Source organism: Aplidium turbinatum, chromosome 8, assembly GCF_918807975.1.
Source record: "Aplidium turbinatum chromosome 8, kaAplTurb1.1, whole genome shotgun sequence".
Classification (NCBI taxonomy): domain Eukaryota; kingdom Metazoa; phylum Chordata; class Ascidiacea; order Aplousobranchia; family Polyclinidae; genus Aplidium; species Aplidium turbinatum.
The window spans coordinates 21,960,284-22,021,316 of record NC_137479.1 but is presented as its reverse complement, the minus strand read 5'-3'; the positions used below and the strand labels follow the sequence as shown (position 1 = coordinate 22,021,316).

At 37.8% G+C, this 61,033-nt stretch overlaps 3 protein-coding genes across 3 annotated transcripts in view; 2 read left to right on the top strand and 1 right to left on the bottom strand.

Moving 5' to 3' along the window:
• Positions 1–3,731: 3,731 nt before the first annotated feature.
• LOC145775747 (tRNA-splicing endonuclease subunit Sen34-like) lies at positions 3,732–5,987 on the bottom strand. The gene is made up of 2 exons (XM_082587108.1): positions 5,383–5,987; positions 3,732–4,840 (listed from the first exon to the last, which is right to left on the bottom strand). Exon 2 carries the CDS (start codon positions 4,828–4,830, stop codon positions 3,838–3,840), a length of 993 nt encoding a protein of 330 aa, XP_082443234.1. The 5' UTR covers positions 4,831–4,840; positions 5,383–5,987; the 3' UTR covers positions 3,732–3,837.
• Positions 5,988–32,974: 26,987 nt separating this feature from the next.
• Positions 32,975–43,558, top strand: LOC145775699 (leukocyte receptor cluster member 8 homolog). The gene is made up of 16 exons (XM_082587047.1): positions 32,975–33,105; positions 33,901–34,146; positions 34,696–34,948; positions 35,166–35,314; positions 35,761–35,882; positions 36,600–36,743; positions 36,928–37,041; positions 37,447–37,551; positions 37,958–38,153; positions 38,694–38,851; positions 39,172–39,268; positions 39,522–39,638; positions 39,743–39,811; positions 40,008–40,140; positions 40,435–40,642; positions 41,788–43,558. The coding sequence occupies exons 1-16, from the start codon at positions 32,986–32,988 to the stop codon at positions 41,939–41,941; spliced, it is 2,385 nt and encodes a 794-aa protein (XP_082443173.1). The 5' UTR covers positions 32,975–32,985; the 3' UTR covers positions 41,942–43,558.
• A 14,832-nt stretch (positions 43,559–58,390) lies between these two features.
• Positions 58,391–61,033, top strand: part of LOC145775620 (uncharacterized) — a 2,701-nt gene continuing 58 nt past the window's right edge. The window contains exons 1-2 of the mRNA XM_082586943.1: positions 58,391–58,587; positions 59,322–61,033. The exon at positions 59,322–61,033 is cut by the window's right edge and continues 58 nt beyond it. Coding sequence (XP_082443069.1) covers positions 58,432–58,587; positions 59,322–59,645 — 480 coding nt within the window. The 5' untranslated portion in view covers positions 58,391–58,431 and the 3' untranslated portion in view covers positions 59,646–61,033. The remainder of the gene's footprint in view (positions 58,588–59,321) is intronic.

Here is a 61,033-nt window from a genome sequence, read left to right as displayed (position 1 = left end):
ACCCCTACTTTCTTAACCAGGGGTGCACAACGTTACTCCAGGGGCCCATGGGCCTCATTATCAAAATTAGCCTAGTCTGATCATCATTATCAGTCTTGCTTTAATAAGAAAAAAAATTCGAATTTATTGGTTTTACTGCATCAGCATGCACATATCTTTCACATAAAATGCAAAAAAACGGAAGTCAAAGCGGTTTGTTAACTGCAGAACAGTCTAAAATATGTGAAAATTAATAAAACCACTCAATTTCAGCCCCCCCCCCCCCCCCAAACTTCAATTTTCCGTAACTCAAAAAGTTCTCAACTTTAGGCTGTGAAGCTTTACCAGTTAGTCTCAATTCACCATAGCACCAATCAGAGCTTCCAATTTTGTTTAAAAGATTTGTAACAACGGAGATCCAGGGGGTGGGCCTTATTAGCTGCAGGTGCCTTACAAAAAAATTTCGAAAAACTTTTTACTATTATACATGAGCACACAAGGGGCAGTTACGCTCTTGTTATAATTAAAACTTAAATGTAGATTTTTCTCAAAAATTCTGCAATAAAAGGTGTGGAAAACTGGTTAGCGCGTGACTTCTGGAACGACGAAGCTTTAAGATCAAGCGGCCCTGGTTCGACTCTCGAGGTGTGCGCTGGAGCAACGCACGTTAAGGACTGTTCTCCATTTAGCGGCATCTAATGGATAGAATAATTCACCGGCAACAAGACTTCAACAATCGGAAACTTCACTCTGTCAATCTCGGTGACCGGGCCGCGAAATTTTTTTTCTCACGAGATTTTTGTCTCATTTACGTATTTTGGTAAAAGTTTGTATTAAAACCGTGTGAATGCAACATTTTCTCGTTGGCACGGTTGGTTCAGTAGTTTCATCCTCTGCCTAGTGAACGTGAGAACGAGTGTTCGACGCCCATCGAAGTCAAATTTTTTTTTTCTTTAAATTAATTTTTGCGATGCACAAGAGCTTTTCAAAAAAAATAGGGTTAGAGAAAGCTTATATTTTATTATCATTGCAGAATTTCATTGGCAAATAGTTATTTCGCAATCTGAATCAACCAATCTCTCAAAACATTTTCGAAAAATCTTACTTTTAGGGTGACTAGAATCAATGAGACAGAAATCTCGTGGGAAAAAAATTTGCGACCGGGCCTGCGTCAGTGATTGAAAGCCTCTACAAGTATGCGAAACTGCCAGGATTAAGTTCTGCAAGAAGCTTTCCCAGTCTGAGGATAAAGATTCAATCAATCAATGTTAATTCAATATCATAACACGTGAAATAAGTAATGCACAAGAGGCAACATTTCGGCCAGATGTTCTGATTAGGCTAGAAAATTGCAAATCGGGGCGGAGCTTTCGGGTTTTGGTAATGTCTACTTCATATGATCAATGTTTCAACCGAGCGGTTGTATAGGCCTACCACTCACACTAAAAGGTGGCTCATGGCAATGTTTAAGGTCCTTTAAAAGGGTCCACTCGTCACCTCCGAGATTTTAAGAGTTAAGTGAGGCTTCCCGTGACGCACCGAGTATCGAACGCGGGCCGGTAGAGTGAGGCACCACTCCACTGACCGCTACGCCACTCAATATCTCGGAGGTGACGGTCCACTTCGGAGTACGCTTTTGGGTAAATTTCAAATTTGGCCATTTTTCTATTCATCCGATGTAGAATTGTTACTAACGTATTGTACATTTTTGATGCACTTCTTTGAACATCATCATCATTCCGTTTTCAATCTTACATTCCCAGTAGCGCCCTATGTGGGCGACTGGGCGTGGCCTATATGAAACAAAGGTTGTTGGGAAGTACAGTACATGCCTTTGGGGGAGTAGAACGAACATTTGTAAAGTGAAACAAAAAACATTTAAATTGACCCTTTATGTTGCAAATTTGCAGTGATGCACGCGCATACAAAAAATATTGACACCGTCAGCGTAAACGCAAACGTTCGGAAAACCATACGCCGTATGCGTCAACGTAACTTGTAAAAAAAAGTTGGCGGCGTCAGCGCATACACTAGCGCAAACTAATTTTGTTTGCTAGGTGCCAAACATTCACACGGTATAAACCACTCGAAACAAACAAGTTTTATTTTGAATTTCCACGAAGAAACACAAGCATCTGAAAGTGTTCATTTGACATTTTGCTGTGTTTTGCTTCCAATATGTCTTTGCCCATTGAAAACATGCTTTCAACTGCAGCGCTGGAAGGTATTGGCGTGTTGTAGCGAAAAAAATACATTAAAAAGTATGCGTTGACGCTATGCGCTAAAAAAACGCGAAAACTTTACGGCGTAGCCTCAAGCGCAAACTATCCAAACAAAATGTGGCCGTAAGCGTTAGCGTAAACAAAAAGTCTACGCCGCAAGTCTGCGGCGAATACGTAGGCTACATCTCTGCAAATTTGTAGCACGCTGTACTGTTAAATAGTCTGCGTTAGTTGTATTACACCTTCTTTTTAAAACCTTCTGAAAATTTGATTTTCTTCTTGGGCTTTACGGGGTTGACCAATGTTACAGGCAACATGTGCACTGCAGTAGCGTAGCCAGGAATTTTGAAAGGGGGGGGGGGTTTGACGGCCGGCGGGCGAAGCCCAACTGCGTTTTCGCCAAAGGCGACACCCAGCGGCGGGGGGTCTGGGGGGACCCCCCAGAAAATTTTGAAAAATTACTTTGGATTTGGTGCATTCTGAAAGCATTTTCAACAAAAATGTGGGTATAAATATTCCTGTAAAATGGTGCTGTCCGGTGGCATGGCAAAAGGATAAGATCATGTTTTCTTGGGCATTTTTCGGAATTAAAGCTGAGTTTCTATGCTTTCTTGTTGCTAATTCTTGGCTGAGTTATTTGAATGTTTGGTATTGGCAAAACTCGCTCTTTTAATGCAGTTTCGTTTAAAATTAGGCAAACTTTGTTTTAGAGACATAGAGACTGAAAGCATCATTCTCAATATCATGACGTAACATGCGTGCCAAAAGGGGGGGGTTGTAACCCCCACCCCTTCCTGGCTACGCCACTGGTGCACTGTATAGCTTATTCTTGCATGACTGCAGTACCACAATGATGCAAAAAAAAGATTTGTCCAAAATCATGATTCATGAACGTGACCACAACCACACTACTCCGGCTCAGGAGCTACTATCATCTACAAGCAAGAGTTGAAAAAAATGGCCGAAGCCAGAGGTCGTTCCATCACTAGAAATACCTCGCGTCCTTTTAGACCAGTGGTTTTCAACCAGGGTTTCGCGGAACCCTAAGGTTCCGCCAGTAAGTCTAGGGGTTCCGCACGTTTACATTCAAATCCGATAGTTTATTTTATTATTATATGCATATTGTTTAAATGCAATCAAATATTATTGATTAGGTTTGCCACTATTAATAAATTTGCTACACTTTAACACGTTCGCTGCGATCCTGAATTTTCGTGGTTTTCTTGTGGTGCGATTACCTTTAACTTTCTGCTTTCCCTCCAAATTTCGTCGACATGTTTTCTTCGCTTCAAGGAGTTTATATTAATCAAACGATGTTTTTTGCATAAGGCAATTAAATTATTGAACAGGGGTTCCTCGAGCTTTTGGAATGTTTCATTGGGTTCCGTTCCACCAATAAGATTGAAAACCACTGTTTTAGACATTCAATTTTGCACCAGCGCAGCCTCAACAGACACTAGAAATAACGATTAACGAAGGCTTGTGTCATCCATGTCTCGTGGCATTCAGTCAGGTCTCACGTAATACGAGTCTTGTGATATATTATTGCACGTAAAAACCAGTAAGCTACTAGCCTATTTGAAATTCTTGATACACAGTCAGCAAAAGCCCAGTCAGCATCAAAAACAATTTTATATTAATATAAACCAGACCAAGCAAATGATAAATATGTAACTTGATTATTATCATCAACCGAGCACAAAAGTAATGTTTTTTTGACACTGGTAGCCAATCTACCTAATGCAGAATATTCAGCTAATGATAGCTTTTTCATATATGGCATGCAAAATACAATATAACTGGAATGATAAAGCCCTGGATCTCCGGGATATATTAAAAAGTGACCACCAAATTTTAGCCCATCAGTTATATAGAAACCTTGACTGTGAAGATCACAAAATACTACATACTTTAAGCGTTCTTCAGCTGTTAACGTGATATCAGAAGCAAGTAATGTGGGGCAGTTTATAGGTAATTGACTCTCTGTGAAAAGTTTAACCCAAGTTTGTTCACTTCCATGTCGCTCTACTTTTTGAAGTTCCATCACTTTGAAACTTTCAAAATCATCATTATCAAAGTTTGTTTCTGAAGATGCACAACATTGTAAAGACATACATTGAGAGGAATCTTTTTCAAAAGGTATCTCTATTTCCATTGCATCATTTTCATCTTTGATATCAAGTTGAGCTACCTTTGGTGCTTTTCTGTATATCTTCTTTAGTTTTCCCTGTTTTATTTCTTCAGCCATTTCATCCAGTTCCAAACCTTTTTGCACTTGTTTTAACTTAGTCTGAATTTTATGCTGAACTTTTCTGTTGTGAACAAGTTTCTCTTGGTATTTGACAAGATCAACATCTTTAGGAAAAGTGGAAGAGTCAAGTAACTTCGATTGCTCATGCTCCATCACAAACCTTGCTTCAATATTGTTTAACAGAAGAGGAAGGCTTAGCTGGGAAACCTGACGTGGCTTAGCAGGAAAGCAGCCAAAACTTGATCCAATAATTCTGTATTGTTTACGTATATGCATTGCACAAACAGGGTCCCAAACAAAAATTTTTTCATGACACTTGTACAACTTAACACCAATTGCATCTTTTGGGCTATCAGTATAGCAACACCCTGATTCCATATCCTTTGGTCTGAAATAAATTGTGTTTTGAAAGTTAAGGTATCAGATCTTTCTGAAAAGACTCATCTGTTTTTTAACCGCAGTGGCTATTCTTACCATCACTGGCGTAGAGTAAGGGGGTGCAGGGGTGCGGTGCACTCCCTGCTCTTATCGGTATTGACATACGATGAAGAAATTTCAAAGTAGAGCGTAGAGTAACTTACGGTGCTGGAATAGTCACGTAACAATATTCACGGCAATAATAAGTAATCCAAATGCGCTATTTTCAACGAGGTCTTCCCGCTGTGAGATCAAGTATGATTTAACAGAATGCATTGTTTTGTTATCAGAGGCACGAGAATCGAAATCCGCTCATTAACACATAAACATTCAACACTGCCAGACATTGAATCAATGTAAAAAATGAGCTAATGTCCGCCAGCGCCAGCAATTAAATTATTTATCTCGGGCGAAAAAGCTTATTCACTAGTGCAAAGGAAAAACTGTAACTTCTGACTTGAGTGGTTGAACTTAAACAAAACTAGGCCAGCAAAATACATTATTATGACTCACCAGGATGTTCTTCAAGCAAAGATTGTTTGCAATGTGTGAGAATTAAATCGAAAACCAATAAAAGAAAAGGTGTTTAATGGTCTTGGTCGCATATATTGCCTGCATTAACTACGTCTCTTACCGCCATTATCACCTAGCCAACCTGACACCATTGTTTTATGCGGCCGCTAAGGTTTGACATCGACTTCAACGATCATGGAATGTTACGTAATAAAAACGATTATATCCTACCCGCAAAAATAAAAAAATGATCGGTTAACAAGTGTATAAACTGTAACATGTGTATAAAGTTTAGAATTGACAAGGAATCATTAAATTTGAAAATTAAGTTTGAATCACTGCAAATAAATGTATTCAAAACTTTTACTTTGGCCGACGCCATTTCACAATCCATAATCTACGTCGGCAATGATTTTGCAGCAAAAATGCATTAATTTTGAAAGCTGCCGAGCTGGAGACAACAGCTTTTCTCATGTATAAGTCGAACCTGTTTTTTTAAGGTGAAAATCACTTGCGAAAATCTCGACCTATACTCGAGTATACACGGTATTTGATGTTTATGCGTGTGATATTCTGATATAACTGCACCCCCGGTAGGCCGGTACCGTAGTTTCTAAAACTCTACGCCTATGCTTACCATATATTGTATAATTATAGCCTCAGAGGCTATGTGTACATGTCCACTCGAGCATGGCGTATTCTTTTTTCACCTCTTTTAAAACAAAGAACGATAAAAAAATGCATATGTCATAACTTGTAACTTTTAAATTCAAGAGATGTTTTAACTGAATCGGTGGTTTGTGCACTATTTCTTAGGTTGGAATTCTGAAGGATATCAATTTGATATGTACGACCCAAAAGCGCTTTCTTTTTTTGAACTAAAAGGATGTAAACTAAGAGGATGTAACCATGTTGGCCAAATAAAGTTTGTTTCGACACACTACATTTTTGCTGTTAACAAATTAGTTTGTTGACTGTAAAAAGTAACAACACTTGTTTAAAAAATAGTTTAATCAATGTTCAATTCAGTTTGTATTTATTTCAGGCTATCACAATGAAAATCAATTATGCCAAACATAGTCGAGATAAAGGTAAAAGCGACAAAATGCAATGACGTGCTTGATGCCAAAACAGGACAATTAGGTTAAATATGGCATGGTCGCAATACCTAATGTATAAATTGAGAGTTGTAGTTTTGCAATTTGTTTTGTTTACTGCTGTTGCTTTCATGTATATGTTTTTTAGTCATGCGCGACTTAACTTTCCGCAAAAAAATAAAGTTGATGTATAGGCCTACAGCACACCTGAGCACATATTGAGGTCAAATGTCATGCTCGACTGAACGTAGCCTCAGAGGCTATATTCACAATATATAGTAAACATAGCCTCTTTCTTTTTTAACATTGGCTGTATAAAGAATGAAGTAGTAAACATCACCTATTTCAGCTGACAGCCCTGCTAAGTATATATAACTTAATTTTTGACCAAAGGTTTATTATATATACATTTCAAGATATTAGGGAACAAGATATTGTCAAAATAATAAGTGAAGAACTGATACCAGAACCATACCACTTCTGTTTGTCCTCTCATTCTTTTAATATTAGTGTTTTGCTATGGCCTTGCCTTAATGGATATTGGATACTATAATAAGTGTAAACGTTTGGGTAAGGTGAGAAGCACAAAATGATTACTTTTGTGGTAAGCACTAAGCCTTTTGCTGATACCTAGAAGAAATGCCTTTGTACACAAACCTTGATGAAAATAGTGCTCCATAAATTGTACATTGAAAGTATACTAGATTTTAAATGACAAATAAACGCCTAATGTTTTTCATACTTATTTCATTCAGCTGAATGTTTAAGTGTAATACCGGTATCTGATCTGTAGTAATTGTAACCTTGCAATACAAAAATGTAATATAAAAAAATCACAAACTAAATGAATTTTGATGATAGATAACTTGATTATGGAAGACTGGTTTGTTTCTGAATCTTTATCCTCGGACTAACAAAGCCTTGATAGGTTATTCCTGGTAGTTTTGCATACTTGTCGCAGGTGCCGGTTAGTGCCAGGTGACGCAGGGCCGGTTACCGAGATTGACAGCTCTAGTGAAGTTTTCCGATTGTTGAAGTGTTGTTGCCGGGGAATTATTCTATTCACTTGGTGCCACTGAATGGAGAGCAGTCCTGAAATACATTGATCAAGCGCACATCCCATGAGTCGAAGCAGCGCCGCGTGAATTTGAGCCGGGCGCATAACCACTGAGCTATCGGGGCAGTCGACTGTCTTCCGTCCATTTTCCATCGCAAAATCTCCCTTTCATTCATTTCCTGCCACTAAACACAAGTCATCATGCAAAACTGCCACCAGTGTTCTCACAAATACACACTTAAAATTCAATAAATCTACAAAAAAATTGGGGTAGTATATAATACGGTAGTATTGTAGTAATATCAATTTCAAGGAAGGAAATGCTTAATCACACATAAAACTCAAGGACAACTGGGAATGCTCCAGTTCTGGTCTCAACTGCTACTCCATAATAGTGCAGACGCAGAAATCACTGCATAACAGTCCCTATTGTTGGGTAAAACTTTAATGTGGGGGGGTTAAAATAGACGGATCAGTTCAAAAGATGTAAAAAATTAAGTGCATTTTAGCAGATTTCAGCACAAACCATTCAATCAGTACAGCAAGTAAAAAGGCAAGAAATGTTCATTTCCCTAACTCTGTAGCCTACCTAATTAGGTATAAAATTCGCAATCTATGAACAAATTCCATGAAAATAAGAAAACTGACTGTCAGTTTCACCTGGTTTCACCTATGGTTTCACCATAGATATCTTAAATATAGATATGCAACTCAGCAATCGTGGAATTATCGTCACGCTCGACTGACTTTATGGACACAATCAACAATCAAGGTTGCCAGCTTGGCTAGCGTATCTATGGTAGGCTATTATTGTACGGTTTGGGCTTGGCGAGTGGTAGCTTTTGAGCTCCTTTGGAATATTTTTGATGGCGTATCATATATTTCAAGTTTTCACAGAATAGCCTACTATGAAAAATCAAGACAATAATCTTTCTTCACGTAGGTTATGCAACTTCTGTTTCATGATCGTTGGAACTATCATTTAAGCTTATTTCCAGTGACTCATTAAAGCTTGTTGTAGGCAGTTTACAAACCTGAGATAGAGGGGCGCCGGAACGATTTTAGGGTGAGATATACGGTAGCGATAATTGTCAAACATTTTCAGGGGTTGTCGAGGATTTTCAGGGGTTGTCAGGCATTGTAGAGTAGCTACTTTCAGGCATTGTTTGGAATTTCCAGGCATTGTCGATCAATATCAGTGGTTGACAGGGTTTGGTAGTCATTATGGAACGTTTTCAGGCATTGTCGAACATTTTCAGGAATTGTCAAACATTTTCAGGGGTTGTCGAGCATTTTCAGGGGTTGTCAGGCATTGTAGAGTAGCTACTTTCAGGCATTGTTGGGAATTTCAAGGCATTGTCTAGGATTTCCAGGCACTGTCGATCAATATCAATGGTTGACAGGCTTGTCAACCATTATCAGTCATTGTCGGAAATTTTCAAGAATTGTCGAATATTTTTAGGTGTCAGGGGCTCTCAGGCATTATAAAGTACTTTAGATTCTTTCTGGCAAGCATTGTCGGCAGTGGCGTAGCTAGGGAATGTGCCGCCCGGTGTGGATTCAGATTTTGCCGCCCCTTCAAGAAAAAGCATGTGAAAACAGGCCCGATTTAGGGGGGGGCAGAGGGTGCAGGTACCCCGGACCCCCCGACTTTTAAAGGGCCCCCCTACGTGAAAAAAATGTGATTTTTTTACTATTAGCTTTTGTGGTTTCTGCAAAATGCTGTGCAGTGCTGGATTGATGCTACTGTAGACGTCGAGGGAGTGTTTCGCGCCGTAGGCGAATTTTTTTGCACGGGGGCCCCTGATCTAAAAGTGCCCGGGCCCCCCATTAGCTAAATCCGGCCCTGTGTGAAAATGAAATGCGTTTTTTATCAGATTATAATCAAAATCAAAAATCGTAGTCTGAAATTGCCGCCCCCAGACGTGCCGCCCGGGGCGGTCCTCCCCTCCTTCCCCCCCCCTAGCTACGCCACTGATTGTCGGACATCTTCAGGCATTGTCTAGGATTTCCAGGCATTGTCGAACATATTCAGTGGTTGATGGTTTGTTAGGCGTTGTCGAACGTTTTCTTGGGTTGTCGATCATTACCAGGTTTTGACAGGTTTGTCAGGCATTGTCGATACTTATGATAGCCAGGTCATTTAAACGCTGCTGTGTTTGTGTATACCGTAAATACGTTTACAACCTACGCAAAATAGAAAGGGATCATTCTGCTGCGCATGCAAAGCTGGGAATAAAAATGCATGAAAATGTTCGACAATGCCTGACAAACGTGTCAAAAACCAATAATGATCGACAATGCCCGGAAATCTTAGCCAATGCTAGGAAATGCCCAACAATGCCTAAAAGTAGCTTAATCTAGAATGCCTGACTACCCCTGAAAATGCTAGACAACCCCTGAAAATGTTCGACAATGCCTGACAAACCCGTCAACCACTAATAATGATCAACAATGCCTGGAAATCCTAGACAATGCCTGGAAATTCCCAACAATGCCTGAAAGTAGCTACTCTGCAATGCCTGACAACCCCTGAAAATGCTCGACAATCCCTGAAAATGTTCGACAATGCCTGAAAATGTTCCATAATGACTACCAAACCTGTCAAACACTGATATTGATCGACAATGCCTGCAAATCCTAGATAATGCCTAGAAATTCCCAACAATGCCTGAAAGTAGCTACTCTACAATGCCTGACAACCCCTGAAAATGCTCGACAATTCCTGAACATGTTCGACAATGCCTGAAAATGTTCTATAATGACTACCAAACCTGTCAAACACTGACATTGATCGACAATGCCAGGAAATCCTAGACAATGCCTGGAAATTCCCAACAATGCCTGAAAATAGCTACTCTACAATGCCTGACAACCCCTGAAAATGCTCGACAACCCCTGAGTATGTTCGATAATGCCTGAAAATGTTCGACAATGCCTCACAAGCCTGTCAACCACTGATAATGATCGACAATGCCTGGAAATCCTACACAATGCCTAGAAATTCCCAACAATGCCTGAAAGTAGTTAGCCTACTCTACAATACCTGAAACCCCTGAAAATGTTCGACAACTCCTGAAAATGCTCCACAACCTCCCAAAAAGCCGACAATGCCCGACAATGCCTGACAATGCCCGACAATGCCTACAATGCCTGACAAAGGGTATTTAGAGGTACCCTCTGTGACTGTGATTTGTTTTCAATCGCCAGAATCTCCATAAAGCAGTCCAAGCGGAACGAGAATGTGACGTCATCACAAGCAATCCATACGTCAACTTGAAAACGAAGAAAGTTTTATTTAAACAAAAACCAAAAAAATATATTAAAAATAAAGTTGTTTTGCTGTGCCAAGTTTGAAGTCAATGCATACAGCCATAGCTACGCTGTTAGCCTTCAAACATCTTACGCACCACTGAGTTGCATATCTATATATAAGATATCTATGGTTTCACCATAGATATGGTTTCACTGTCAAACAATCATGCTTCATTGCACAAAGTTGTCAAAAAAGTTTTTTAAATTGACGTCACATTTAAGAGCCTCAGGGAAGGTAGGATACACTTCGAAACCACTCAAAAGCACGCGGTTATAAAACCTCAAGGAATCAATGAATTTTAAAAAGTTTTCATTGTGCCACACTGATTTAAACGATTTGAGAAATCAAGGTCTGGTGATCATACTGAACAAAAAAGTGTTTGAATTTATTTTATATTTCTAACTATCAAAACGAAAAAAGTAGGCTGATATAATGCGAAAATAAGATCTAGAAAAATAGAAAAGGAATCAATTCCCAATATGTTAAACGCGTGTCAAATATTAAATCAATACAGGGGCTCCGGACACTTCCTGAGAGTGGGGGGGGGTAATTTAACCAGGGGCGGGAACGATGTTTTGACATTGACAGGGGCTTATTGGATCATCGCATCACATAGCCTATACTTCTGGAAGGTCGCTCCCCAGACCCCGTTCGCATTACTGAAAGCTTCAGCTTCTTATACAGCGTCTTAAGCTGCATGTTTCGCGCCGAAGGCGCAAACATCTTTGACTTCAAACACGATTTAAAATCGAGAAATTCTTTCAACGAATCGGAAATCACGAGCAAAAGCTTTTTAACATTTGCCACATTTTTTTGAGGTTTTGAGACAATTTTGACCGAAAGAGTCTCTCGACACAAAATCTTTCTCTGTATTCTTCCTTGCCTCAAGTCCTCCGAATTTTGCACTTTAGACGCTAAAAGGTTAGATTTAAAAGGCCAAAAGCGTTAAGGTCAAATGTTATAATCTATAAAATTTAATGTACAATTACGGTACGCTACATGAATAAAGCACGACAACCTGTGCCATAACATCCACAGTGAAATGAAACGTTTCAGCATCTAGGGTTAGGCCTACATTCAACTCAGAAAAAAAAAAAGCTAAAATGCATTAACTTTTACAAGAACTTTTACAAGATCGATAGCCTACTACAGGAAGGTCTACCATCTGCGCTGTATAAGAAATAACACTAAACAAAAAATGGCATAACACCCAGGTAATACCTTGTGCCAAAATCTCACAAAAACTACAAAGAAATAACATTATAAACGAACACCTCAACTCAAACAAAATACTGTGTGCACTCTGCTTCTATTTTAAGCAGAACAGTCAGAAGTCGCCAAACACTTTAAATCTTTGTGCATTGTTGAAAAAAAATTTTTTGCAGATTTCATCTACACTTAGTTCATCCAAATACACTTAATGGGCATGGCACATGGCAATGAAATTGAGTCTTGAAGCAGTCATTGTGCTTCGGAGCCATGTTTTTAAGCGGTGTAGCGAGATAAACGATCTTTCAGCTTCTGCAGTGATTGGCCAATTGACCATTGACCAATAGCAATTTTATAAGTTTTTTCACACTGGCATAAAACTCTTTGACAATAATAGGCCTAAGTCCCATTAACTTGTTTCGAACATCGCACACATACTTGATCGGCCCAAATTTCTGATGGAAGTGGCTTAACTCTTGGCCCAAAATTTTCACGTCGAAGCCATATCGTTCCAACGCTGTAACAGCACTGTCGTTGACTGTGCCAGATACGAAAACTTCAAGCATTTAGTGAGTTTTTATTTCTTCGCCATTGAAGCGGTGGATGAAGCCTTGCACTATGCTGTCAATAGATGCACAGAACTGCTTTCTGTAATGAGAAGCGAGGTCATGGGAAGCACTTTGCTCACAGCGCTTTCTTGAAATTTGGACATTAGCTAAGCCTAAGCTATCTACTTGCTGCCGAAATTCCTTGTATAACTGCATAAATTGCTCTTCATTTCTAAGACTTTGGTAATTAACTTTTGCGTTGTCAACCAGCTCCATCATGTCGCTGATGGTAGCCTATAGGCTAAGACTTGATCTGCAACAGGCCAGTCATCCTTTCAAGTGGTTTGAATAAAACTCGGCAAAACTGTAATGCAAAGTCTATGTGTTGCCTTGCAATAATTGGGAATAAAGGCCTAATGATTTCGCATTGTTGAAATTTTGAAGTGTGGTGTTTAGCAAGGCTTCGTAGTTTGACAACACTGAAGAAATGGCCGGTACACGTGTCAGCCATCTTGTTTGGCACAAAGTGTGCAAGCCATAGTGGGATTCCTCCTGCAGGGCGATTTTGAACTGTCTTGCCAGGCTGATTTTGCAAACTACTTAGCTCCTGAACAATTCCCATAGCATTATGCAGGGCTCTATTGCATATTTGCGTTGTCTAGCGAGTCGGAGTTTCCGAGCAAACAACTAAAAAGTTATGCAACAAAATAAAAAAAATGAAAATAAAACACAAAAGTAGTAAAAATATAAAAATTAAATTTTTATGTCTACATTAGTGGGGGGGGGGGGTAATTTTGCATTAGTTACCCCCCCACTCCAATTGGTGGGGGGGTAATCACCCCCGCGCCCCCCCCCCCCCCCCCTCTAACGGAGCCCAGGAATCAATATAGGCTACCACTGACTAAACATGAGAACGTATTCAATTTGGATGACTGCTAAATGTGATAATTTGTATCCTCTTATTGTTTCGTTATTTGATAATGTTTAAACTCATTTTTGTCATAGACCTGCAATAGGCCTACTATAGGCCTACATGAACACCTTCTGATAATTAAGAATTATAATTCGAGTAGGCTACGGTAACAATTGTGTGGAAACAGTTTAATGGAGTTGGTTTGGTTGGTTTTTGGAATCTTTATCCTCGGACTGGCAAAGCCTTGATAGGGGATTCCTGATAGTTTCGCATAGCCTATAGCCTACGGTATATACTTGTAGTAGGCTAGACTCCGCTAGAGGCTTTTGACGCAGAGGGCCGGTTATGGAGATTGACAGAGTGAAGTTTTCCAATTGTTGAAGCGTTGTTCAATCAATCAAGAATCAATGGTTTATTTGTCCGGAACATAGTAGGCATCAGGCCCGGATTTAGGGGGGGGGGCAGAGGGGGCAGGTGCCCCGGGCCCCCCGACTTTTGAAGGGCCCCCCACATGGAAAAAATGTGATTTTGTGTTATTTTTTCTTCCTTTCAGCATTTGAAGTTTCTGCAAAATGCTGTGCAGTGCTGGATTGATGGTATTGTAGACGCAGAGGTTGTTTTTCGTGCCGTAGGCGCGAAAAATTTTTTTGCAGGGGGCCCCCCGATCTAAAAGTGCCCCGGGCCCCCCATCAGCTAAATCCGGCCCTGGTAGGCATACATGTTTGAAATAATAGGCCTATAGGCTACACATACACAATGGAGTACAGTAGCCCACGGGATTCGTTGTCGCTGGCTTCATCCGTCTGGTTGCAGTGGCTCTCAGCCTCAGATTATTAATTGTGAATCATTTGTAATAGAAAATATCTAGGCTAGGCTACATCAAATTTAAAATATCTAGGCAAATTTAAAATATCTAGGCTAGGCTACATCAAATTTACTGTTTACAAAATTAGTGTTTTGTTTCAAACTGTTTTCGTGCTAATTGTTGTTTTCGCACTTAGGCAAACGGACTGACGAAAAATTCGAGATAATAATAGAAGATTGCGAGAGTAGACGTAGGGATGAGGGTGCTGATGGTGCTAGTAGCATGGGATTCACTAGGCCAACTTCAAATCTGATTGAGAGAACGAATCCTGATGTATCAGCAACCGATGGGTTGTGGGCCGTGAGTGCTTTTAAATATTAATCAAGGGGATGGGCATTGGCCTATACTGTCACTATTGTCGCAAATCACTCGGCCGACATTTCTGAATTAGCCCCTCCCCCTTAATTTTTTTTCCTAGGTGCGCTACTGCCTATGGTCATCAATTCTTGCTACACTCGACTGCCGAGAAACCATAACCTACCGCTACCGACAGAAGTCTGGATAAGACAAAGCATCATTTATTGATAATAATTAATCACTTACTATAACTGCAACTTTTATGTTTTGAAAGTACAATTGTATTTCAAAGCACTTCAAAAACAGGTTGTCTCATGCAGTTATCAAACAACAACAAAAAGATGAAATACACACAGATTTTCAAACGGTTGAATGTTCAAATACGTCGCTTTGCTGCTGATGAAAATAGGCCTGATGAAATAGCAAGTTATTTCATTATATTTTTTCACCATTCCTCCATCAGACATCAAAATGACGATTTTATCATTTGACATCTTACCACTCTCTTGACATCTTACCTATATAATATTTCAAATGTCCCCCAATGGAAATTGAAACAAAAAAGTTCAAAAAAACGACTGTTTCATTTCAATTAATTAACGAAAGTTTCAATTATTGTAATAACAATTTCATTCGGGCATGTTCCAAATTCTTTTTTGAAAAAGCCAACATCTTGGATTAGGCTACGTCAATAATGACAATTAAAGAGGTAGCACAGGACGGCAGTTTCTTCATATTACTGCATCTCCTTCAAGGTTGTTGCATCTGTTGGTGATTCGACAGATAATGCACATACCTGCGAAAATAGTATGACAAGTTAACTATATTCATATTCATTTATAATCGAAACCTTTCTGGGATTAAAAACTATTTGTAGGTTTGATGCCATTGACCGCTTTCAATCAAATAGTTTCTTATTTAATTAGCTTCAGTTCATCATTCTCAAAGTCATCAGCGACAATTTGCTTCAAATCCCAAACAACTTCCATTGTTAATTTTACTTGGCTACTTTTGGTCTGCATTTATTTATTGACTTAAGCCAGCTCACATACAAATAGAGAAAAAAATTTAGGAGTTCCTCCAGCAGAGCAGTCTTCTTAGTGGCAACGTCACATTACCGTCATTGATACCTAACAACAGTGGTTAAAAACCTAGCAGAATAATCAAAATCTCCAAAATTTCAGCACAAGAAATGATTGTTACATGAAAACTTTTGTAAAGTTCTCTTAACGACACGATGAGTGCATTTAACGTAACTGATATTAGACACAAACTGTGTGATAAGTTTTGAATACTCACGTCTTCTTCGGCGTGGGCCAAAATTGCTACAAGTTTTTGTGTATTTACCGGTGAGAATGTACTTGGTGCAATAGCATCGGCAGTCCTAAAAGAAAAGCAACCAACGATTAGACATGTGCAAAAAAATTATCTCCTATTTACAGGGAAATTGTTAGTTGGGAAGGAGCGACCTTCCTGGCGTCAGCACTACCTGACTATACTCACTATGGAATAGCAAGCATTGTGTTTCACTAACCATATCGGTGTAGCCTCCACACTAGCCATCAAGACTTTTTCCTAAAAAAATGTGTTTCTTGGCAGTCGGGTGTAGCAAGAACTCAGCGATAGACATGTGTTTCGCCCATGAGGCTGGGCTCATCAGTACCGCACCACTAGCTGTAAGAACTAATTGAGTTCTAAGAACTAGTGGTGCGGTACTGATGAGCCCAGCCTCATGGGCGAAACACGTGTCTATCGCTGAGTTCTTGCTACACTCCACTGCCGAGAAACACGGGAAATTGTTAGTTACAGTACGTTGTAAGGATGTTTTAGAATGTTTATTTGCCAATGCCTTTTGCACTGCCAAATCAACCTTCTGATTTTGAGATGAATGTTTGTTTTATTTCTGTTTGCTTGTCAGCAAAATTCTTTCATCTTGCATTGATTCAACGTTTGAAGACGTTTAACAGTTAAAATAAACGTCAAATTTCATTAAAATATTTCCTTTATTAGAGTCGTTTTTAGTAAGCTCTAAAGACACGAACACACAAAATAATGGAGGACACCAAATCAGTCACATATAGAGAAAAAGAAAGTTTTTAAATAAAACTCTGTTTTCTTTTCATAAATACAAAAAGGAACAATTCTTTAAAAAAACTTAACTTAGACGTATAGCAATTTATTGCACACATTAAGTATTGAACCTACTTGCATAGTTTGCAGGGTCATCTTACAGACTTGACCTGTTCCGTTATCGCCATTTCTTCGATCTGTTCAAATACACAATTGCTGCAACCTTATGAGTTGGTGTGGTAGGGATTTGTGATAAAGCTATTTTGATTGTTATGCCCCAAAGGGCTATCGAAGCGCATTTATTCCATGTAAGTATAAGTAAGTAAGTCGATTTGACAAAGCTGTGATAAAAGAGCTTAATTCATTTCAACCTACCCATTTTAAACATTTCAACATTTAGGCTACATTTGATAGTTCCAATAATCCACAAAAAATTTCTGAGTAGGCTACTTGTTGTCTTACATTAATACAGACTACAGATCAATGCTATTCAAACGCCTCTACAAGTAGGCCCGAAAATACCAGGAATAGGCTAACATATCAAGACTTTGTCAGTCCGAGGATAAAAATTTAAAACCAAACCACACATATCCAAATATTCCAAAGAAATTTATCAAGAGAGTGATGTAAAGCCACGCCCACAAATAATCTAAATCAGGCATATAAATTATTCATACAATTCAAGTCCAAACTTGGCCAAAATTGTTTTTAAAGATGAATCTAAAAAATGGGGCCCGATTTACTTATTCGGACAGGTTATACTTACTTTGAGCGGAAAGAATGGTGATAAGACTCAAGAATAACAATACAACGAAAACTCCTTTCATGTTTAGGTTCAACTTCTAATTTACACAATCAAATATTACAGGTCTCAAAGGTTGACACATTCAACAATTAACCACAGATATTTCCAAAACTATCACTGTCAAAAAAAAGTAGTTGAAGTATTTCGAACTTTCTGATCTAATAATTTACAACTGAATTGCATAGAAACAATGTTTTTGTAGTTCAATTTAATGCATAGAATATTAAACTTTTGTTTAAAGCAATGCTAGAAGTTTCAAATGGCATCAAATTATTTTTAAGTTTAATTTTTTGAAAAATCTTTACGGTTATGGCAGTTGTAACTCTAGAAATACATTATCTTTTAAAAAGTACGTTTGCACAAGCGCATTTACTCTGCCAAATAAACTGTTGCAGAAGACTTACAGCTTCTCGTGACATACACTTTGCATTCCCTGCACAATAAATTGTTAATTTTATTTCCTTAAAAAGTGATAGGCTAAAGTTTAAATTTGCAGAACGTTTTCAGTGGTAACTTTATCTACTCCTTTCTTCAACCTTTTACTAAGTAACTGCTTATCTGACATCTTGGTCATGCTTTTATACGGTTCGAATTAGGCTAATCAGTCTGATTGCATCAGAAACTAGACCAGTATCAAGCAGTTGTTTTAAAAAGCTAACTTAACTTTTCGAAGGTGTAAGTTTTCGATACTTTGAAATTAAATAAATTCAAACAACACGCAGTTGGAGTAATCTATGATTAACAAAAGAAAAGAATCCCAAAATTGGAGCAAAGGCGTCCGCAGATTCTTTGTTGTTGTTAATGGTGCAGCTTAGCGCTATTTTAATTTAATAAAACCCATTGGAACCGTTTCCATTGTCTACGCAATTGGTCTAATTAATTGTTGGATTAAGATTTTAGAAGCCGTTGGTAATGTTGTATTGTTTTTACAGATTTAGTTTTTTTCTGTTATCATCTTCGTCGTCTATCTCGGCTAGTGTTTTCACATTCTCTATTGGGCTATCCAGAATCCAGCTGAGTTCACAATTTTGTCAGACGATCGTTTAATAGACTTGATAAAACACAAAAGTACAATCTTAGTCATCCATACATTTGATGTATAAAGAGTTGTCATTATTTATCTATCATCATTCTACCATCGAACAGGAGTTGGCCGCTTACATTCCAATATGCACAAGTTGGGTTTGGCTCTCTCATCGGCCTGCAACTGCGGCGCGAAGGAACAAACTGCTGACTATGTCATTCTTGAATGTCCCACTTACATAGAGCCAAATGGAATACATGGCATAGCAACACTGGACAAACTAACACTCACCTGGCTTTCCATCACCTGCCCTGAAGTCTGAATCATCCTGTCTCACAAAATTGAAGAAGATAATTATGTCACCATTTATCTTCACATCAAAGCTAACTCTGTTACAATATAGCCTACATATCTTAGACTTACAAAAGATGCAAAAAGTTTGAGTTAATTTTACCATTGATACTATTTCTTACAGCCTTAGTTGCTTTCAACTCAAATGCTAAAATCGATTTTAACTGCAACGGTCATCACTTGTTGGTTTGGTTTGCAAACACTGCTTGGAGATATTTGCAACTATATGAGTCAGAAACTGTTCATTTTAAAAACCCTTTTTTACATCAATAGACTCATTGATGTTGTTGCACTGTTATGTGTTGTCTACCTACGGTGCTAACAGTCAGCGAGTACGACTGTACAGCAAGCCAGTGGCTGAAGCATCATAACAGTTCAATGCATAGCGATCTTCAGAAATTCTTACACTGCGATTATGAACGCCTTTGGAAGTTATGACGACTGTAAGATGGAACCAGTTTGGATAAAGCTGATGAAACCGTCTCTCTGACCTTCCCTTCACTTTCCAAACGTTTTATAACGCAACTCAATTTTATGCGCAAAAAGCAAGTAAATTATAAAATGTTTCTGACCTCGTCCCAACACGAAGCAGATTCTCCAGACAATGAAATCACAGTCATCTTACGAAAGTTTGCACTTTTAATCGCGACTGTACCGACTAAATATAACAGTATCATAAACTATACAGTTGTGTTTACTTATGTTGACATCTTTTTCTGGTTTTGTGTCCTTTGAAAAACGAGCCGTATCTTGAACTTGTCTATTTTAGATTCAAAGACACGTTGTAAGATTGAGATAACAGGAAGAAAACGTTAAATTAATTAATGGGAGTTAAAGATTTTGCAGATAAAAGTTAATTATTTGAATTTGTCCTCACACTTTCCCTTTTCAATGCTCGAATGAAGTAAGAATTGTTTATAAATAATCAGTTTAGAAAGCTGGGTTTGACTGGTTTACGTTGCACCACAAAAATAGGGACATGTTACATAGATTCTACATTGCTTGCAGCAAACGAGCAACTTTGATTGAGGAATCAATAAGCAGCAGGGCTGTCAAAGAAGAAATGACAAAAGCCAAGGAATAATGCTTCAAGGTTTGGTGAATGCCCTTGAGCAAGACACATCAAGAATTACTCTGCGTTTAGCGACACCGAGCGGAAAGAAAAAAATTAAATGACAATTTTGTGCTTAATTTTGTGGCGCTAGTCAGTCAGAGAACCGATGCATTTTTATAAAATCTTTTAAAACCTTTTCCACGTAATTGCACTTTTGCCTATTTTTTATAGAGATGTGAGGATTCGTAGAAGTCACCACTTCAGTTTTTGTTCGATCATGACCTTAATGGCCTATTTTTGCTGTAAAAAACACAATTGCGTTTGCGTTTCACATCAACTTATCATATAACTTAATTTGTTCTTTAGTCATTAGCGTGTCCGAGGTACAAAAAAGATAGCACTAGCTACAAGACGCGACATAAAAACGTTCTTGAACTGTTGTTTGAACAGTAAGCCACATAGGTTATGTTTATGGCTGGCACAGTGACAAAGCCCAAGAAAACACAACAAATTTAAAAAAAGTGACAGCTTGGGCCAGGTAACAATGAGGTCTTCTAACCCAAAATTAAAGACACTTTAAAAAAAACGCACCATATCTATCCAATACGACGTAGTTTCTTAGTTCTCGTGCCCCTTGAAATGGTTACAGGCCCCTAAAACTATTCTGGGACCCGGGTAAAAATTCCCCCCTTATGGACCCCCCTGTCACCGCTACTGGTGTTAGAGCTTTGGTTGTAAATCTACTTTGTTGTATTCAAGTTTATTTTGCTTACCTGGCTTTGCATGCTGGTGACAAAAAAAGAACAAAGCCAAGATAATAGTTTAATGGTGAACCAGCAAGGTAGTTGGGAAATGAAACGACAAGGTAACCCTTCGGCACTAACGAGAGTAGCGTGGCCAGTTCCTTTCTCTTGTCCGTCGTTGGTCAGCAACTATACGCTCACCCAATTTATTACACCCTGGGTAGAGGTGAGCAGTGTTTATCAACAACCGATTTAAGCCGGGAGTCGAACCAGGTTTGCATTATTGGAAAGTTACCCCACTGATGTAGTTGCTGTTCTACCATAGTCACTAAAGACGAACATGACAGACGACACAGACGTTATATAATTTTTGGGTAGTTACTGCACTAATATAAAAAAAATCATAACGATCTATTTCGTCTTGATCATCAATGGTTTCTTAGTCCATTTAGTTACTCTCAATCGACCATTTCCACAGCTTAGCCTCACGTGCGTGTATTTGTAATATACAGGTTGTTACAGCAGATGAGGTTTATTGACCAATCGGAAGGAAAGTTTTAACCCAACTGGGAAAAATATGTAGGAAAAAGTGAAAAGTTTAGGAGATCAGGTTTCTCGCTACTCGTAATGATCAGAAGACAAGTTTCAAAAAACATCCAACAAAAGTTTAGTAAGTAAAGTTTGCGTACAAATGTTCGAATGCTAACTTTTCAGGTAGGCTGATATCAGACTTATCAAACTGTGTTGCTGGCATACTTGTGGAAATTACGACATCATAAGCAAATATTGCGAGTTGTGAGAAATCTTATTTACTAAACTTTTTCCCTCGAAATTTCTTTCAATTGCGTTAAATCTTGTCTTCTGATTGGTCAAAACACTTCATCCGCTGCAGTGACCTGCAGATTACAAACAGGTTTGTTTCATATATACCGTGCTGGTATATCGTATGTTGTAGCTGATGCTGTGTTTTTGTCTGGATATGTTGAAAGCAAAAGATAAATGTCCGTAAGGATAAAAATGAAGCCAAATACAATGAGCTTAACAACTTAGGGATTGTTGTTTTGTTCTATCTGGTCGACGCCATGACGTGTCATTAAAAAACTTAAGATTGGATCCCTTAAAGTATGACGTCACACCAAGTTGAGCAACGTGGCGATAATTGAGTTGCCACGACAAAGTGTATTTAAATTACATCTCAGAGTCATTAAAAAATTTAAAGAATTTGTTAAAAATAACTTCTGATATGAAACAATGTTTTAAGCAATACGTCTATCCCAGTCACTTGTTATCGTCTCTGATATCACCTCAATTATTTTAGCTGATATTATTTACCACTATCAAGAATACTGTTCACAAAATTACAACGTAAGCTTTTCTGGAAATAAGTTCCTTTGGGTGATTAGTTCTCATCGGAAATAAACAGCAACTATTCATGTTATTACTAAATATAAACTAATAGTTATAAAAAGTATGAAATATTGCTTGACTGTTGGCAAAGGTAATTTCCAAGCGATTTAATGGCGTTTTATTTAAAAAAAAGTAGCCTAACAGTCGTTTTTATTTACGACTCGAAAAAACTGAGTGCAGCGAACTTTCGATGACTGCTTGTTCTCGAATATTCTAATCAAGGTCTATTTAGCAATTTCAGCAATTACAGTAGCTGATACTCTTGCGTTTATAATTCTAATCAGATATTTTGAAACAATAGGTGTTGGACAGCTGTAGATGTTTTGAAACGCATTGCGATTCGTTTCTGTATTGTTCTACTATTTTTTACTTTTGGTTAGGCTAATGTTAAGTGATCTAATTTACTGAACGAAACATAGCTTAATCATAATTTGATTACAACCGGTTGTAAAGGGAATTAGAATAAAAATCTTTTAAACATAAATTGCTATTTTTTTCTGTCTGCAACGTTATTGCTCGTGAAAGATTAGAGACTTTACAATATTTTGTGAAAAGAATTGTTTCGGCAAAATTCAGAAATAGTTTTCCGAACAGAATTAAGGCAAATTCTGCTTTTCTTTTATTCACTTCCGGTAGTCTCCAATTGAAATTCCCTCATTGTATTCTGCTATCACCCAAACATCAAATATGCCGTTGTTTTTATTGAATCAACGTTTACAAGCGTTAAAATATTTTGGATTCAAACGCCAATAATGAACAATTAACGCCATTCAGTTGTGCTAAACTTAATTGGTTTAGAATTCCATCATTATCTTTCGGTAGACCTGGTTCGATTCCAGGTAACGTCATACCAAAAATTAAAAAAATCCTACCAATCTTTCCTGGGTGAAGCGGTAAAACGTCCGAACTGTAATTTGACCATATTGCAAAACATTGATAAAAATTGGCAAATGTGCCATGATATAAACATCAACTATAAAAAGCAACAATAAATGAACAATTTCAAATTGACTGGCATTACAATGGAGTTAAATATATAAATAATGCTTGATTGGCTGCAATTCTTCATTCTACAATAATAGCGCTGTGGATAGACTACAAAAACAAAAATGTGAAGCAGTCAAAAAGCGGCAAACAGAATGTCTTAAATGAGGAAGTAAACAAAATGCTTTTTCAGGATACGCACAGAAACACAGTATTTGTAACAATAAATATAAATTAACATAAAAAACAAAATTATGTCAGAAAAAATAATATTTTAAACAAATCGGCGTGCTATGTAAAGTAATAAGCGGCTTCCATGAGACGATTATTGTTCACAAAATATTTTAATTGTTTCAAGTTTTCAACGTTACTTGGTTCGCCACGTGAAACACGCCGGTGCTTTCTGTTGGTCACAAACAGCTTTGGTTTGTGGTGGCGATATAAAGCGACACCCCGAAACACCCACCGTTTGCATTGACAGGCAAAGGTCAATATTGAAATTTGGAATAAGTAAGTTTTGCAATTATTCTAATGCTAAAAGTCTTCAAGATTTTACTACCAAAAATAGCGCTGGCACAAACACAACGAAAGAAGTTTTAAAATGTTTAAAAATAATAAAATCTTTCTCCACATCGCAGTTGGTACCGACAGTAATAGCAAAGATCTGAAACACAAAATTGTAGATATATTTCCCAATAAACATTCATGTCTCACCAACCAAAGTACCACGTATGCTGGTGACGAACGTTACACGTTTGGTTAGAATCACTTTTCATTTAATCAAAAGTCATTCCAAGAATAGCAACGCCTACGCCAACTTATCATGAGCCATTTTCTATTAATGTTCATAGCACTTTCATGGCATCAAACTGATGCGAATATAAACGTCTTATATTTTTCGTTAACTTTTTGAGTACAGCTCTGGCTTCCATGCTCTAGCTCTAGCTCCAACCCCTTTTAATCAAAAAAAGTTTTTTTCCACCGCCTAGCTAGAAAAGGTAATCCTGAGCAGTCATTTCCTGTTCCATTATGATACAACACAAAAGTAATGAAAAGTTTTAATAGAAAGCACCTATTTTAAATTCAGATAGTTTTCCGAAAGAACCACTAACGGGTCAGAAATTACTCCAGTAACTTACAAACAGCCATCACTGAACGACAATTTAATGCATATAACTTAATGTTGCTGATGAATTAATTATGGAACCGCCAAAGCTACTTTTAAATTTCAAAAGCATTGAATAAAAAACTCGGGACTTCCAAACTATATAAACAACTGTTTCACTTACAAGGCATTCTCATCTGTGAACAATACCACACGTATTTTCTCGTCCACATATTCCTCCGACAAGACGGATAGCAATCAATGCGCTGCGTAAAATATAGCAAGATGCCATTAATCCTGAATGAGTGTAAACAAGCAGATACACATGGATAAAAATTGACTTGAATTTTAAAATTTGGTTTTGTTTTTTGGTTAATTAAACAAACCACAAACATTAAAATGTATTACAATGATCCCGCGTTGTTTTACAAAGTTAAACTTGCAAATCAATATGACGTTACCAAGCCCGTAGCCAGGGGGGGTTTTCAGGGTTCCCGGAAACCCCCCCTTGAGCCGAAAAGGTCTACATTTTGGGGAAGGTGTAGTGTACATATGATCACAGGATCAGCTGAAACCTTCCAGATAGTTCTAAATAAGAGGTGTCTGGAAGATTGAAAACATTTTCGTCCCGGACGCGTTAATAACGAAAAATAAAATGATTGATTGTGCGATAGTAAAGTCTTAAACTTTGATCATTGCTATACCTCATAATGCCTTGTGTTGCGCTAGCGAATGTGACATAAGTTGTTAAACTCGTATTTTCTCGGTTACAGAGTTTACGTAATAGTTAATCTTTCTTGCATTCTACCTTCTGGATAATTCTATTGATAAAATCTTATGAATACAGTTCTCGTGATAAAAGATAGTTGACGTGAGAGCAGGCAACGGAATTGTGGACGCGTATTGGTTTAGTGCAGTGGTTCCCAACCTTTTTGTTGTCACGGACCTCTTTAGACAAATTATTAATTCTGCGGACCCCTACCTAAATTTTTCCTGAAACTCAATTAACATACTATTGTAATAATTATGCTACTCAACTACTGTAGCCTACTGTGTCACATTGCATTGCCGCTACGACTCCTGCGGCAAATATTAGGTTAAACAGTCGCTCAAATAAGAAAATGAATGAATTGTTCAAGAAATGTCAGCAGTATGTGATTATTAGGGTGACCCAAAGTGCCATGCCGAAACTTTTTCAACGTAAGCAAATTTAATGAGAGAAATGAAAGTGAAAAGATCGCTTTTCGTTTTTTTCCCAAAATTCATCAAGGTAGCATAATCACGGACCACCAAAGGCTTTCTCACGGACCCCCAAGGGGTCCGCACACGGCAGACCCCAGGTTGGGAACCACTGGTTTAGTGGATAGTGTGAGATATACTTTAAGCTGAATTACAGTGAAATTCGCTGAAGCTTACAAGTATTTGTGCCATTGTCCCATGGACCATTTTTTTAAGAAAAAAATTCCATAGACCATTGGCAATTGATGTCCATTATGTGAACCAATAAAATTCTCTTTGGACCACTAAAAATTCGAGGTGGACCACCAGTGGCGCAAATTGTTATATTGCAAATTGTGCAGTAGCTTACATGACCTTATAAGGGTATCTGCCCTCTCCTCTCCCGCTTCCGGCGCCCCTGTCGGTTCCACTGTAGATGTGCTATTATTAATGTGAAAATTGTTTGTACCGGTATTGATTTATTTTGTTTTTTTATAATTGACAATTTGAAGTTTGTTTTGTTTGTTGGTACATGTACTGCCGCTTCTTATGTTTTTGCTTGCTTGTGGACACACCAAGAAGAAAGCGTTTTCAAAAGGTCCATATTTTTGGATTTGGGAACCCCCCCTTGAAAATGTCTGGCTACGGGCCTGACGTAACAAAGCTTCAGACATGCCGCGAAGTTAAATCAAATTAAAACAAGATTAAATGAAAAGTGTGGATTTGAAAATTATTGAGTTATGTCTTGGTTTGTATATTAATCTTTTTGTATGTGATTTATCTTGCATGAAATACAGCTCAAACCCCTTTTTCAATTCAAAACAATAACATTGAAATGTATGTTAAGATAATAAGAAAAGGGAGATTGAATTGCCAATTAGTTCTAAGGCCACCAGCCCACTACTGAAATGGTATACTTCCTTACCCGAGTTACTATCAAAACACTTCGGACAGATCTGGACTTTGCATTTTGTTTCAGCTTGGAAACAAAAGAGCTTGCTGTCATCGGATATTTGGTTTCTAAAAAATGGAAAATTTATTAAGAACAATGAAAACAAAAAAATATAAATTTACAACACTAACTAAATTTTAAATTAAACAGACCAAAAAAGAAAGAACTGTTAGTGTTATTTAACCAAAACAAAATTTTAGGCCTAATTGTTTTCTTAACAAAACAAACGATCAATAAATTGTTGAAAGCATTTATTCGCTCACCTGATTGCACAATCGTGAGGTAGACAGTTACCAACAACCAAATAAGAATTATCTTTATTTTCTTTAAGTATTTAATTGTTTTCAGTATCACGATTTAGATTTTAAGCTGTGAAGTAGAAAGCATTTATTTACTTTGTTAAAACAAATTGTGATTGAATTGTCACCACCAAAGATATTTTTTTAAGAGCAGTTTTAAACATAAATCAAACCATCAATATTTTTGCAAAGTTCAAATTAAGCCTCACAGGTGGTTGGTAGCGTATGGCTATTTTTTTTAATTTTATGTTTTTCTTCACCATTTTGTTTTCATAATCTGCCGTTGTGGGGTGCGCGATGGCGTTTTTATAGCTTTCGTGTTTTCATGTTTCTTTCTTGCTTTCATGTGTAAGTTGAAAGTAAACGGTGACTCTAGCATGCTGGAATAAAGTAAATCCAATAATTGTTCTGTCGAAATGAATCATCGGAGAATTTCAGAATCGGAAAATTTCGGATTTGTAAACAATTAGAGAAAGGCATCGGAACAAAACAGCGAAGGTCTGTGCTGTTTTGCACGCTTTTTGCGCTGTTTTATGAGAAAAGTAATCACAGTTATTTGGAATTTTGGATAAAGCTAAAAAATTTATCTGTGAATCCTTTAGAATACGAAGTAGAACGTCTAGTCTGGTTCTGGTCGCAGTAGGTCTGGAAATAATTTAAACTTAAATTCTTTGACTCAATTCAGCTTTCAGATTTGGGGTAGAATTGCTGAAAATGTTTTGCAATTTATCAAATAAAAAATTAAAAGATTTCATATTTGGTAAATCAAATACTGAGCGATGACTTCTTTACCGACATCTTTGCTTGATTTTCAATAATAAAAAGTGAACTTTTCTCCACTTTAAAGTTTACAACATGCGGTATAAACATAATGAGCTTATTGTATATCACGCACACAAAAGTGCCACAGCAAAACCATAAAATTCAACTTTGATTACTAAAGTTCTTGTTAATATTTACTTTGATTTTAAGTTTGAAAAGTTAATTTCCATGTGGCACAGCTGACTATTCGTGAACTTGATTGTTTTCTAAATGTAGTTTCATTTTGTATGACTTATAACAATTTGTAAGATCTGGAATATTTTGTGTGTATCAAAATTAAAACAGTTTATCAAAAGATGCAACGTAAGTGGTCTATCCCAGGCAGTAAAATCCGTCATTTTTACATTGATTCAACCTTTTCAGACGTTAAAACAGTGTAAAAATGATGGATTTTGTTGCCTGGAATAGAAATGAGAATAGAAAAATCTCCTGAGCAATTTGTAACCAGTTCGCCTCATGATTGTATAAATGTTTATAGTGCTGTAAACACAACAAATGTTTTACAAATCTTTGTATATTTATTTGTACTACAGTTAGTCAAAAAGTGTTTTCAGTTTTATTGTCTGCAAAAAAAATAGTGCTGAAAAACGCACCTTCTTAAAAACATTTTTGACTTATTGGATAAACCAAGTAATTTATCTGTTAATTGGAAAATTTTCTGTTCCGTTAGGCCACAGCCTTCGGTTATATTTCACGCCCGGATTTCACGTTAGAGTTGTAGGCTTTGTACGTAGAATCGAGATTTGAACCATTTAGGCTACACCCCATAGCATCGAAAAAGTTAAAGCTGTTGTTAGTATTCGAAATTGATTACAAACAAATTGCCAAGTTAAACGATTTAAAAAACATAGAACATATTAAGAGAAATTTTAAACTCGAAAAAAATAAACAAAATGCTTACAATTTTTTAGTCTTTTATAAAAACGTAAAAAAACTAAAAAAAAGTTTAACTATTGGTTCTGTTCCTCGATAAGTTTATAAATGATTCTATTTTTATCTTCTCTTATTTCACTTGACGAGTAATAGCCTAGACCTGTTGCTGGTTTGAAAATGTTTCAAAATTTCATATGTATCAGTGTATAGCTACGAGGACATACAGCAAATGGCGTTTTAAGAACACTTTTTAAACAATTTTTTACTTCTGTCGAACGAACCAGTGGCGTAGCTAGAGGGGGGCTAGGGGGCGGACCGCCCCGGGCGGCACGTCTGGGAGGCGGCACTTTCAGACAGGACGTTTCTTTTTTTTGTTGATAATGCAAAAGTAGCCTACACGGAAAATAAAAGCAAACAGAATGGCAACGTTCAAAACAGTGGCGTAGCCAAGGGGGAGGAGGGGTTTGGGGGTTACAATCCCCCCTTTGGCACGCATGTGACGTCACGATATTGAGAATGGTGCTTTCAGTCTCTATGTCTCAAAACAAAGTTTGCCTAATTTTAAACGAAACTCCATTAAAAGAGCGAGTTTTGCCAATACCAAACATTCAAATATCTCAGCCAGGAATTAGCAACAAGAAAACATAGAGACTTAGCTTTATTAAGTTACCAAAAAATTCCCAAGAAAACATGATATCTTACCCTTTCGCTATGCCACCGGACAGCACCATTTTACAGGAATATTTATACTAGGGGATTTATACCCACATTTTTGTTGAAAATGCTCTCAGAATGCACCAAGTCCAAAGTAATTTTTCAAAATTTTCTGGGGGAGGCCCCTCACACCGCCCGCCGCTGGGTGTCGTCTTTGGCGAGGACGAGCCGGCCCTTAAAACCCCCCTTTCAAAATTACTGGCTACGCTACTGGTTCAAAACATACAATAATTCCACTTTAAGTCAATTAAGAAAATTTCATTTTCACATGCTTTTTCTTGAAGGGGCGGCAAAATCTGAATCCGCCCCGGGCGGCACATTTTTTAGCTACGCCACTGGAACGAACGTTTCAGCTTTAAATCTTTGATTAAAATAATCTTTAAGACCAGATGAGAATATTTTTTCCAGACATTTTCTTCAAATTTGTCTATTGAAAGTTAAATCGAAGATTGGATTTATTTACAGTGTCGATTTTCTTAAGATTTTGTTCTGGGACTTTACTAGTGAGTTAATAGGTAGTAAAAGTCCAGGAGCCTGTGGTAAACTCCCCAATTTTATCACTGAGCACCAGAGTTGGATCAATTGTAATTGGTAATTGTAATTGATGTAATTATAATTACAGTTTTTCATGTAATTGTAATTGTAATGTAATTGAGGCATTTTCATTCTGTGTAATTGTAATTTGCTAAAATTTTGGCTCAATTACACTTTCAATTACATTTAGTAGTGTTCCGCCTCAGCTACCACCTTATCCAGTCCTTTTTTTCTAAAACACCTTCTATTGTAAGAAACGCCAATTTGTTTATGGTGCATTATTTTGCCTGGTGAAAGGCGCCCCTTTTTCATTTATTGAAAATGTAAATACGAACCAAACTGTTATAATTTGTAATTAATTAATAAAATGTTTTGTTTACGAGTAATTGTAATTATTAAATGATTTTTAAACACGTGGCCGTTGGCTTGACTGTAGTGTGTATGTGTAGTCTATGCCATGCCGAAAGGCATCCCTTCATTGAAATTGTAATTGTAATTTGACATTTTTAGCACTGATTAATTGTAATTGTAATGTAATTGAAACATTCAAGGGAGTAATTGTAATTGTAATTGAGCTAAATTAATGTAATTGATCCAACTCTGCTGAGCACCATGGAGTTTAGAAAGTATTTTGTCGTAATATCATAATCCACAATAGCCTACATATTGCCAAAAAAGCAAATTACAAAATGTAGGCTATCAAGACTCAACTGCACAAATTTTGCTTCGCTTTGAAGTAGCCTAGTTTTAGTATCGACTGTAGCAGAAAAGAACAATTTTGTTACGGTACGGTATCGCAAAAAATTAAAAACGAACGTCAAGATACGAAATGGAGGATCAAATCAATTTGTTTACATTCCACAAACTAAACGTTTTCCAATAATAAACTTTGCCTCTGAGTGTTTGATAGAAGAAAGTTTTATCTTCGGTCAGAGAAAGTTGAGAGAAAGCTTCTGTAGAAGCATAATCTTAGCAGTTTCGTATAGCCTAGGCCTACTTGTAAAGGCTTTGAACCACTGACGCAGGCCCGGTCACCTTAAGCCAGATATTTTTTCCATATCAGCTGACCAAACGTTTTTGCGGTTAGTTGAGCAAAATGGTGACAAAAATGATTTGTAGGCTATATGCGATATAGGCCTACGGCCTTTCTATGCCGTCTTTAAAATAATCTAATCAACAGCTCGCTGTTATTAAAGCAGCATGCCATGTTTTTAACCAAGGTGGTATTAATATAGGTTAGCGTTGGCGCAAAGTACAACACTGGCTCGTGGGACAGGGCAGACGAGTTAGATAGTCAAATTAGTCAGAATCTCAATCAGGCAGACAGAATTTCATTAGACAACCAATTACCATGTAAAATCTCAATAAAACCATCCTTACACGTAAAATAAATATTAGGCTACCACATAGGTGACCCCGACGTGATGAGTTGAAATTTGATTAGTGAAAAAACTAACTCATTGAATTGGTAGAATGTTTACTTTCTTTAACTACCGTACTTTAATCATTGTTGGAATCAAACATGTTCATGCCAAATTCCTTGCCGCATTCAACGTTAATTCAACGTTCGTGTTTTGTCGCTTTTGCCTTTTTTCCAGACCCCAGCTATGTTCAGGCAGGTGATATTGTTTTTTGCTTTGACGGTGGGAAAAAAACACATGATGATGATGGTTTAAAGATCTGCACATGGCTTTATCGTTTTCTTTGTGTTAATGCAAATGAATAGGCTAGGTCTACGCTATCTTTGTTTGTGTTTTGTTAATTTTTTTTTAATTTTCAGTTCAGTTTGTTTTTATTTCTGACTATCAAAACCATAAACAATATATGCCAAACATAGCAGAGGATCAAAACAGGACAATCAGTTTAAAATATGGCACGGTCACAACACTTTAGTTTGGTTTGGGAAAGAAAGTCACAATCTATTCCCTATTTCTATGACAACTACAATATAAAACATTTAAATATCATTGCATTATGATTATGCAACAAGCATAAGGTTATGAAAGTATATCTAAACAGTGATAAAGAGTTTATATTATTTTGGTAGACGTTCGATTTGTTCTCCTGACAAAAAAAGGTTTATATTTACATAAAATGCTGTTGGCAACTTTTGCGCAGATCAGAATTGCGCAAGAATTATTTTCTTTGCTTAGGAGATAGGAGACTCTCCAGTCTCAATTCTCAAAGTGAAAACTTCAAGAAACTTGTCAGTTCAAGTTGTCACGTATTGACTATTGAAGTTCTTTTGTTTTAAATCACCCTTGTTGCACTTGCAAATTTTGATTGTAGGCCTCAACAAGTTAATTTGTTGGCTGTAAAACGTTACGTATATACAATACGGTACTTCTTTAAATAAAATGGTTTCATCAATGTCAAGTTTACTTTTAGGCAGTGTTTTTTAGCAGGCAATTTAGTTTAAAGTAAAATGCTTCTGGGTAGTATCTAACTCATACCCTTGGGGATACCAGCCCGATAAACATCATTGGAGCCAACTGGTTCTTCCAACTAATTCATCTACTTTAAACTGTTAGGTTTGGTGGCCGTGCTTAATTTACTTTCGTGTACGTGACCTTTAAATTTGCATTGCATGCACGTTTTAAACTTTTGTAGTTTTGCCACCTTTTCCTTTTGTTGATTTTGTTCCCGTTCACTATTTGTAACTTTATCACTGCTGTTGTTTTTTGACAAAGAAAAATAAATTGAATGAATATTGAATTTCTAACTTGTTGAGAGCAAAAATGTAATGCGTCGTTCGGCAAACACGGTCACATCTTTATATGACGAACAGAAAATTACCCAGAGAAATTCCAGCAAATTAAAAAAACTCTAACTTTATTACTCATATTGCCATAGTTATAGTTCTGAAGTGGCGAAGAATTGTTATCAAGATAAAGTGATTAAGCATGACGATCGACGGCTAAAACTGGTGTGTCAGCCGTGAGACTTAATTTGTCCGCCGAGATAGCTGCTCAGACCGGACACGTTTGTCCGCCATCAACAAAAACGAATTCCGAGGCCTGGCATGCAATCTTTGAATTGCATGATTTGAATGTTTTTGACAATATCAGTATCTGTGTTCAAGTTCTTTTAAATGTATGATGTGCCGGTATATCTTAATGTTATCTTAATGCCGGTAATATAAATTTTTCTATATCTTTAAATTTTCTATATCTTTGTATATCTTTGAATATCTTTAAATGTATGATGTGCCGGTATATCTTAATGTTATCTTAATAGCCTATATCTTAATGCCGGTATATCTTAATTTTTCTATATCTTAATGTACGTATCGTACACTGTATAATACAGTATAATATATATGCATAATATGTTTCAGTTTTCATGAATGATATTACAATTTGAAATGTCTGAAGCAAGTGGTGAAGAACAAACTCCAGCGTGGCAAAATGCTCGTAAAGCATTAGATGAAATAAAAGAGAAACAAGAAAACTGGGCAGGAAATAAAGTGAGTACCAATACTGTCCAGTATTATCTAATCAACTAAGCACATTGGGATTCAAACCAAAACTTTAGTATACCATTGTTTTCCAGGATTAATGCTGTTTAAAATTAGGTTTCTGTCTAATTTGGTAAAGTTGCAACTTTACGATAACTTTAAAATCATCATCATCATCCATTTTGCTTTAAAGAAGCCTGGTCTTCATCCCGAAACATCAAGGTCGACCAGTTGTCTGCAGTGACTCCTCCACCTCTTTGTATTATTGGCATCTTCAATTTTCAGACTTTGTTTTTTGTTATGTCATCCTTCACTGTGTCATCCCATGTTTTTTTGGTCTTCCTTTTCTTATCTTTTCTGTCACTACTTTATTCCAAACTCGCTTTGTCAAATTGTTCTCATCTATTCGTTGAGAATGATAACTTTAATATACTGTTTGTAATTGACTAAACATGCATAAAATTTAGGAAGCAATTATGCTTTTGCAAACATAAGCTGCAATAACATAATTATTATAACAATATAACATTAACATAAAGCATAATTGTTAAAGAATCTCACAAAAAAGAATTCCCCAAGCTGCAATTAAGTATTATGCTTTTTTGCCTTACATACTAATGTGTGTGTATAATGTTACCTACATGTATTGTATGCTGGTAAGTGATCTGGGTAGGCTACAATGCAATGATGCTGTTTAAGTGTTCAGGCTATCATTTGTTCCATAGCTGTGCAAAGAGCCACGTAATGTCCATAGTCCAAATACCAAAACATTTTTAAATTGATAACTGTGTTGTTAATTTTCAGACACCGATGTCTACCGCTTATCCTGCACAGTATGATGCTATGGCTTATGGGAACAGTGGCTATTACAATCAACAGTCTTGGTCAAACACTGGGTATGGATACTCAGATCCGTACATGCAAGCAGCTCATCATAATGACTACCAAAACTACAGCAGTGTTCCCCCACCACCACCGCCTCCACCACCCCAACCACAGTATGGAATGACAAACTATGGCTATCAGGCAGGAATGGGCTTGTCAAATCAGGTATCATAAAAATGATTATTTTTAGATAGTAGGCCTACAGCCTAGCAACACAAACATAAATATGAAAATTGTAAAGCTTCCATTGCAAAGTTTATTTGTAAACTGTACGGTAGTCTCTTTTATTTGTATTGTAATTTGCAATCGGAGATTTTGCAACTTCCATTCATCACAAACAATCTTTACAATTTGGTGGATATTTAAATGGATCTTTTATTATTAAGAATATTTTGTTTGAAATTCCATCATTATGTTTTTAAAATTATGACATTTGCAATTCCCAGTGAATGGAATTGATGACATCTTTGGAATTATCGTTTTAGGCAAACGTATTTTTGAATATGACTTGAAATTTACGTTTTACTACTGATCCCTATTTCGCATGTCACCTGACTTATTTGCTGCTAGACTAAGTGTTGTTTTCATCAAATATTAGCCTAACAATAATGTTCAAAGTAGTATATATGTAGTTATTATGTGTTCTGAAACCAAAAGCTATAATAATAATAATAAGGTGAAACTGCCCCAATTAATTTAGAACTTATGTGTTAGAATACTCAAGGATTTCCAACTGGCAACATGTATGGGAATTATAACAATCTACCTACTAATCAGCCAAACATGTCAAGTTATCCTATGCCTAAAAAAGAATCTGAGTGTCCTCCAGCCATGCAGAGCTATACAGCAGCTGTGAAAAGCAATCCACCGATTCCAGATGAACCTCCTTTGCCACCTGTAGTTGCTACGGGTGCCTCAGAAACTCTTCAAAAATTTGCAAATTCCAATAAATCAGTCGGTGGCCAAGGTGAGTTCTTGAAATTTTTTATTTTAAATGGAAAACTATAATTCACACCAAAGTCTGAAAAAATTTTACTGGTTAAATAAACTAACGTTTTCCTTTGGGTGACAAGAGCTTTTGTTAAATGCATGGAGAAGATGTTGGTTCACAACGTTTTGCATGTTGTCAGTTTTCTTAAATTTCATTCAAAGCTGTGTAAAAATTGGATATCTTTTACTTTAAGGTTCGATAAAATTCAACATCGGGCGGAAAAGTAAGTTCAGTCAATTTCCCCCTCCACTCCCAAAAGATGCCCCACCACCTCCACCATCTGATCTCAAGGAATATCCTCCTTTGGAAGCAAGCACTCCTCCAGTCAGGATACAACAACCGGTAGAACATTGTTGAGCTTTTTTGACTTTAGTAATTTTACAAAATACTTCTCAATGTATTATGAATGGGGCAAAATGGTTGGAGCTAGTTAATCCAATCGAAAAATAAAATGCCCAAAGTGTAGACAGGCTACTAAACTTATTTTCAGCTGAACATGAGTTTACTATCTACATTTTGGGCTCTTAATTTTTTTATTATATTGATAGCACTTACTGAAACGAGATAATTTTACTTGCTGCCTTTATATTGCACTGAGAAAGTGGTGAAAATATTCATAGCAAGTTCAACTTCAGGCTAATAATAATTATTATAGAATATTGTGGTGTGAGACACTAATTCAGAACAATTAATCTGCTAGAATTCTTCTATATATTTCTCTAGCAATAGGATTCAAAATTATTCGTTGCTCCCCGGTGGTACTTGAATTTTGTTTTTGTTTTAACCAGTTTCCGAAAGCGAATACTTTTGTTCCTCTTCCTCCGCCACCTCCACCACCACCACCTCCTCCTGAAGAAGAGACGGAGATGAAATCAAATGATAAAACAAACGCCTGGCCTCCTTCTTTAATGTTAGTGATTAATTATATTTTATTAAAAAGGCTACGTTTTCTTTTGTTCACGTGACTTCGATAGCTCACTTTTCCCATTTACACTCAAGAAACCACAGCAAAACGTCTCAGCTTCTACTTTCTATAATAATTAGCGTTTTTAGGAAAGACGAATATGCTCCTGGCCTAAACTGCACCTGAAAACCTCCTTAAAAATTACTATAACTTTTATACCTTTTTCAAATGGGCTCAAGCAGTTAGTTACAATGAATAAAATACACACTGCACCCTCCCTGCCATTTCAAGCTTTTTTATCCGTGAACAAATAAAGTTGATCTGCTATCAGATTTAACTGCAATATTGTGGTTTACCGGTAGTTTAACTTTCTCTAACTACCGGTGTCATTTGTCAAACTGATTATCTGCATCTGAACTTGTGAGCGAAAGTTTTCAATGAATAAAAGTCAGTAGAGGTGTCCCCAGGTAACGCCTGGACTGCAGACGTTGAATCAATGAAAAAAACGGCTGATTTGCTGCCTGAGTCGTCAACGTCTGTGAGGGCTCTGTTAATTTGCTATCAAAACACTTGTAGCTACAAACTGTCCAAACGCTTGTAGCTACGCAGACAATACAATGAATACATACTACATAGCATATGATACCTGTATGTTTGCAGTACTTGATTTCGTAATACAAATATCGGATTATTTCGTAAAACAGATCTATTGTATTTCTTCAGGAATTATATCCAACGAGCTTTTCAAGCTGCTCAAACAGAAGAGCAAAAAGACAAGACGGAAATCTTTTTAAAAACGGTTTTGAATGACCGAATGAAAGACGGATCGGCGTTCAAGATTAACTGGGACGTAGAGCCGTTGCCAATGTAATTATAGCTCTTGTATTTTCTTGATCAAAATACTAACGTCAAGTAATCAAAATTTACTTTTATTTGGTTGAACAGTGGACATGTCTTTGTTGAATTTGGTAAAGTATTCTAGCCGTGATCGAGCTCTTGTTTCTACAATCAAATATAACTAAATATTTAACGTCCGATATGTTTTTCTCAGACATACAATCAATAAAAAGGAGGTTTTTCAGCCCAGCTGGAAAATGTTGTCACAAAAACGGGACAGCGCGTTATTCCAGAATCGCTTCACAGACAGAAGAAAAGTTGCAAACAGGTACATAGTTAATACAACCTGTCTTGTTTTCACATGTGATTTTGGAGATAAACGCCTTTCAGCTTAACGACGCCTATCTCATGGCTAATTTGTAACAACAAATTAAAACTGAAGTAAAAACGATACTAGTAAAATGATTACTTCAGGACTCGTATATAAAATATATAACTACTGATAACGTACATTAGTACGTACAAGAATTACCTGCGTTTTCTGACATGTCGTTGGAAAACAATAAAAGGTTGCAGACCTACCACTTTCGATATAAACTTCCTTTGCAATCAGTGAACTTTTAGGACTTAGGTAAGCTGAAAATTTAAAGTTTCTCTGTGATATCAATGACAGAATTTGTTTCATAACATTCGCATATCATGAATATGAAAATATCATGTGTTTTTGTAATAGATTTTCACGCCGCTCACGCTCGAGGTCTAGTTCACGATCCCGCTCCTACTCGAGGTCACGTTCAAGGTCTTACTCTCCGAAGCGAAGACGATGCCGCTATTCCAGGTCGATTGTGATTTTCAAATAATCATCTCTCAGCAGGTTGTAGGACAACATAGAAAAAAATGGTCTCTGCGTTCTCTCTTTTGTCAAGTTCATGGTTCATAATTTCTGCTGATGTTTGAGGTGTACTTGTTTAGAGTCTCTATGTTTGTGGGTCTATATTTGCTTGTCTTTTTGCGCTAGCGTTGCTTTTGGTGTTACACTCATTGAACTGTCAGAATGACGTATGCAAAAAAAATTCCAAACAACATACAAGAATGACGGTACAGTCAACTTGCGATTGACTGTAGCTTGATTGCCTTTCTGTGTTGTATCGATTTTTAACGCACCAATATCCCAAGAAATGTTCATTGAAAGACAATTTTCTATAAACTCGTCTGTCATATTTGACATGTTTCTTTTTTTGCAGCGGCAGCAGTAGTAGATCTAGAAGTAGTAGCCCCAAAAGCGGTAATCGTTTCAAGGGCAGAGGACTTCACATGGATGGTAAGACACAAGAGACAAGTTGGAGAGGGAAGGGTAAAGGTCGTGGTAGGGGAAGAGGGCGTGGCATCAACACGAACAATCCAAATGACACAACACTTGGCAAAAAAGGCAAAAAGAAGGCAAGTTGGATTCCCTGTTGCCTATTACTGAAAGCCTGTGACTTTGTTATGTTTTATTTGTATGTAAACGAAACAAAAAATCTTCATTGAGCTTATGGTAAGCTACCAGTCATGCGAGTCTTAGATTGGTCGTGTGGGAACAACCGAAACTCTAACTTTTGCAGCGCCAAACGGTGTTTATTGTAGAGTCGATTACATTAGTGAATATTTGTGGTAAGATTCCGCAAGGCAATCTCCAAATTTAGCCATTGAAAATTCGCTGCATGTGGTGAAAAAAGCTTGAACGCAAATCTTGCGGTTGAAATAATAATTTTGTTCCAGTTTGTATTTTCAACGATGAAGATGTTTTCGCTGCTTTCAATTCTTCCTATAATCTGCTAAAAAAAATAATAGTGAAGAAACTAGCCGTAATTTTAGCTGTGGGCTATGGCAGTCGCTTTTTTTGGTGCTCAGAAAGATAAGACTTCATTATTTTAGAAAACTTACTGAAGTAGTTACGTTGATCGTGACCAAACCATTACTTTATTTTCTGCATTGCAGAAGAAAAGAGGGGGTGGGGTAGCTGCTGCCCCCCAGTTTCAAATCTACGATCCACTCCGCGAAGTTAAGAAAGCAAATCGAGCCAATCGATTCCAGAGCCACTTGTTTCAACCTCGCCAAGAAAAGCTAGAATTGTCCATCAATCAGTTTGATATCAAGTGAGTTAATGAGATTAGTGACATTGAGTATGTGTGTTGTTGCTGTTGGACAAGGCATTGCCTGTTTGCCGTCTTTAGAAAAAGAGGTTAACCAAAGCAAATCTAATGAAGTCTCAACATGCTGTTTTTCTTGTCTAAGGCAGAGCGTGTATGATACTGTTGCAGAAATTCTCAACAGCAAGGGCCTAACTCGACTTTCTGATCGGTGTTGAAAACTTTTACAGTTCTGACTGAATTCACGTAGTGGTATGATTTGCCACAAGACGTGCAATGATAGCTGAGCTGATGTGACTTAAACCATCTTATTTTGTTTCTTCCAGTGATGATGTGAACTTGGATGACCTGCAAATAGTGGGAACATGCCAAGACATTTTCAAGGATTATTTTCGTCTCACAGCTGCTCCAGCGCCTTCCTCGGTATGCACTGAGCTGAACGAAGTAACATCTTTCGAATTTTGCTTCAATCACTGAGCTGCTTTAAAAAAAAAATGTGTGGTAACTTTAAATATAATTTTCAACAAACTTGTATGTGGCAGTCTACGCAGTTCAAAAAGACTTCCCGTTCCGAAATGTCAAAATATTCATGTTAACGCTTTTAATCACAATTAAATCACTTTGTTTCCCATCACAAAGTTTTCAAACGCTTGCTCTTACATCGCTCTCGTTTCAGGTGCGACCGATTGAAGTATTACGTAATTCATTGGTGCACGTGAAGAAGGATTGGCTAGAAAAGCAAGATTACTTGTACACATGTCGACAAATGAAGAGCATAAGACAGGATCTTACTGTAAGTTCATGGACATTGCAGGGTTTCAGGCATAGTGATCTAACTAAACAGTTATTTTTTTAATTTTGAACAGGCCTCTTTAATAAAACCTTCCAATGTGTTAGGTTCAAGGCATCAGGAACGAGTTCACAGTGGAGGTCTACGAAACCCATGCACGAATCGCTTTGGAAAAGGTAAGCAATTGGCTACCAGTCGTTGCGATTTTTTTTTGTTTATTTCCTCAGAATTTAGAACATCAAGTCAAGACACATGATAAAAGCGAACTATATTGGAAGAAGCTGAGCAATGAGCATTATGTGGTCGGCTTGCTCCTCAGCTTCTTATAGTTCTCTTTTATCATTTGTTGAAACGATCTTTGCAACATTCCAGGGAGACCACGAGGAATTCAATCAATGCCAGAACCAGCTGCGGCAGTTAAACGCGGAAGGAGTGTCGTCTGAGCACAGAAACGAATTTCTTGCCTACAGCATCCTTTATTATGTTTATACGAAAAACACAACAGGTTCGGGTTGCGTGTCAAAACACTGTGTGCAATGAAGAAATAGTTTGATCATTGGCAGTGACGTGTAACTTACTGATATCTTGTGGTATCCCAGACAGCAAAATCCGTCATGTTTATGTTGATTCAACGTATGCAGACGTTGATTCAATGTAAAAATGACAAATTTTGCCGATTGGGATGTGAGTCTATATGGCATATAGTTTACTCTATATGATATTGAATGGCCATTACTTTAATGCCCATGCACTTTGGCGCATTTCAAGTGAGTGTTAATCCACATCTTTGACCTTTCAGATCTCACATCAGTCTTATCTGTCATCACTGCGGAGCTGCGAAAAGACAAATGTATCTCCCACGCGCTTTCTGTACGGGACGCGTGGTCGACCGGCAACTACTGCAAGTTCTTTCAACTTTACACAAAGGCACCGATGATGGGAGCATATCTGATGGACAAGTTCGTCGGCCGCGAGAGGAAAATCGCCTTGGATCGAATAGTCAAAGCGTATGTATTCTGCTGCATGTCTTTGTATTGCGGTCTTTGTGTTTTATTTTATTATATTTGCACAAGCAAGTATGCAATGTCTTGAGTGTAACTGCCTTCAAATTGAGTGTGGACGGCTTAGTAAGTGGCAGAAAAGATGTAGTTATGAGATAAATGGACAACAATATTACCGCATTTGGTTTGATGAATGCTTGACAAATAGAATTGTCAGAATTTGTGGTTTCAAGCCTGTGAGCTTATTTTTATCGGTTTATATTTAAATGAGTCAATGATGTATCACCCCATTTAAAAGTTTTGCTTTCTCAACTGTCCAAAAAAGCTCAAATATCATCCCTTTGCAGACTACGCAATTAACTGCGGACGTATCAATTACCCGCACTGTTATTCGGCAATGGTGACACGTGCCAGTTAAAGTTGTAAAATAATAAGCTAGGGTTAATGGTTTCGTTGTAAAATTATTAAATCTAGACATCAGCGTACTGCGATAACCTCTCTGCGGGGTTGATGGTAAGTATTATTACTTTAGTAATAAACTAATTTACTTGCATCGGTAAGCATCTGTTTTATTGGACTAACGCATCCGGTCATTCTTGACACATGATTATTCTTGATCGTTTATATGAACTTGTACAATGTACGTACACATACATTTCCGGATGCAACAGTCTTAATTTTCAAGAGATAATTTTTAACATACTGTAGAAAATATGATTTTTGCAACTGGTTTGGGCAGTCGTGTTTGAATAACGTTACTTTATATCGTAAGATTATTTAATATCGATTTTGCTGCTTGTTGATGCTAAAATATTTATTCTATACTGCGATCATTGTCTTTTGCTTTTTATTGTTATAAGCACACAATTTTCCTTTAGACAAAGGAAGTCGCCTACAAATTTGTGAAATTGCTTTTGTCGAAAACCGACAATGTTCAGAAAAGATGTAATCTCCTGAGGATAATAATTTTCTGCTTTGCCAAAAGCATTTCATCTGTAGCATATTTAAACCTATCACCCAAGATTTCATTTTTTAAACTGAAATAGTGTTTTGAGGGTTACTTTCTTTTCTTTAAGTCGTAGGATTGTCTTACAATAGCCTATTGAACAGTTAACCATAACCTTTAACACTTCTTTTTGTTTTTCGATTAGTTTTCGGCCATCGGTTCCAGTGGCTTACGTGGCAAGTCAGTTAGCTTTCGAAAGCCACGACGAGTGTGTGAAACTGCTCAATGAGCTGAAGCTTTCCCTTACTCCCGATCAATTAAGTTTGGACTGCAAAAATAGTCAATCTGCCTCTTCTTAGTTCCGCTATAGCGCATCAGCACTGCGCTCTTCGGCTACAAGCTGTGCTTGGCTTACTGCTGTGTTTCAGAGCTTCGTTTGAAAGCATCGAAGGGAATTAGCTGGTAATTGTGATCACCCGTCGATGTAAAGCTCTTCTAGTGTCGGTCATTCAAGTCCTTTTCTTTTATTTTTGGATAACGTTTGAGCTACGGTACATAAAGTCAGCTCTTTCTACTGGCCACGCCTTTCAATGAAGGTCTTAATTGTTTAATGTAAAGCTATTTTCTAATATCAGTTTTACCACTTCTTGGAGGATCAATGGTGGAAAGTCTATTCAAGTATTCAAGTCAACAACCACCATCGTCTGCTGTAAGTATTAGGTCAAAGAGAGCATGTCAACTTGAAGATGGTGGAGATTGGCAATCGAAGAAATAATGAACTTTATTTGGTTATTTTCATTTGATCGACATAAGCAAACGTCACTAGTTTGTGACTTTGTTTTGAATGCTTAATTATTCTTAGTCGATTCACAGCAACCTTTCCAACGCTATTGGATAAGCAGTGGAAGTGAAGGAGACAGATTTCATGAACTCTGATTGCTACGCTTGGCTCAACAAGAAAGAAGATTCAACTTCATCTTAATTTTTGCCGAATTTGGTTCAGTGTTTTTTACTTTTTTTATTTGCATTGTCCCCAATCTGTTCACACACGGAAAGTGGTGATTCACCTTGCATTAACAACCCGATCTTGAAATGGTAAAATGTAAATCAGTGCCGTTCCCTCGCGGTTTTACACTAGGCTTTCATTTGTGACTTTCACATACAGCCCGTGTGCGAACAGGTTTGTCTCAGTTCTGCATTGTAAGGTTCGATGGCGATTTTTTTAAATACACTACTTTATATTAAAAAGAATTAAAGATGCGGTAACTATCTACTAATTTGAAGTGGAATTCTATTAGTGCTTTAACAAGTAAAAAAGCGCTTTCGCGGAATAGCGATTGAAAGTTAAAGCAGCACTCTGCATCAGTACAATCGTGTATAGTATGTGATAGCGTTACTCGATTGTTGCCTGTTATGCAATATTCCCATCAACACTGCAATGGCGTGAAATGTGGTATCCTTTCGTTAGCATCCGTTATTGGCTATTAGTCATGCTGGCTGAGAAAACTCATTTAATTTTGCTTCAACATGTTGTGGTAACCTGGTCTACAGTCACTGTTACAGTAGAATACGACTTATTTTGAATATTGACGTCTAATGGACACTTGGACAGTTTCACTCAAGTGACGCCAACAGTTTGTAACTGAAGAAAATATTTGGTTTCCATTTTCATTAAACAGTTGAGAAGTTGGCAATAGTTTTTTTGCTTGTTTTAAGTTTGACCGTTGCGTCGGATTCTCATCACGGCAAGTAAGTACAAGTAGTCCGCCACTGCATACTTCCTTTGACGACACGTTGCTATGTTTTTAGGAATTGTTGTCCGTTAGTGGATCAAACCTTGTTTCTTGCTGTGTGGTTGTAGGCCAGTTTAAACCGACCTCTTGTTGAAGTTTGTTGTAAAGTCGCCATCGCACCCAACACTCCATTATATCTTACTGTACAGTGTACATTTGTCTTTAAATAAATCTGTTCAATGATCTTCACGTTTATCCAAAATTCGACATATGCGAGTAGACAAGCAGCTCTGGTGGTGTGCGTTTGAGCAAAGCATTTTAAGGATTGCTTTTCATTCAGTGGCACTTGACAAAATAATTCACAGTCGGCAGCAATCGGAGCTTCATTATAACTACTATCTGGGTGATGGGTTCAAAACCTTTAAAAGTAATCGAGGCTGCCAAGATTAAGCTCTCAAACTTTTTCAGTGCAAAAATAAAGACTCCTATCCAACTTAGACTACGTTGCACAAGGCCAATGACGTACACAAAGTGGGAGTGGGCTTGAGTAGCAGCGCCGTTTTCGCCGCACCTGGGGGCACGGCTGTTTAGTTTAAGGGGCCGGCCAATTATTTAGTTTTAGGGGCCGGCTGTTTAGTTTTAGGGGCCGCCCAATTATTTCAGTTTAATGTAGGCTATGTTTTGGCTATTTGAAATAAAAAAAAAAATGTTGTAAACATTGCTGCAGAAGCTCGATATTCAATAATGTAAATCACGCATGGCCCTATTTATCTCTTCCTAAACCTCGGTTAGTTGGCCAACCCATATTCATATTTAGCTTGTGCAGCTGTTCAATTGTAAATAAAATATATTCCAATAGGTAGAGGACCGTTCAAATATTACGTAACGCTATCGAGGGGGGGGTTTATGAAAAACGTTACGTTAGCGTCACATTGGGGGGAAGGGGGTTCAAGCAAAACGTTACGTAACGCTTACGAGTACTGTACGGTAGTTTATTTGTGCTGGCTGGTATCGTCGTTTGGATACTAAATTAAGCTGAAATCATATCCAACAGCACCTATTCAGCACCAACAAAGTCTCTATCAAGTATCAACTACGATACTGTAATTCCCGTAATTCCATACAGGTTCTAGGTCAGGGACGGGCAACATACGGCCTGCGGGCCGGTTCCGGCCCGCAGACAGTTTCGGTCTTTACATAAACGTGGCCCGCGGCCACACTCTGCCGCAATCCACCACTACTTGCTTAATTACTACGTCAAATAATAGTGACTGTTGGTTATTTTTTAGTTCTTTGATTATTTGTTTTCGGTTTTTAGTCAAGTGACAAACATGTTATGTTCTGTCATAAACGGGCCTTCCATTCTTTTTCTTTGTCTCTTGTAAGAATCTCCTTCAGTCTCAAGCCGGAAAAATAGATCAAAGTGAAATTTGGCTGTTTAGTGTAATAATTAAACCGGGAACGTATAGGCTACAGATAATAGTGATTGTTGGTTAAACTTTAGTTCTTTGTGTTTTTAGTTTCTTTGTTTTCAGTTAGAATTATATTTTGAATTTACACTAAATATTTTCCTATGGATTTTGCCAAGAAACGTAACGTTGAAAAGGAGTGTCGCGAATTTAACAAATATGCTCAAGCGCTTTTTCACACAAGTCGGCAAGAAAGCAATGGGCTACCGTATGTTTGCTTTGCAATGAAAGTGACAACTTTGATCGACCACCGATGTCTCATTGACTTCATCAGCTATTGAAGTACATTACGTTAATTGTTAATACTGTAAATTCATTAAAGACTGTTTTTGATCTTTATGCTTTAAACTTAAAGGTGCAGTGCAACGAAAATACATGACTTTTGTATTTGTAGATCTTTCTGAAATAAAACGTTTTTCAACAATTTTTTCATTTTTTGTGTTATCATTAATTAAAAAACCTTTTTTGATTTGAATGATCCTGATTGGTCAAAATTTTTGATGACGTGATTGGCTGGCAACGCCGCATCCAAGGTCTACTGTTTTGCGTGCAAACACAAGGAACAAATCGCGTAGGCTACCGAAACAGCGAACAATTTTGTGCTAAGGGAGTTTTTACGCCCTTAAAATGGTGGCTTCTTGTATGGCTCCCAGTTGTACTAACCGGGGAATCGTCAAAGGGGTATCCTTTCATCGTTTACCTCTGAATAATGACGACAAGCTGAAGAAATGGATCTCGGCGATGAAACTCAAATACCCACCTGTAAACAAGCACTGCCGTGTGTGCAGCAATCATTTTCTGGTCAACGTGATCTACAGGCAGAGCTACAAGGCAGCAAGTCCAGACACCTGCTCAATGCTCATCCCTGAAGCTGTCCCTTCTGTCTTTGATTTTTCAAGATATGTGAAAGCCACTGTCAATGCAGTACTGCAGTAGCCTACCACAAAACTCGATCGACTTAGGTACAGGTCTGTGAGTACGATCGGGCGTTTGGATCGAATAGCAAAGCGAGAAAACAACAAGACTTTGAAACAGTTTTGGTTTTGGCTAACACAGAGTCATTCTCCTGGCAACATTCGCTTTCGATTATTGTCGGCATGATGGCACAATTACCACACATAGGCCTACTGCAAATTTTACCAATGCAAATTTTCCATCCGCTTGATGTAGGCTACTAAACGTTTTCAGTGGGTACATAACGTTTTAATTCCAAAAAAATAATATAGCTAAAATTTCATGTCTCAAACGTAAGCTTTAGGTGCATACAAATCAAGATATTTTATCAGCACGTGTTACCACGTCATAATTTTGATATAAACTGGCAAAACGGGCTTTGTAATGGAAAAGCGTCACGTGGGGGAGGGGGGGGTTGACAAAAACGTTACGTTGGCGTCACATGGGAGAGGGGGGGTCAAAAATTCGGAAAAACAGCGTTACGTAATATTTGAACGCTCCCTAGGCCTACTGCTACAAAAACTAATATTGTATAATTATGTTGGGCTGGATCCATCGGTTTGTAGCCTATTGTCAATCATCATTTGGCATGACCAGTGGCGGATGGAGTTATGGAAATGCTGCAGACGGGCAAAGCCGGGCGTCAAGACCGTGAAAGTTTAGCCTATATTACACCAACAGATAACCTTGGTCAGACTGAAAAGTTGCATTACGCTACTCTTGATAATAAAAAATGTCAAGTATCCTACCGTACCTAATATCGAACATAAGAAATTCTGCGTAGCCTGGAACGTACTACCCTCAACACGCGTAGTTCATTGGGTTGAGTGAGCTGCTAACTACGTCGTCTTCGAAAAACATATTTTACATGCATGATGCATATAGCCTAATTATGTGAGACGTCCAGTCCTACATCACATTTTGTATTGTTTTCAATACAAAATCTATCCATACTACACAATACGACTTCGGCTACCGTAGGCTACTAGTTATTAGCAAGTAAGGGGTTTTTCGATTCGAAAAAAATTACGAATGCTTCCCCCCCCCCCCCCCCTTGAAAAAATCCTGATAACGCGATACGTTCTCCAACATTCCGTCAGAGACACCACTGCAGTCTTAAGTACCGTAATGAAAAAGCAAATCACTTTGACTGGCGAACGAACTTTTACTCCTGGACGTTATAGGTAGGCCGATTTTTCATTCCGCGCCTACTGTAGTCCCGAGATAAACTAGCCTGCTCTTACACAACTTTAACATTGCCAGACAATTTCATATTTTACCTTTTTTTGGGAAAGTTTTTAATAGAAATGGAGAAAAATGCGCTTTTAACAAATTTCATACACCACTAAGCAGCTGCTGTTAGGCCTAGCTTATTGTGAAATTAGGATGTGCGTGCATCCAAATCCAATGAGAAAGTGCGAAAGATTGTAGCCCTAAAAAAGGTCGTCGAGTCTGCACTTTCTCATTCAAGGTCGTCGAGTCTGCACTTTCTCATTCAAACAGTTATGCGAAAGCTAGTGATAAAATATTGCAAAATTTTCCGAGCAGTGCAGGTGGCAGAGAATATGGTAGGCTACCGTAGCCACTTAAACATGACAATTCTCTGTAGGCCTAAGACCTGATGACATCGCCAATCAATCAAAACATGTTTAAGTGAATAGCCTGCCGTCCAATTGTGACGTTTCTAGCATTTAGCCAGAAAGTTGATCCTCCTTTGAACTTTATTTGGTAAATACTGAAGAAGAAAAAAAAACTAATGGTTTGGGTGGGAATCGAACACACGTCATCGAAATGACTACCACTGCCGTAGCCTTCTACGTTAAGCTGTGGACGACGAAACGTTGGCTTAATTTACTTTATATCAGAGTTTTCTCTGCAACTTCTGATTGGTCCGATGATTCATTTGTCTTTTTACTTTTTTTGTTTGTTTTTCATATCTTTATCCTGCATTGCGGGAAAGCGGACTTGAGCGCTATGCATCGATGTACGCCTTCCGACCTACACCCAGTGCTGTATACGGCGGTATACGCAGTATCAGAAGTGGGCAAAGCTACTTTCAAAAGTAACTGAGTTACAGTTACAGTTACTTGGCCAAAATAGTAACTGAGTTACCGTTACAGTTACCGATTTCAAAAAAGTAACTAGTTTCAGTTACTAGTTACAGTTACTAGTTACTTTCAGTTACTTATAAATCTCAACATAAAGTTCTGCACCTGGCCAGCTCTGCATGTAAGTCCAGTTTAACCGCAATGTTTGATATATAGGCTATTAGGCTAGTGTTATAGCCATCCATGCTAACATAACAGCACAAGTACAAAACCAACAATGTTTTATTTAAAAAAATTACTCAGTATAAATATGCTTATTTCCTTTGAGAAATACGAGCATTTTAAAGTGCAAATGCTCGTCACTTAACCCTGCCCTTTTGGGCTTTAAAATATCATTACCCAATGAAAACAACCTTTCCACTGCAGCACTTGACGGAATGGGAGTGTTATGCTTTAAAAACAGTTTTTTCATCGGTCCGCTTGTGAATCTGGAACCGCTTAACTTGGGCTCAGGGTCAGCTTCCAAATACTCCTGCAACAGATTCAACGCGCATTGCTTTCTCTTCTTGTTTTTTGCATATAGTGGTGCAAAAAACTCCTCTGTGACTCTATCACTATCCACTTCAGTGTCGCTGCTGCTCCGCTCTTCAGCAGAGCAGTTTGCTTCTTCAATTGCTTGACGCATGTTTTGTTTTATTGTGGTCTTCAATTCAGCAGTGTCGCTTGTCAGCCATTGGACACATGTAAGTCTAAATTGTGGGTGGAATGCAGCAGCAAGCTGAGAGTTGCTGTCCTCGAACCAATGACAAAATCTGGTTTGTATTGCTTCCACAAGAACGTCCACCAACGGCAAGCACACAGCAATGCTGTTGCTGGTTTTGATGTCAGACAACCTTTTTAGAGTCATTGCAAGCGTGGGTAGCAATACCGAAATTTTGTCGGGCGATTCTTCTAACTACTAAATCAATTCTCAACAGAACTGGTACGCTCATGTACTGCAGTTAACTAATGTAACATTAAAATTATGAATTTCGGTAAGATCAGACGTCATATATAGTACGAAAAGAGAAGAGAAATGATTCGAATGATAGCGTCATGCACAAAAAGTACAAACTGCGTTTGCTAGCGCAAACTTCTAACTACGTTGATTCAACGTCAAGAACCATAGAGTGGACAAAATGTAAGATTTTGCTGACGCACAAACAAACGACCAAACGAAGTGGCGCTCATAAATAACAACACACTGGGCATTACGTAGCTGGTTTAGCATCAAAACAAATCAGTCAGTTGAAATCAGTTGCCTGAAAATCTCTGTTTTAAGGCATAAATTATCAACAGGGGTTATCATTCTGTGGGGACATTCTCTTTAAACGAGAGTATGGGAGCATCTGAACTTTGAGATTAAAGAAAAATGCCATCAAAGACCATATCATGGAGTGTTCTTTTTGCACAGCTAAAAAATTCTCTACTGACTCATTTAAAAGTTTTCGCAAAAGCAAATCCCAATTTGAAACAAAAATTCAGCAAGCGCTATTAGGCTAATCAAACACTGCAATCCAAATTTAAACAAACAATTATTTGCGGGAGGCGCCTCCATTCTCTTCTCTTCAACATTTATTAGATGTATCACGCACCCTGTGGTGCAAATTCTTTTCTAGTTACGCAGTTGCCTTTTCCTAATGTAATTTGTTTTCCGTCTGTCTGTTTTCCACACTATTGCTTATAATCGTTGCGTGTTTTGTGATGCTTATTGTCTTCTTCTTCTTCATCGTGTGTCACACGGCCGTAGCCCAGAGCATCACGCAGGCTATTGCTCTATCGTTGAACTCGGCCAAATCCTGTGCAGAGCACCTTGCTTTAAGGTCAGGGCATTCGAGCAGATGTTGCATTGTTTGCTCCTGTCCGCATTTGCAACTTGTGCTCCCCATGGAATACCCCCAGTGTCTCATCAAAGTTTTACACCTGCCAATACCAGTTCTTAAGCGGTTGAGGCATAATACTTCCACGGTTCACGTTTTCCGGGAGGAAGGCTCTCCATGGGTGTGAGCTCCATGTTGGCTAATGTCGGTCCGGCTGCCAGTCCCTCTTGCCATAGTTGAACCCGCACATTGGCGGCGAATGCTTATAGTCAGTTAGTTAGTTACTTTCAAGAAGTTTAAATTTATTGCAATTTATACATATTTTCAGGTTACTCTAAAACTACGGCTCCTGTACACCTCTGGCAGCTATACGACAAGCATGAACTGAGCTATCAAGTGTTACCAAACACTTTTGCTAAACATTGCATAGAAAGTCACATATTGATCTATTACCAAAAGCAATTAATTTAGCCAAATCAGTTCTCAAAAAGCGCCAAATCGCCAAACCATAAATATGAAACCAAACGTCTTTAAAAATCGCCAGATTTCTAGATTTTGGCGATGAATTCGCCAATATGGCAATCCTGCTCCATAAGATCACAAAACAAGAGCGCCGCGCATGAGCGTTGGGCAGTGCTGCTCCGATACAGCTGCGAGAAGAATGCATTATTGCGCAACGCGCAGCAAACACGCATAAAGCATGACACAAACATGTGCAGAGAAATGGACGGCAATTAGAAACAGAAATTTCAATACAAAAGTAACTTGTAACTGTAACTGTTGAAAAAGTGCTAAAATAGGAACTAGTTACCGCGTTTCGTTACTTTTGGAAAATAGTAACGAAGTTACCGTTACAGTTACTCAAAAAGTAACTAGTTACAGTAACTAGTTACTTTTGTAACTAGTTACTGCCCACCTCTGCGCAGTATACTCTCTGCTTTTTCGAGCAACAAATAGTATACCCTCTAGTTTTCCAAAGAAAGTGCGTACGGTATGCAATCCTTACTGATTCCTAATGTGTGATGTTCTGCAAGAATTATATCCAGTGGTGGATTTCCAGAAGATTAGCTTCCGGAGCGCTAGTTTTTTACTTTCCAAATGCGCTAGGTGCCGTAGAAGAAATTCAGAAATATGCCTTTATAAGACTTTGAAACAACACGCTTGATGTACGGTACCTAAAACGTTGCTAAAGTAATTATCATGGTCTATAGATGGTATAGCGTTGTTCAATGCAAATATTCATATTTTAGTAAAACAATAATACAAAAAATACAAGTTATAGCCTAGAAAAATAAAAGAAAAAAATTTGTTTTTAGTTTTTTCCACTTTTGATTTTTCAAGTTATAGCCTACAATTTTTAAGACACTTATCGTATTTAAAATCATAAAACCTCTAGCGACTTCGGGTCTCAATTGCCAGGTTACGTCCATGGCGTAATCAGGATCCAACATGGTAGGCTACTTCGCTGGTTAAAAATTTCTCAGTGGAAGACGGATCATTCGTATAAAGAGTAAACTTGAAACAGTTACAGTGTGTAGAGAAACACGGTCAGATGTCAGTATGAGGTTCATTTGTGAAAATCCGCGCTCACACTCGCTCGATGAAATTGGAAGGGATTATAGTGACGTTATCAAATTTTGGCAGCTTTGCGTTCATCTAAGCACAATCTCTTTGCCACTTCAATGCTTTCGTTTTTTCCGTGTGTCATTACTGTGTCCTGTGGCCAAATAGTTGAATCAAGTATTTTTCAGCTGTTAAATGACAAGTCTGTTGAATTCAACAAGCGATCTTGGATGGAATTTCCTAAGTGTTATAACTCACACCCTTCTCTGTTGGGTGGAAAATATCACCCTTTGGTAGGGTGAAAATGACCATCTTTCCCAATAGGCTATGGGGTGGGAATGAAAAAGTAGAAGTGGAATTTTTAGACCACCCCTAGAAGTGGTTAAAACTACACTTTTTGATTTACAGTGTAGAAGATGCGGGGATTGATTAGCGGGCTATTTCTGCAATTGTTTAGATGTAATTCTACACTTTTGAACTCTAAGTTTTCTTCAGCATCCTTAGCAATTGCCATAATGTCGTCCGGGTTCGTTCCTTCGTGTTTCAAATAATTTTGCAAGATTATTAATTTTGTTATCTGCATCTCAAATAGTAGCCTACATGCTCTGTTTTACAGTTCAAGGCTTAGGCTATTTCGGATAATTCTTGCGAGTGTTCGTACATCAAAGCCAAGTCCAACAAGAAATCCGTGGATGTTATCTTCGACAAGAGTCCTTGATATTTCACACGTTCCCGACAATCTCTTGTGTCGCTAATAGCTCCCTTTTTGAAAAATTCGACAAGTGCTGGGAAATCATTTCAAACGGCACTAACTGTGCGGAAACTCGAGGCTACCCATCGAGTGTCCAGTAGGCCTACCCTTCCGATTTTCAACAACTTCACTTCAACAGCCGCTGCACATTCACCCAATTCCCTGCTATTGTTAGGAGAAGCGTGGTAAAGGCTATAGCGTTTGTCCATAAAAGATCGAAATCGATTCAAATTACTGACTGATTTTACAGCATGACGAACCGATAGTTCCACAATCTTTGGTTGCACAATACCACACCACAAAGTCTGGAAATTAATCACGAAGCCATTTTGCTACACCATTTTTGCGACCTATCATCACAGCCGCGCCATCACATACAACACCAATCAAACAAGAAGATAAAAATGTTGTAGACATACCATATGATTTTAGGCAGCTCTTCAGGGAATCAAAGATGCTATTCGCCGTAAGAATAGCGAGCTCAACAAGACAAATACATTCACAGGTTCGCTTCCGTCAAGACTGGTACGAAGATAATCACAGTGGATACTGGATACGCGATTTAACGTGGTCGACTCATCAAGAATTATAAATATATACTTTTACTGAACAGGGCAAAGCATAACACGTAGCCTACTGGTCAACACAACTTTTCTTGAATGGAGTTTTTCAATGGATGTAGGGTAATTTTGGGGTGCTGAATCCGAATTTGACCTCAGATTTATTCTATCACATCAGGTTTGTGAGATATGACAACAGCAAATTGTTACTTTTGTCAAAAGTGGGAGATTTGACGTTGCGTTTATTGCACATACACATTGTGCTTTATCCAGAAATCCAGGCCATGTAGGCTAGTATATAAGTAGCTGAAATACACCTACCAACTATAATTTTGATACCAATTTGTTTTCTAAGCAACATTATTAACCATGCAGTAGTAACAAGCTAAAAGGGAGGCTAAAAGTATAACTGCCCCCCTCCCCCGTCAATGTTTTTCATGAAACCACAAAGATTTAAACAGGCCTATGGCAATGCTTGTTCAGTAACCTTATTTAAGCTGTTTTGGCCTGTCTAACACTAACCTTTCGTTAGAGCACTGCATATGTTGGTGGTAAACGCAACGCCAAATCTTCCACTTTTGACAAAAGTACCGTAGCAATTTGCTGTTATCATATCTCATAAACCTGACGTGATAGGATAAATCCGAGGTCAGATTCGGATTCAGCACCCCAAAGTTACCCTAAATCAGTTCTCAAAGCCCATGCAGGAAAAAAAATTTTTTTTTTTGTTGACCAGTGTAATAAGAGTACGGTATAAAATATTTGAGCTTCCGGAACGCCGTTCCGGAGAAGTCAATTTTTTGACCGAGCTTCCGGAGCGGCGCTCCGGACCGCTCCGGCTGAAATCTAGCCCTAATTATATCCATGATATTGATATCCATTGAACTTCAGTCTCGAAGTACAACTTTACCTTGAGCCGAACTTTTAATAAAAAGGACAATACGAATTATTGAGAGTTTCAAGGAAAATTCGGAGAAAAAAACACAGTTGGCTTTAGCAGCGTAGGATAATTTAATGTTCAGAAATATTCCTTTGATACAGAATTCTAAAATGGTGCCAATTAACGCGGACAAATTCGTTCAGAGCATTGTTAGCAGAATGCAAATGAGACTTTGCACTAATGCCGACACTGACAACGGTAAGCTGCTGGTTGATATTACTAACTTGCAACCTGAAAAAATTATAGAAAGAAATTTGCGTCATGGAGAAGCAGAGGTGAGAAGAATTTGTAAACGCTTTGATATTGATGAAATACAGTCAATCCAAGGATTAAGAAACTTTAGTGAAAAAGTTGAAATTGTGGCCAATAGTTTAAGTCTCTCTTGGCAGCTATTTCAGCTTTACCTTGTTCGACAACAAAATGTGAACATGGTTTCAGTTTAATGAACAATGTCCGCACCGTTAGCTCAGTGGTTATGCTCCCGGCTCAAAATCACGCGGCGCTTGTTCGACTCTCGGGGTATGCGTTTGAGCAATGCATTTCAGGACTGCTTTCCGTCTAGCGGCACCTAGTGAATGGAATAATTCCCTGGCAACAACACTTCAACAATCGAAAACTTCACTCTGCCAATCTCGGTAATCGGCCCTGCTTCAAGAGCCTCCAAAAGTAGGCTATGCGCAGCTACCAGGAATAACCAATCAAGGCTTTGTCAGTAGCCTACGAGGATAAAGATTCAAAACCAACCAACTATTATCACAGGTTTAAGAGCATCTTTGCTCATTTATAATATGAGCTGTTTGATGTTTATTGCAGCAATGGACCACCTGTGGCTCAATTTACCGCCAAAAATATGTAAGATCCTGGCTGCTAAACCACCAATCAGCTAAGGATACTATAGATCCCAAATTTGTAAAGAGGATGAAGATGTAGATTCCTCTCGGCAGGCTGTTTGGAATGTATTCATAGAAAAATAAACAATTTGGTGCCTCTCATCCTATTTTGATGTTGATAATTCATGTTACGGTAGTATAAAGATTAATATTTTTCAAGTTGTGTATTATTTATCATTTTGGCAAATCTGACAGTATAGCCTACCCTGTGCTTTTTTTACGAATACAGCACTGCCTACACCTGACCCACGCTGCAGCCGACGGCAATGTCTGTTTCCGGTTGTCTACTCTACTTATGACTTAAATTTGGTTCTACCCATAACTTGAAATCGATCACTAGGTAGAGGCAATTATCGTAAAGTTTCTTGCCCAGAGAAACAACAGCAAGTGCGGGTGGCTGGAGTCGAACATGCAGGCTCTCGACTGCGAGCCCAACGCGCTCAATTCAATTAGTTAGTTCAATTTATCTCAGAATATTGCCAACCGCATATTCTATTTTCACTAAAATGTTCTTGCCGTTTTCTACATGTTTGCGCCAGCAGAAAAAATAAACTGATCGTGAGAAAAAGTATGACCTTGGCTAATTCGTATTGTGCTTGGTAGGCTGGTAAAATCAAACAATGGACATAAAAGCCGTCAAAAAATAAATTTGCAATAAAATTATGTGTCTTTGAAACATTTTGTTTGTATTTTTAAGATAATAAGTTACGGTATCATTAATAAACCTATAATTGAAAATTTGATATGATTTTGTGCATGTGGTAAAATTTTATGAGATGTTTTATGACAAATTTATTTGAAAATCTGGCAACGCTGTTTTCAGGAGATGGATTGTGTCAGGATTTTTACGTAGGATAGTAAACAGGGCCTAGAAAAAAAATTGAAGCTTCCCGCTATTTCTAGATAACAATAACAATATATGAGATGTTGCAAAGCAAAGTGCTTCTTCATCAGAGATCTTAGTCATCAAAACTAGAAGGTCCCAGAAGAAAATATAGTGTAGGCCTACCATATCTTTGCTTCTGTTTTTTTTGTATCATTTATCATTATCAGCCATTGTTGTTCTACTGCAGGATGAAGGCCTTCCCCATATCTTTATAATTTTGTCTGTTTTTGCACGTAAGTTTTGTCGAATTGGTAGAGTTCGTCTCGCCATCTTGTCTTCTTTTTCCCTCTTTTGCGTTTATTGTCAAGTGGTATCCAGTCAGTAGCTCTTCTTGTCCATCTGTTGTCAGTTGTTCGCATGATATGTCCTGCCCAATTCCACTTTAAACTTTTTATTGTTTGAATGATATCTTTGATTTGTGTTTGTTGTCGTATCCATTTGGCTGGTTTCCTGTCTTTCCATGTAATGCCTAAGAGTACTTTTTCATGTGATCTTTGCGCAGTGCGTACCGTAGTTTGATACAGGATAGTAAATCTAATATATACTGTATAGTTATTACGGTACTCTCTAAAACCACTACAGCCTAAAAGGGGGATCATCAAAAGGTCCTTATGCAAATAGGATAATGCATGTGTGCAATTCAGTCTAATACCGAATTATGACAAAAATTGCGATAATGTTAATTGGCAGTGATGAAACAGCAGCTCACATGACTGGCTGACATTACCAAACATGTGTATCTCTATTGCAATGAATAATTAGTTTGATTTGTTGTAACGAACTTTCTTTATTACTTATTCTGTATAGAAGGTATTACCTTTAAGCCAGACAGCTTCTCATAACAAATTGGAAAACATCCATCCATCAGATTTCCATCAGCTGATAAAACATATTTCATTACTCTTCCAAATGAAGTCGTTGGTGCAAAAGTTCAGGTCAGTTCTAAGCATATTTATTTGCCTGAAAATTTTCTTGTAGGATCTAGGTTATGTTGATTCCTATTTTGTGAACAAAGAAGCCATTTTGCTCTCTCGACACTGTCAGCATGTACCGTACCTCATTCTTAGATACTGTTGATGAAGTTCTTTTGTGTCTGCAGCTTCAAGTGGATCATAGCCGCATGGTATTTTTGCAAAGTTCTTCATTGCTTGAATCTAACTTAAAATTGTTACTTGCAAGTCACTTGAATTGAAATATAGTGCCAAGAGTGAATAATCGTTAGCCCACTTTAAACAATGAGCATGTTTTACGTATGGTATGCATTGTTTTGTTCTTTACATTGGTTTGGTGTTGAATCTTTATCCTTGGACTGACAAAGCATTCATAAGTTATTTCTGGTAGTTTCACATACTTGTAAAGGCTTTTGACGCAGGGTCGGTTACCGAGATTGACAGAGTGAAATTTCTGATTGTTGAAGTGTTGTTGCCAGGTGATCTTGAAGCTTAAATTACAACCAATAATATACAACATATACCATTTTATATAATAGGCTTTGAATAATAATTGCTCATCAAGCCGAGCACTAGAATTACCTGGGAGAACAGCTAGGCTACTAGCACAATGTCAACATCACTCCATCAGTCATCTTTACAATTTCATTATAATATATATAGCCCAATAGAGAAGCAGCTAGAGAATTTCCAAAAAATTCCACACCAAAATGGCCACCATTGAATTGGCCATTTCCTAATGATCTAGGCAGCTAGGCTAGGGGTTTTCAATCTTGCGCATTGCCCAAAATTTACACATTACTTCACTGCCATCCAGTATTTTTGGATTAGAATTTGTGTATTTATCATGTAGTTTTATCTTCTGCAATTATATATTTCATTTCTGGATAGATAAAATATACCTATGGTTGAGAACCCTTTATCAACTCTGCTACCAATAACTTGTTTTTCTGAAGCAATGGGTTGTAGAAATATTGCTATATTCCATCAGTAGGATATTGTAACTTCAAAAGCAGGACCCAGTTTTGTATCATGAACGAATGCAAACCTACCAGGAATGACCTGAATAACCTATCCAGGCTTTGTCAGTCCGAGGATAAAGATTCAAAACCAAACCTATATCTGCTTCAACCTTTTTAGATAAAAAATGATATTTAGAATGATTAAAATTCAACTGTAATGTCCTATGGTACAATCATTGTGACCATGCAAGTATTCTGTTCATCAAAGCTTCTTTGTAGTTTGGGTTTAATAGATTTGTGAAACCAAATCTCTTTCTGATTTCAACAGTTGAACCTAAGGTTGCTCCTGATGAAAATGTTTAAAAATGATAATGTGTCAACATAAGCGTCAATTTTTTCTTAGAAGAGAGAAATTCTGGGTGGGCGAGGGTTTTCAAATAGATTTCATTGAATGTGTATGTTCGCTAATTCGCAATGGTTAGTCTTTCTCACAAAGACTGCAGTTAGCGTCGCTGCAGCAATTAAGCTTTAATAGGTTTGATGTTTGCTTTTTTGCGCCTTGCGATCTTATGAGCGCTGCTAAACTAAACAAACTTCTTTTAAGTTTTCCTTTGCGACCTAAAAAGCGCGTGACTCGCGACCTGTTGCCTTTAAAGTGGCGCCTTCGGATTCGGATTTGCCGCATTTTGATTTGTAAAAAGCGAAAAATTTGTAAAAAGCGATTGTTTCACTACGTCTTTAGTTTGTATCGGTTATTTTATTGTCATGTTCATTATGATGTCATATTCCCTTACGCTGGCCCGGAACTGAAGTTTGATTGTGACGTAACGAAAGTGAGACCATTCGGAGAAAAGATCAAACGTGGCTTTCTCTCACCAGGAATTGCCAGCGTGTGGCAGTTGTGGTAGCAACAACAATGCAGTAAGCACCACATTTTTTCAACGCAGCGTTGTTGTGGAATTGCTTTGTTCTGTCGGATACCTAACGAGAGACATAGCGTAAAACATGGAGTTGCGCTGCAGTTGGTTGGATAATTCAGCGTTTAACAAAAACGTGTTTAACAAAATTGTAACAAACACTTCATAAGTGTCATGAAGACAGGATGGGCGAAACATATTTTTCCCACCCTCATTTCACGGCCGGGTGGGCGTCGCCCACCCGGCCCACCCTATTTCGACGCCTATGTGTGTCAATGAAACTCTGTTACATTTGCTGACACAGTAATTTTTTACAGATATAATTTTTGATATTTTTTGTAGAATAGCTGTAGGACTTTAATAGGTGATGAATGTATTTTTTAATAAAAAGTCATCACATGCTACACAGTGTGAAGAAACCACTGAAGTGGATGGTTTTGTTTTAATTGGAACTACAAGTGATGAGAAAAATACTGTTCGGCCTGGTGATGCAATTAACAAAGAAAAACCTCCTGGCTATGATGTGAGTTGCAAAGCTGTAGCATGCAACCGAAATATTACATTGAATCAACTTTCTTGGAATTTGAACAGTTTTCATAGTTTAATTTAATCACTGCGGTATAATATCAAAGTTATTGATCTTGTGAAACCTCTGGTCAGTGTGGTAACCCTAAAATGTTTCCTTCGGCACAGAAAAGGCCGAGTTCATCTTGTAATAAAATTGAACACTAAAGTTTTGTGTAATTTTAACCGAATTCTTACTAAAGGTTTGAGATTTACAAACGTAACGAGTTCTTGCTAATAATATGCCTTTTTTTCCCCTGGCACTGCTACACAATTAAGAGCTGTTCAATATCATATGCAATATTCGTCACTCAACATGTTTTCAATCAAATTACCTGTAATCAATGCTATATGTGAATCGACTTCTCCAAGGGTACAATATGATACTTTAAACAGCCATGGAGGATCAGCGATGTTTCAACTTTGCAGTCATACTTAGCCATCAGTTCTAACAAGGTGCCCAGGAACTTGAAGACACCACCTGTTGCTTTTAATATACCGTAGTGCGTTTTTCTTAAAAGTGCTTGATTTAGGGCATGAGGATCTTGTTGGTACCGATCCCAAAATATCTTCTCAACGACCCTGGATATGAAGACTTTTTGCACATGTTACAGCATAAAATTATGTTTTTAATAAATACAAGGCTGACCTGCCGATGTTTTGTTGGTTATTTAGTTGCCCTGTTTTTTCTAGGATTTAAACTTCCCCAACCTCTCCGAAGGTCGCTCCAGCCTTGAACAACTTCAATCACATCGTTCTCCTGTCACAAAAACTTACTGTGATGAAGACATTTCTGCACAGCCATCACCTTATGCTAATGCTCAAACTGAAGTTGCTCAGAAACCTCTCGCAACTGCCATACAAGACGTTCCGTTTAAAATGGCCCCGTCTTTAACTGCAGCAGCTAGCAACCGACACGCCCACATGATTAGTGATTCAATTAATAAAAAAGTTTGGAAAAATTTGTCAGAATTTGAATACAACTTTGACGTTGAACATCATATTTTAAACAACTAGCTTTTAAACGAATACTTTCAATGTAGAGTTTATTTGTGGTACAAAAACAATACTGCAAGAAGATATTTTCATAGCTAGAAAGCTGCAGACTTGGTCCAAGAAGAATAAGAAATCTGCCTATGGGAACGTTCAAATATTACGTAACGCTTTTTTTCCGAATTTTTGACCCCCCCCCTCCCCAATGTAACGCCAACGTAACGCTTTTTTCAATCCCCTCCTCCCCCATGTAACGCTTTTTCACTACAAATTCAGCACAAAAAACTATCATTCCGTACTCGAAAACGTTACGTAACGTTTTGCTTGAACCCCCTCCCCCCCGATGTGACGCTAACGTAACGCTTTGCATAACCCCCCCCCCTCCCCCTCGAAGGCGTTACGTAATATTTGAACGTTCCCTATGCCTTAAAACTCTAATATCAGTCTCCTGCAAGTCAGCAGTTGCGAACTGAGCACTTGAGCTATGAACTGCAGTTTCGAGCCATGAAAAACCTTCTCGCAGTAACTTCAATGCTCGACTTTAGTGTTGTGTTTCACATGTGTGTGATGTAAAACGGTGCCTTTTGTGATACTTTTCAGAACACTCGTTGTTCATAGTTGACGCAATAGATTATTGTCTTAAAATCTAATTTCCTATAAAATAAATCATGCATCTTGGGCTTTTGTTTTTATATTCTCGGGGGTGTTGCGTGTGAACGACGTAACGTACGGCGTCATATAAAATGGAAGAGCAAGTGAGTCACGCCTCATACTGTTTGAACAGTACTGTCTTCAATTCAATCGAGAAACTTCTGATGTTATCGCTGTGTAATTTATTGCTTTTATGAACATAAAGTATATTTCACCCTGCAGTGTTACAGTACATGCCGTTGCGTATTATGTATTACAGATCAATACCGCAAGGTTTGTCTTCAGAATGTAACAAGGTGGCCGTGCCCAGATTACTCGTTGGCAATTTGACATGCATTGATAAAAGAATTGTGAGTGTTTTGTCGTTATTTCGCGCCTATTGTATAATCTTTTTTATGTAATGTGTAACTGAAAGTGTGAAACAACGTGACTGCTTCAGCAAGTAGGCCTATAGTAATCTCATCCATTAGACCATTTACATTTCGAAGTGAGAAAATAGTGAGGTACGGTACACAAGATGACGACTCGGTAAGGCCGTAGGCCTACTGAAGCATTGTATAAACTAGGGGTGGCCAACACGTCGATCGCGTCGCATCTTGTGTTGACGTTATATATAACATTTCTAAAAAGCGAATTTTTCAATGATTCGCCTCCAATAGCTGCGCTGGTCTGACTTTCGGAGTGTGCGCTTGAGCAATGCACGTTAAGGACTGCTCTCCATTCAGCGGCATCTAGCGGACAACAAGACTTCAACAATAGGA

Coding starts and splice junctions, on each gene's coding strand:
- LOC145775747 (XM_082587108.1), bottom strand. CDS start 4,830: ATGGAATCAGGGTGTTGCTATACTGATAGCCCAAAAGATGCAATTGGT.
- LOC145775699 (XM_082587047.1), top strand. CDS start 32,986: ATGATATTACAATTTGAAATGTCTGAAGCAAGTGGTGAAGAACAAACT. Junction 35,883..36,599: donor GCCTGGCCTCCTTCTTTAAT/GTTAGTGATTAA, acceptor GTATTTCTTCAG/GAATTATATCCAACGAGCTT. Junction 37,552..37,957: donor AGACGATGCCGCTATTCCAG/GTCGATTGTGAT, acceptor CTTTTTTTGCAG/CGGCAGCAGTAGTAGATCTA.